This window comes from Charadrius vociferus, unplaced genomic scaffold (genome assembly GCF_000708025.1).
Source record: "Charadrius vociferus isolate BGI_N301 unplaced genomic scaffold, ASM70802v2 scaffold269, whole genome shotgun sequence".
NCBI classification, from domain to species: Eukaryota; Metazoa; Chordata; class Aves; order Charadriiformes; family Charadriidae; genus Charadrius; species Charadrius vociferus.
Window position 1 is genome coordinate 2106688 of NW_009660184.1, and position 55979 is coordinate 2162666.

The window sequence follows — 55979 nt, forward strand, 5'->3', positions numbered from 1 at the left end:
GCAGTGGGCTGGCAGAGTGGCACTGGGGAGGTACGGGCTTGCCGAGCAGTAGGTTGCCCAGCTGGGGTGGCCAAAGAGAAGCATGTGGCATTTTAAGAGCATTAGTGGACGATGGATATTGTATTTGTATGTAAAACGTACTTTAAAAAAATGCCTGGAGGCGTTGCAGATTACCTGTCTGGCTGGTGAAGCATCCAAAAAGCAGAGCTGCAAGGTGGGGAGCATCTTGGCCTATTGCAACTTTTCTGAGCAGGGATAAAGTCGATGGATGCAGTTTAGTTTCCAGATGACTGTAGGCAGTTTGGCACAAATAATCATGAAGGGAGTAATCAGGGGTGGAAAGGAAAACATGGCTGGTGTGGCGGAGCAAGGTTCTGATGAGAATCACAGTCTGGGTTTCTTTGCACTTTTTTTCCCCCCAAAGAAAGTCCAAACGCTGGTGGTTCTGTCTCTGCTTTGTGGAGCTGCTGCAGCTTCCTGGGGGGATGCTCTGGGCACCCCATCTGGGTGGCCGCTGGGTACCAAAGCACCCGGAGGGGAGATGTTCCTGCATTAACCCTAGTGGTGGCATGAGGGACGGGTGTTTAACGAGGGCTGCCATCGTCTCGTCTTTGCTGGTGTCACAGCCCAGGAGTTGCAAGATGCTTCTTATTAACTACAAGGTATTCATCTGCTTGGTTTTTCTCTGGGGGGGGAAGAACTGGTTATAGTGCAGGGATGCTCTTTGGTGTGTCCAGTGGTTTCAACTCGCTGTGAATTTTGTGACTAATTGATGCAGTGATCGAATTCGGTGTCTGAAGGCAGCACCGCAGTCACGCGAGGCGCTTGGGAGGGGACTAAAGCTTCTCTGAAGATTTCTTTTCATCTGGCCAGTTTGGCCAGTTTTGTTGTTGCTTGGTTAGGTTTTTGATATTTTGAGGTGTGTATGTGGTTTTTTGTTATTAAAGAAAAGACAAAATAATAGCTCCTTGCCTCTTCAATGTAATGCAATTAGATGGAGGAGGAAGTTACTGAATGGCTCTGGTTAAAGCTGTGAAAAAGAATAATTTTAACTGCTGTTAAATGAAAAATCTTCCTTTTTCTGCTTTTATGATGATGACCGCCCATTTGTATTTTAGCATCTCTTCCTGTAAGAATGTGGAAGGAAATGAACTGGCTCAGCAGAAACTGAAACCCAAACTAATCTCACGCTGGAGTAAATGCTCAATAGTCTCATTGTCCGTGGGCACTTCAGCAGCAAACCCGAAAAAAAAACCCACCAACCAACCAGCATTAAAAACCAGAATAGATGGCAGAGAAAGCATCAAAGCCCTTTTGTTGTTTTCCCCAGCAGCCTGCGGGCTCCACTCTATACGTGTGCCTGGCGAGCCCAAAGCTGGGCAGCGAGCCGCCGGCAGCTTTGCCCTGCTGCTCGGGGTGCCGGGTGCGGGGTTCCGCAGCCGACGGTGCCGCAACACGGCTTCACCATCACCGGCGAGGCGGCCGGTTCCTGCCAAAGCTCTTTATGAGCTTTCCGAGGCCGGCTGCTGTGCATCCCGCAGAGTCCTGCCGTCCTTTCACCCTGCGCCTCCCCACTTGCATAACTGACTTACGCATTACCCTCCCCGCTCTCCTTGCTCCGTCTTCCGCACTTGGGCATCCCTTGGCCTCTGTGTTTTCGATAAGTAACCTTTAGGGGAGGCTGGGAGTGTTTTGAAGCAGAGACGCTAAGTTTACATTCTTGCCTATTTAATTTTGCAGATCTGTTTCATACCTAAACTCGCTGGGGTTATTTACCAAAAGTATGTGGCGAATAATATTTCTCATTTGAAAAAAAAATTCGTGGTAGCTTGTGAACTCTTGATGCTTTCTCTGGTTAGAAACTGAAAGTGGAATCGATTTTTTTTTTTTTTGTAATTACTTTATCCGACTGAGAGAAATTTAGAGATTAGCAGAGCATAAACAGAAGGAAGCAAAGCAGCTCTCAAGTGTTTTAATGATCTGAGTAGCCAATTTGTTTAGTATGAGTTATCACTGAGCTTTCAGTTTGGTGCTTACGGTTTTAGTTTGTTAAATAAAAATAAATAAAGCATGGAAATGGAGTTTCAAGAAACTGTGGTCCGACTTAGCTTCCATACATTCTTCATTCCCACATGCGGGATTGCTCAGTCCATGCGGGCATTCCCTGTCTGGCTTTTCCTTGCGAGTTGTTGTCGTGTATTTTAAGTTATTAATGCAGTAGACAGTGGGATTAAGCACATCCTCAGCCAGTTTGCAGTGGATACATTTGAGGGAAGGGCTGTCATCCAGAGAGAGGGACCTTGATAGGCTGGAGGAGTGGGCCCATGTGAACCTCATGAAGTTCAACAAGGCCAAGTGCAAAGTCCTGCACCTGGGACAGGGCAACCCCCAGTAACAATACAGACTGGGGGATGAATGGATTGAGAAGGACTTGGGGATACTGGTGGATGAAATATTGGACACAAGCTGGCAACATGTGCTCTCAGCTCAGAAACTGGATTGTGTCATGGGTTGCACGAGAAGTGTGGCCAGCAGGTCGAGGGAGGTGATTGTCCCCCTCCACTCTGCTCTGGTGAGACCCCACCTGGAGTACCGCGTCCAGCTCTGGAGGCCCCAACATAAGAAGGACATGGACCTGTTGGAGCAGGTCCAGAGGAGGACCACAAAGATGATCAGAGGGCTGGAGCACCTCTCCTCTGAAGACAGACAAAGAAAATCAGTGTTGTTCAGCCTGGAGAAGAGAAGGTTCCGGGGAGACCTTATAGCAGCCTTTCAATGTATAAAGGGGGCTTATAAAACAGATGGAGAAAGACTTTTTGTCAGGGCCTGTAGTGACAGGACAAGGGGCAAGGGTTTTAGACTGAAAGAGGGTGGGTTTAGATTAGATAAAAGGAATAAATTCTTTACTCTGAGGGTGGTGAGACACTTGTATGGGTTGCCCAGAGAAGCTGTGGATGCCCCATTCCTCAGTGTTCAAGGTCAGGTTGAACGGGGCTTTGAGCAACCCGATCTAGTGGAAGATGTCCCTGCCCATGGCAGGGGGGTTAGACTAGATGATCTTTAAAGGTCCCTTTCAACCCAAGCTGTTCTGTGATCATTCCTGTGAGATCTGGTGCCAAAACCTTCATTTGTTTACTGGCAAAGGCTGACATTTATACTGTTGTTGAACAACTGCTGGCACTGCAGCTTGATGAAGGTAAGCAAAATCCCTGTGTCCAAGTGAATAAAATGTTCTTCAAGTTTAAGACATGAGGCATCTAATATTTTCAGTCAGGGTAAATTTAATGATGTTTTACGGGCTGGGAGGCAATGATAGGAAAGAGGTCTGTAACCTTTTGAAGGAGAGGAAGCAGATACTTTATTTTTTAGGCTTGCCAAGTGTTGCTCTTTATCCCTAGTCCTTGTGCTTGGACCTGCCCTGGACTGATTTGAGGCCGAGGGGAGACCTTATCACCCTTTACAACTACCTGAAATGAGGTTGTAGCAAGGTGGGTGTTGGTCTCTTCTCCCAAGTAACAAGTGACAGGACAAGAGGAAATAGGCTCAAGTTCTGTCAGGGGAGGTTTAGGATGGATATTATGAAAAATTTCTTCACAGAAAGGGTTATCAAACATTGGAACAGGCTGCCCAGGGAAGTGGTGGAATCACCACACCTGGAGGTACTTAGAAGACGTGTAGATGTGGTGCTGAGGGACATGGTTTAGTGGTGGACTTGGCAGTGCTAGGTTGGACTTGATGATCTTAAAGCTCGTTTCCAACCTAGACAATACTATGATGCTATGATTCTTTGATTCTATAAAAGGACCTTCCACTTCATCGATGCAGGGTGATGTTTGCTGTGGCAAGATGTTTCTCCAGCCGGCTGCTTGGCAGAGCAGGGAAGTCCCATCAGCTGCCATGCCACTTAAATTATCCACTTTTTGGCACAGCGACAGGCTCTTTTTAGCCCTGTGCATGATGCCTGGCACAGCGGAGGCCAGATCTCAGCTGCCACTTTTCTGCATCACAGCAGGAGCCCTCCAGCATCCCTCTCCTGGGCTGCGGCAGCCGCCAGCAGATGCGATTCCCCTTGCAGAGCTGGAGCAGCAGCCTTCGCCGCTGGTTAACTTTAACGTGCACCAGCCTAAGATGTGCTCTTAGCAAAGAAACGGTAGCTCCCACTGCATGTACGGATGCCTGAAACCAGGCTACTCATGTTAAATGGAGTGTGGGCTGCCGTGGTTTTCTCCGGGAAAGCTGCAGGCTTGGAAACACTGGCTGCAGTGGCGGCATCAAGAAATTGGATGTGCTTTAGTGGGGTTATTTGTGGGTAAAGAGTGGTGCTCTGGTGCTGAGGAGCTCTGTAAGCTCTGCCTGCAGCACTCCTGGCAGCCCCCGCGGCTTCGTGGTGAGGCCTGGAGAAACTTGCCGCCACAGCTCCCCTCCCTGCTGGAAAGAGCCTTTCTGGTTGAGAAACAGTCAGTTTTTATAGGAAAAGTCGATTCGGGGGCATGCTGAGCCATGTAGGGGTTTGAAGCTTTTTCATGACTGGTGTGTCGGCAGCGATGGGCCATTGGAGCGAGCGCCCGGCTGTGTGGGCTTGTGCCTGGCCAGAGCTACCTGTGTGCCCCAACGTACGTCCAAACACCATTATGGCGTAGACCAAAGTTTTGGCACGTGATCAAACTCGGGGTACGTTTGCATGGGTTTTCCCCATCCATGTGCTTGCATGGTGACCCAATCTAGGGTGTCCTTCTGGTTTGCAGAGGGTTCTGCCATGTTGCTCCGGTGCAGGTGCTGCTCAGAGCTAGAGGAGGAGTTGTGTCAGACTGCTGCAGTCCCGGCCAGGGGGTGAAGCAGCAGAGGGCACACTTCTCTTGATGTCAGCAAAAAAAAAAAGTGCTTTTCTCAGTGGCAAATCTCTGGTTTACTGCAAGCACTGTGTGCCTGTACATGTGCGTGAACACATCTTTGCTGAACTGGTTCCCCTGCCCTGAAGGCAGATCCCGAGGTCGCGCCACCCTCCAAGGGAGCTGCAACCCGCTTGTAGCATTCCGGGGCATTTTCAGTCACCTTTCTCACTGCTCTAGTAAAGGGGGATGTTTTGTTGGTTGTTTTTTTTTTATTTTTATTTTCAGAGCAAACTGCCTAATGGCCTTTCTGTTTGTTACAGCTGTTCCTCTGATATGCCAGATCTGAATCTCCCCCTTTAGGAGGAAAAAAAAACCTCAACAGCTGGATTATGGATAAAATACAGATATATGTGTGTGAGAAGATGCACTTGCTGAAAATGTTTTCTAGTACACAGATCCTATTGAATAGCAAATAGGGAGTGATTGCGGTCTCCCCTAGTTAAGGCTGTGGTTAGATTTGTTTGGTTGGTTGGTTTTGTACAAGCCTGCTGTTTTGTTTATAAAACAAATACACCGTTTTTCCCTGGTCTCCCACTGGATGGGCGGTAGAAATGGTTCTCCTCAGTTGCCTGAGACTTACAGCTGGAGAAGAAACTGGAAAATCCTTGTGTAATGTGCATCACTAGGTTTTACGCATGGAGATGTTCCAGAAACATGTTGGATCACTTATTCCTTAATGTTCTTCCACTGAGCTTCACATCTCTTCCATTAGACCTTATCAGGAGATGGGTTTTAAAGCTCCACGTTTGGGAGTGCACAGATCAGATATCTGATGCCATGACATTGCCATTTGTCCTTAACGTGAAAGAAGATCAGGACGTGGTTCTGAGACAGCTGGTTAACCCTGGGGATGGAAGTCACAGAAAAGGCAAGAAATGCAGGGGGAGTCCGTCTCTGAAGGGAGGAGAAGCTGCTCGTTTGGAATCGCAGAGAAGAGCCCAGGCAGAGCTGAACGCAGATTGACCCAAGGCACTAAGGTGAAAAGACAAATCCCCTTCTTGGGTGTGTTCCCAGTGCAGATAAGGAAACTTGGTGTCACTGTGCAGGCATGGGTGAGACCTCGTCCGAGACGGTGCAGTGTGGTCCTGGTGGCTGGAGTGAGAAGGCTGTCACTGCACCAAGGGCAGAGGGGGATTTCTACAACACAGGGAAAGGAAAATGTGGGTCTGAGAGAGGGCGAGAAGAGCCTGCTCGGTTAAGCCAGGAAAGCCATGGCTGATGTGAGAGTGATGGCTCTCTATACATATGTGTAGCAGAGAGGAAGTTCTAGAGAAGGTTATGTTGGGACCAGAGCAAATGCTGTAGCCAGCACTGAACACATTTGGGCTGGAAGTTAGAAGATGATTTTGAGCTGTTAGAGGAATCAGGCCCGTGACTGGGGTGATGGGAGCAAAGCCTGGCTGGCTTTTGGGATGAAGCTCAAGAAGAAAGTCAATGAGTTGTGCTACATCTGCCAAACCTGGTGAGCTGGGTAGTCCCTTCCCGTGTTGAATCCCCACCATTAGCTCAGCGGAGGGAGGGGAATTGCCAGCACCATTAGTTTGGTGGTGTTGGTTATATGAGGAGGGGTAAAGCTTGCCTGTGTTCATGCACAAGTGGCCATTGTGTCTCAGCAAGAGCCTGGAAAATGTCTAATGCAGGGGGACAGCCAGGGCTTTGCAGTGCCGCTTGTACCCCGGTGTGACAGATGAGTTCTTGTTGGGCATGAGCTCCCCTAACGCTTACCTAAACATCTGAACATGCGTCTGTGTGATCCTTTAAGGGCCTCAGCACGACCATATTTCCAAGAGGAGCAGCTCATCCTCAGGAATATTGAAAATAATGAGCATTGACTGCATTAAAGCATGAGTATATTGAGATACATCCACCTTGGCGGAAGCCATTAGGACAAAGCTGAGTAACAGAAGCTTATAGGACACTGAGACAGTTTGGAAGCAACAAGAAAAAGAGAAATAACCTGTAATAGCTGAACTGAATTGGCAGGAACAGTGGCACTCAGCGTCTTTGCTCCATTGCGTGCCTGTGGTGGATATGCTGCCTCTCCAGTGCTGGCACTTGGGCAGGTCTGCCCCCCTCACCCCTGGCTGGCTGTTTCTTACTGCGCTTTGTCTAATTTCAGCCCAACAAAGCCGCCTTCTCACAGCTGAGTGCTCACCATATTGCCATAATATGAATTAGCAGAGATAACCCAGGAGTTTTATAACAACAGTACATTTACTAAGCGCATTTTGTTGCCCAGTGAACCCAGAACCCAGCAGGTAATTGCTATGAGAAAAGGTTTTGACTCTTTCACTTCCTTGTAAAACCAGGGAGGAGTTGATAACTTTATCTCTCCCAGTTTTGGACCAAGCGTGGTTTCGATCTCTATCTCAGCAGGTCAAAACCACAGACGTCTGTTCCAAAGCGCTGGGTAATTGCTTTGTGCAAAGCCATTCATGAACTAATTTTTTCCTCCAGGAAGGTGAAGTTTGTTTATTCAATCCCATTTCAAAGCAATGCCATTTCTTACCAGAGACTGTAGCAGAAATGCGTGCACAACTCAATTCTTTCCAAGCTGCCCAAATCTTTGTTTTTGTTTTGAGAATATAATTTGAAGTATATTTTTTCTGCATTGCTTCTTAATCTATCTATTATCTATTTTCCAAACCTGTGCTTTCTTCCTTCTCTCCCTTATTTTCCGTTATTAAATCTTCCAGCCCATTGAAAATATGAGATGTAGATTTAAGCAACGTTGGCACAGCACAAGTTGTCTTCTCTTGTGTTAAAAGGCAACAGGTGCTCCAGCACACTAAGGTTGGGTTGAAAAACAACAAAGAGGCTTCCTCCCATGAGCTGATGCTCCGGGGGGGGGAACAGGGCAGGGGAGAGGTGTGACAACTGAGTATGTACATTAATATGGACAGGTAAGATAACTGATGCAGTACGGTACAGAGGAAAGATCTGGGTGGTCTGCAAATATGTATTACTGTATTTAGGGTCTGATTCTATACATCTAAGTGAAGTAAATATTCCATCGGTATTCATTAGGAGTCGGGTTTTTTTGGTCAATGCCAGTTCTTTGCTTATCAGTACTGTTGCCCAACATCCAGGCTGTCTTGGCTCTAATGTTCACGGTCTACCTGTGGGACCATGCGAGAGGCAGGAGCGAGGCAAGGGGGAAAAGTCCAGTGCAGCTGCAGAGGTGGAAAAGGAAGGAGGGAGCTGGGAGAGATGGATGGAGAAGGTTGAGTGTCTCTGTCCGTCAGAATAAAGGGGCTGCTGCAGCCCTATAGGCCATACGAGAAAGGGCTAAAAGGCAAATGAGGCTTAGAAGTAGTGTGACGTTGAGATGGTATCGCAAAGTGTAAATGTAGCTTCTTGATTTTGCTTTTTCAGCAAAAGATGTTTGCAGGGGAGCAAGTCTGGCTCTGTACCTTTGGTGGGGGAGCTGAGCGCCCTGTCCCAGGCTTTCCACGGGCTTTTTTATCTGTATGGTGCCAATCACCATGAGACTGTGGGCAGCCCAGCCTTCCCCTTCCCGCCAACATGGTGGGAACCACAGCGGGACAATCACATCCCGTAGGAGACCCCCGACAGCCTTCAGCCGGGTCCCAGTCAGATAGGACTTTCTTCAGCAGCAAGGCTTTTGGTCTTCAGCAGGGCTCGGGAGGAGGGTTATTTAAAGCACTCGCTCGTCCTTTCTGTGGACTATAGGAAGTAGGAAGTGCTTCCTCCCCGTAGATCTCTATCCAAAGCTTTTGTCCGCTTCCTTACAGTCCCACCCACCCTGCTTGGAGTCGCTCCAAATTCCAGCATGCTGGGGAGATGCGCCATCATTCAATGGGGTCATCCTCAGCTGCAGCTCCTCTCCTTTTCCAAAACAGAAGGTTTTGGCACCAAAATGCCTAAGAGCGCTGTCTTGGGCTGGGCTATGAGATGTATAAATGCCTGTCTGCCAGCCCTGCCCCACCACCCCTCCTACTGTTGGAATGTTGGTGCTGCAGAGAGGAAATACGGAGGTCGGCCTTCCTTTGATGCTTGCTGCTGCGTTTCAGTCGTGAAACTTAAGGGAAGTCTCAAGATAAGTCTGACAAGTCATGATCTCTGCAATAGAGGGTCAAGAAGCTAAAAAAAATGTTAGCCACAAGGGTGTGAGGGCCTGAAATGCTTTTAAGGTACTGCCTACTCTCTTCAGAGCATGGGAAGGAAACGTGGGACTATTTCTGTTGTGTTGAGTGTGTCTCAGAAAAGTCCAGCAGCAGGATCGTGCCTGTGTTTGCAGATAGGAGAGAGAAGAGACTGAACAGGAGGCTTAGCCAGGACAGAGCATCAGCAGGAGGAACTACCTGGTGCCTCTATGATCCAAACTGCCTTCAGATGAGGAGATAAGACTTCACCTTCCTCTGGCAGGAACCTCTTGCCCAATGCCAGTGTGACTCCAAACATCTACATCAGTTTTGGAGCTGACTCCCCTGGCTCTGAAGGTGGTACATGCACTGGCCTTCCCTTTTCAACACACGTACTGCCAACAAAAAGCTGTTAGCAGGCTTCAAGGCGAACGGAGGCGGCCTCGCTGTTGTGTGCTGAAAGATGATGTCTGCACACCTCAGGAGAAGGCATCACTTCAGAAACTTTCAATTAATGCACCATCCTCCACCAGCGTAGCCCTCTTTTAACCACTGCCGCTTCCTTTAAACACTTTTTTCCTGTTTCTCCAAAGAGGAAAAAATAAATGATAAATTATTGTGTTGACATTACGTAAATGTTGCACTTACGGGAAAGGTCTTGTTGACATGGTTTCTCACTCAGGATACCTTTTCCTTATGCAGAAAAGTTGCTGAAAATTTCCAAGAAAATAGCAATGTCAACCCTGGGGAAGGGAGATTTTTTAAAAAAAAAAAAAGATAGCCTGGTGGCTAGTGTGGATCTTGGTTTGTGAAGATGCAGAAGTTGGTGAAAGTGTTTGGTTTAGTAGGCTTTTCCATAGCCCTGTTAGAAGTGGAGCTGACTAGTAGTTGATACCAGGTATAGCTTAGGGTCTCTTCAAAGACCACAGTAATAAATGAAAAGACCAAAAGTGGCTGAGGTCAGTATCCTGGTGTGGCTGGACCCAGAAGAGCTTATCTGTCCATGGCCTGATATGTCAAAACATTACTGATAACATGCTTTTTCTTTTTTGCCTTTGCTAAAACAAAGTTCATGAAGATAGTGCCATCAGAAAGAGAGACCTTAAGGTGGTATCAGGAGTGGGTTTTCTCCCTCATCCCCTTCTCCTCCTGTGACTGTCTACATTCAGTGTTGCTGTTGAGAGAAGACACTCATTTCCTGTTTTTCCAGTGGAGACCTTCACCAGTGCGGCACCGAGGCAGTGGGACAGGATGTCCCCCGTGTGTGGTCTCAGGTGGAGGTCAGCTCCTCTCACTCCACTCCTGTTGGGATGCTTCCTGCTTCAAACCCATCACATCTCCTTCCTGTTACTGTACCCAGTTAGGGAGAAAAATACACCCATTTGGCCACTACTGGCATCACTTAGATATAAATATAAAATTCAGCGTGATTTGATTTTCCATTTGCAGTCTTACCCAGGCTGCTGACAGAGGCTGAGCTCCAGGCAGCCCTCACCCGCAGCGCTCGGAAAAGCACATTTGGTGTGGATGTTGCTGGGGATGGAGCCCCGTGGTGGAGGTTAATGAAAAAAGTGATGTCTTGAGTGCAGATTGCGTGGTTTGCTTCTGAGATGATTTGCATTCAAGTGTTGAATGTCGCACAGAAATACCAGAGGAGATAAAGGATTTTCATAGGGCTGTTCTTGGTGGCCTTAAAAATGTCATCGTGTGTCTGGGTCAGGGGGTCTTCAGCTGTCTCCTCTGATATGGAGCACTCCCTTGCTCTTAGACAGACAGTCATATTGCTCTTTTGCATAATTTATAGTGAACGCACTTAAAAGCAAATCAGACTGTTGAGTGTTCGGGATTAATGAAAGTTGCAGCTACTTAGCGCCTGGGCCGGGAATGGAGGTGTCCTGCTGTGCTGCTGCATCAGCCACTGCTTGCCTCGGACTCAGCTGCTGGGAGGGGGAGTCCAGCAAGTGCAGTCCCTGGCAGCTCAGCAAAGGGCTGTTGCCCATTTTTATGCTGATTTGATAGGAACTAGTCACAAAAGAGTAGGACGTCTCCCTGTTTTCTGGAGATCGTCTCCCATTTTTAGCGATGGGAACTGAAGTAAGAGGTGAGAAGGGGGTATTACTTGTATCACTGAGCATCATGCATGGCCAGAGAGATGGTCTGTCATATCACTGCTGATCAAGCAAGGATGTCTTTCTCGTCTCTGCAACGGATATAGAAAATGGCACTTTGTGTTCAGCTCATCCCTGCGACCATCGGGTCCGGAGTTCACACCACCGAGGCTCTGCCTTGGGCAAACACCCTCGTGTGCCCTCGCACACGTTGTCCATGGGGAGCCACCAGCCCGGCAGTGCCTTGGCGTGGGCAGGCCTTGCCATCCGGGGGGGACAGCAGGATGTTACCCCAGATGGGTGTCTGCATCCCGGCATGGATTTTGCTATAATTCAATAGGAGGTGTTTGGCATTGCTTTCTCAAGGCACGAAGGCTTGTGGTTGCCCTGATACTAACCTGAGCACAAACCTCGCATCACGCTCCTCCTATGATGCTCTTTGTCCAAGATGTGTGCTGGGGACATGGCTTTCCTGCACATGATAGTAGTGTCTGCACTTTTTGTTCCTTAATTTTAAAAATAATAAAAATAAAAAATCCCTTTGAGGCTGGTACAGTCACCTGCACCAAGACTTGAGTAATACCCTCAGTTAGCATAGAGCTTAGGCTGGTTCCTACCAGCGGAAAATTTGGTCTTCTGCTCCCTGAATTTCTGCATCCAGCAGAACCAGGTTCCTTCCGCACGGATGGGATGCTGTTCTCATGTAGTTATTTTACAGAGTTTTTATTTCACAGGGTTTTTACACGTCTGCACGGAAAAAAAAGTTAAACTCTAGGTTTGCTTTTAGATTTTTAACTTCAGCATTTTTTTTCATTGAACAAACAGGAAGATAAAGGTGTGAAACAATTATATTAATATAATTTGTGATTGCCACTGAAAGGGAAAGAAAGTGTTTCGAGAAGAATTTTGTTTTAGCAGGGTGTGCTTTGCAAGGAAGTTAACCAGTGGCTTTTGTGCTATTTTAAAGCGATGATCTGTGTAACAAAAAAATAAGAAAGCTCATTTAGAAAGCTAGATTAGTACAATAAATGGATGCATTTATATTAGATTTGAAATATTTGGAACAAATAATTGAGTGGTAGTAGAAATTATTAGCAGTAGCTATGTATTTGGTGGATGGAACTGTTGGTGACAGTCTTTCTCTTTTGCTTGATATTCCCCCCCATGTTTCAGTATTTTTAATTAAGCATCTAAGTAAATGTTGGTTGAAGTTTTGTTAAAGGTAGCTAGTTGGTGTATCTCCAAAACCACATTTTTGTGCATCCTTCTACTAAGCGTACTTCTGCTAAATAATGCTTTCTTTTTTTAAAAAAAAAAAGTTTCTTTCCACTCTGAAAACAAAGCCGACTCTCCTCTCCTCCCTGTTCACATTAGCCACCCTGAAACCCCCTCGGTTCCTCCAGGCACTGTATCTCAGCGCAGTGCCCGCAGCTGGGGAAGGGAAGGATGTCAGGTCTCCAGCCTCTGAGGGCTGATTGTCATCTGTCACTGTCTCTTCAGCAAGTGTCGTTGTCCCCAAACTCTCCATCTTCTCCACATGAATGGCTCTGACGTTACGGGCTTTGCTCAGGTGCTGTTGGCTGGCTCTCGGTACTGCCATATTTTGGCTTAATTCTTCCGAAATTTAAACCAGCTTCCTTTCTCCCAGGGCTGTGATTATTCTGTAGAGAATTATTCTGTGATTTACCTTCATCAATTAAATAAATGCATCGTATGAAACTTTTAAAATCCAATGACAAATTCTGTGGGTTTAATTCTATTAAAAATATGATGGCCTGTGCTGATTTTTGTCACTTTTCTTCCCCTTTTCTAAGAGGTTGCAATGTCCTCTCTGATTTCCCAGTTTGCATCAGGCACCTTCCCCTACCCTGCAGGCCTGCGCTCACAGAGCTTTATTTAAAATTACATATCACGATAGTATCTTCAGTGAACATGATGTGGGTTTTTCCTCATGCAACCCAACCTTCTCAGAAAAGGACCTTGTACGCTGAGACATTGTGCTGACATGTTTTCCTTGCTCTGTAATATTGTGTAAACAAACTGTAATTATTTTTTTTTCAAGCCTTGCCAACTTTGCACAGCGTCTGAAGACAAAATAGGGCTGGCTGCTTCTCCTGTGGTTTTGTTTAAAAAAAAAAAAAAAAAAGAAGGAAAGGGCAAAGGGAGGAGACGAGGAAAATCCACTGATGATTTTCTTTTCCTGTCTGCAATCACAGGCTGCCCAATCTGCTCCCACCCAAATTAACCCAATTTCCTAATTTACTTGAAATATTTCTGTGCTTTTCATATTGCAGTGGGAATATTTGCCCTTTCCAGTAATAAGATGTCCTCGAGAACATTACGGAGAGCTCCCCGAAGAACTGCCACTTTTCTGGTCCAGACGCAGGTCTCTTTTTTTCCTCGTTAGCGGCACTTCATGAATGTTTGGGGGTGTTTTGTGGTTCTTTTGTTGCTTTGCAGTGAATTTGTAACCGTGCCCTGGATGGCAAACTCTTATCTCCGGGCGGTGGGGGTCAGCGTCAGCAGGCGCAGCCCAGTGGGTACCAGCGTGCCTGGGCTCGTTGCAGTGGCTGGCGGGGCCGGGGAGAAGCTCCTATCATCTGCAAATGATGCGCCACATGCCAGTGATGCGAACATAAAATGGTTCTCAAGTTAATGCATCGGGTGCTCGATGTCAGAAACAAATTGATTTTCCCCTGTAAATCAGGTATATAATCCCGAGTAAAGTGACTGCGATAGACAGGAGCAATCCAGAGACCTCTAAGTGAATTTCTTAGGTTTCAGCCCTTGCAGCTGACTCCATGAAATTAATGTGCCAGCCTGGAAATACTCGGCTCGCATAGCTATTTGCAGGATTGGAGCCTTTGTAATTATATCTTTCTTTGGCAAGCTGGGGGTAGGTGGTTATCCATAATGGGTTTTCATCCCAGACACAGAATCGGGTTTTCAAGGCCACACAGTTCCTGGGGACGTGTTTATGGATAAACTTACAAAGTACGGTGGCTCAAGGTCTGTTACCAGTTCACTGTGCCTTTCGGAAGGGCATTCAATGTACATACCTGAATTGATCCTGAGTTATCTGAAACGGAAAATGTGGGTGATACAGAGGATGGTCCTTCCCCTTCACTCACTTTTTTTAATAAGCTTCTGAAAGGGATTTAATTTGAAAATAAGTTGCAAGTAAGCAATGGTACTTATTTAAATAAAAGCGTGATTAGTCATTGAAAGTGAAAAATTTTAAAAGCCCATTTATTTATTTAGTATGGTCTGTTCTTCGCTTGTCGGGTTTCGTTTCTCTTTGTGTTTCCCCGAAGGCGGCAGCGGAAGGAGCTCCAGCTCCTCTTGTCGCCAGCCTTCCGCATCTCAAACACCCCTGCGCTTCTGCAGGGCTTGAATTTTTCGCAGCATTATTGATTGAGGTTTCTCTTTCGTCTTGCTGGCTCTATTATTAACCTTTTAAGAGGTGAGGATATTCCTTGTTGCACTTAAAAACTTTATCGAGAGGTGTTACTTTTGGCCCCAAGTCTACAGCTGGGGAAGACACAGAGGGTGCTGCGGTATCTGGGATGTGAGCTCCAGCGCTGCTTTTGCCGCAGGGCAGGAAAGAAGTTCACATGAGTTTACCAGGCAGGACCAGATATCTATAGCAACGTATTTGTATATCCTGTGCCTTCTCTATTGCAATGCTTGTTGCTTAGGATACTGGCATTAAAACATGTAACAAAATCTGCTCTTTTACTCCTGAGTTCATTATCTGTCCCAGGGCTGTGTAATTGCACATTTCCCCTCCCAGTTCAGATCAGACCCGTTGGCCGGCCCTGGGCAAAGCGTGGTCCAGAGCATGTCGTTATAATCCTAATTTGAAGCCTGTTTGCTACATGATCTTTTCTTACCATTAGGCATTTTTGCTAGCCAGGGTGCCTGAGAACCCGTCTCTCTCTTGCAGTGTGGCCCATGGGACCTGGAGTCATCTTAAATACATTTATACCATGACTGAGTTGGTCAGTGCTGGTGCTACCAGAGCCCAAAACATTTTTCCCCGAGGGTGTGTTCCTCAAGTGTGGCAGCACAGATCTTTAGTGGCTGAAGCTTTTATTTGCGCTACCTGTGGGGTTTTTGTGGGTTTGTTTTTTTCTAATGCAAGGATCAATCTTTATAAAATACAGCCTCAGAACAAGGCACCGTGGTTGCTGAATTGCCCCAGGGCAGCAGGACCTCCTTATGGCTCTCGTCTTAACCCAGCCAGAGGAAAAAGGGTATTGAGGCTATTCACAGAATCATAGAATCATAGAATCATAGAATGGTTTAGGTTGGAAAGGACCTTGAAGATCATCGAGTTCCAACCTCCCTGCCATGGGCAGGGACAAGTGAAAAACTTCTTCCTAATGTTTAATCTAAACCTGCCCTCTTCCAGTTTATAGCCATTCCCCCTCGTCCTGTCACTACATGCCCTAGTAAAAAGTCCTTCCCCAGCTCTCCTGTAGGCCCCCTTTAGGTACTGGAAGGCCGCAATAAGATCTCCCTGGAGCCTTCTCTTCTCCAGGCTGAACAGCCCCAGCTCTTTCAGCCTCTCCTCATAGGAGAGGTGCTCCAGCCCTCGGATCATCCTCGTGGCTCTCCTCTGGACACGCTCCAGCAGGTCCATGTCTTTCTTATGTTGAGGACTCCAGAGCTGGATGCAGTACTCCAGGTGGGGTCTCACGAGAGTGGAGTAGAGGGGCAGGATCACCTCCCTTGACCTGCTGGCCACAGTTCTTCTGATGCAGCCCAGGATACGGTTGGCCTTCTGGGCTGCGATTGTACATTGCTCACTCATGCTGAGCTTCTGGTCAATCAGCACACCCAGGTCCTTCTCAGGGCTGTTCTCCAGCCATACCCCACCGAGCCTGTATTTGTGCTTGGGATTGCCCCGACCCAGATGTAGGACCTTGCACTATTTCACAGAATGGTTGAGGTTGGCAGAGACCTCTTGAAATCGTCCAGTCCACCCCTCTCTGCTCAAGCAGAGTCAGCTGGAGCAGGTTGCCCAGGACCATGTCTAGATGGGTTTTCAGCATCTCCAAGGATGGAGACTTCACAGTTTCTCTGGGCAACATATGCTTGTGTTTGAGCACCACCACCGTAAAATAAGAAAGCAGAGCCTTTCTTAACATGATACTCACAAGGTCCCTGTGGGCTAAATCCTTTTGTCTCTTCTTCTGCACCCGAAGGCAGAAGGCATCAGTGACGGATCTGATGCTTTAGGTGTTTTAATAAAAAAACCTTCCACCCCTGTGGGAATGGTTCTTGCATTTCTGACCAACTTAGAGGAGTATTTGTGGCCTGGCTTACGCTGTTCCTTTTCCTGTGGCTCCTGCAGTCCCAGAGGCACAGTGCTACAGCTTCAGGATCATAACAAACCTCAGACACGCTTACTCTGTTTTCTAAGAGCACCGCAAGAGAAATGGTGCTGGATTTCCCCCTGCAAAGCAGATAACTCAGATAATATAAAGAGTATTTATTCTACTTCTCTGCGCGCTGTCTTTCTCTGCTGGAGAGCAGCTCTGTCCTACAGACAGGCGTTTCATCAATTTTCCTCTTTTTATTACCACTAAATCAGTATCCAAGGGGGTTTGCACAAGGGAAGTGCATCTCTAAGGAGTCATTCCTCCTTTTGCAGCCGTAACTGATGCACTAAGAGGATCCCATCAGGAGTTCAGTTCAAGGGGGTTTTGCCTTCAGAAGGTTCGGAGTGAAAAAGAAGGGTTGATATCTGGCGTTCTGGGTTACGTGCGCAGAGAATGCTTCTACCCACAGTAACTGGTGGTTGGTGGAGAGTTCGTGTGAAAGTAGGATCCACTGAGCTTTGTTACAAGTATTTAAAATGCTTCAGTGCGTGGATGCTGACAACCAGTCCATCTATTGGTAAAAACACAGAATTGCTACTTTAGCTGTCTCGGAGTTAGCCACAGTTGCTCCCTGTAGTGCTGCATAACTGGTGTGCATTTTGGCCTCAGTAAAAGACCTTTTTTTTCTCATTGCTAAGGTTTTGCTATGAGATTATTGCTTATTTTTGGTAAGCCTAGAAGGACAGAGGATATGTTCCGGTAGCAGGGAATTCTCTGGCATCTCGGTTTCTAGCCTGGCTGGATGTAGCTTATTGCAGGCAGCAGCACCACATAATTTTAACAAAAATTTTGGTGTGAAACTGGAATGAAAATGTATCTGCATTTCCCCCTGTTTGAGCCTTAACGTGACTGAGCATCACTTTCACGAGCAATGACATACTTGTGAAGTCTACTGGTTTGCAGTTACACTTCTAAGCTTTTCCTTGTCTCATCACCTCAAGGGCGTTCCTGTGATGATTTTTGTTACTGCCCTGATAGTGCCGGATGCTCTGAGGGCTTTTGCTCATCAAGCTAAGCAGGGACGGACCTTGCTGCAATGTTTGTGGCATTGCTTCCCTGGATTTCCCCCTGGCATGGTGGGAAACGAGGGACAGGCAGGCTGTGTTGGAGTTAGGTCTCTGCTGACTGCCCGGCGCAACGCTGGGTGCAAGGATTTCCCTCCTCCCTTGTCTTCTACATCCACTGCAGTGAGTGATTTGGCTGGTACAGGCTCATTAAAAAAACACCCCACAGCCCTAATCACAGGACTGACCTGAGCATCCCAGACCCGGTCCCTGTGATTTCCATTAGCAGCCATCCTCCAAGTGGTCTTGTGGCTAAATCAGCCGCTGAGCCTCTGGAAAGTGATTTGATGAAAGCATTTTATAGCAATTGAATGAAATGTCAGTTGGATGCCAGCAGCAGGGGTTGCTGTCATGATTAATGAGGTATTTAGGCATTTCATTTTAGAGGAGCTACCTGAAAACACGATTCATATCGAAGCTGGTTTTTTGCGATGGGCTTTAATAAATTAATGTTAATGTTGGTTATTTAATTATTCGTAACAAATTGGTTACAACAACTGCAGGGTTATATTTGGGTTGAACACGTTATGAAGCCTTTCAGAAAGCTCATATGCAAAAAGGGGTTGTGTTCAGAGCATTGCATATTACTTTTCTGATACAGAATGATGTAAAAGAGGAGGAAGGGTTGAAATAACCTGTAATTTGTTGAATGCAAAGACTACTTGAATATAGAGCTTTTGCAGCTGATATTAAATGAGCATACCTGCAAATAACAGGATATATCTTACTGCTAGTAGAAGTAGTGAAATCTAATAAATGAAGTTAACATCTTACCTCTCCGTTGTCTAGGGGCCTCTATTTTTAAAGGAGCAGAAATAGTAAGGGTATACTAGGAAAAGAAAGAAATGGCATTAAACCCCTTCAAACCTCTTTTAACTACCAGCTGGAAGTTTTACAGTCCCCCAACCGTGCACGTGATCAAAGCTGAGTTTATTTCTGCTTAAAGTCCATCTCCTGCATTGAGCGGACCCCGCTACTCCTCCCGCCCTGCTCCTGGGGCTGCATCAAAGCCCTGGCAAGTCTGAGACAGCAGCCAGCGAGGCAGGGACTGCTTTTGGACCAGCACCGGAGCATCACAAAGCGAAGGGTTTTACTGAAGGATGGGACCTGAAGGCACCTGCCCGCCAAAGGACAGAAACGTAGCATTACAATTTCTGCTCTTAAAAAAGGACCTCGGTCAATCCGTTTTTTGCTCCGAGACACTGTTTCCTGCAAATTGACTGCAGCAGAGCAGAATATTGTGTTTTCTGCCCTCGGCACTGCGAGGATGAATATCTGGAGCAGGGGAGATTCAAAGATGGAAAAGCAGCGGGAGCAGCTGGGAGTTAGTGGTTTAACTGGAGGGCAGCCCAGTGCTCTCTGTGGATGATGCTGGCAGGGACTGGGAGCTGTTAGCATCCCTGCATGTTGGGAGCAAGCAGAGGTATGTCAGGGGCCTGGAGAAAACTCTGCAATATAACGGACAAAAATAAAGCTTCGAAGCTCAAACATTGGCAGCTTTTCTAGAAAACAGAAGTGCTAATGATAACGCAGTTTTCCGTTAAGCCCGATGCATTGAACTAATGAGCAGCTGGCTGGTTTTTGTCTGCGAGCATTAAGCCACAGAGCAGGATGTGGATTTTTGACATTGCTGAGGCAATGCCGAGACTAAGTGGAATACAAATAAAACAAGCTTAAATTCAGCTGTTGAAAAGCTCTCTGCTGTAGAGCAACTTATTTTTTGCTGACCTTTAACATTATTTTTTTTTTTTTTAGGTTCTTATGCATGCTTGGGATTTTTACTCTCTGGGAAGTGCTTAGCCCCTGTTATATTTTTCCTGGTCTCTGCACGCTTTGTTGCTCAGCTCTCGCAGTTTCCGAGTAGCCGTGCGGTGTTGGCCTGTTACTAACCCGCCTTCTCCACTGGCTGTGAGGGATCCTAACAGGGCCATAACAGCCCGCGCAGAGAAATGTCATTTATGCCGGACCAGTCACGGGGGTTTGGATGTGACTTTGGGAATAAACCTCTTGAGTCTGGGGAGGGAGACGCAGCTCAACCTCTCGCTCGGCGGCTCAGTTTGGTATTGTTGGGAAGCCATGAAAGGCTAAAAGGGATAAAAGCCAAAAATGTATCATGGATTTGGGGTTTTTTTTGTGTTGTTTCCTAAGCGCAGATTGACCATCCTTCATTTTGTCAAAGCAGCTTTGCTGTTGCTGGGCAGTCTCACCTGCGCAGTCCCACACACATCGTGGCCTCTGTCAAGGGAGGGGACAAACCCAGACCCCTCCTGATGTCCTGATAAAATCCTGTGGTTAAAATGCCCTTTTGCCCACATTGGGGAATATTGAACTTGCTGAATAAGCTTATATAAAAGTATAAACCCCAGTAAACCTGAAAGGAATTGCTTTGCCAAACGTTTTGCTTTAAAAAGCCCTTTTCTCTGCTTGTCGGGGAGAGCAGAGGATTGCGATCTGCTGGAAAGGATGAAGTCCCTTGTGCCGCTGCCACTGTCTCAGCAACCCGGCTGCTCGTGCTGCCTCCTCCATGGTTGAAAAGAAGAGAGAGAGGTCTTCCAGGGTGATGCTGTTGAGCATGAGCTGTGCTGCGCTCAGCCTCACTGCGACTCCCGGGGTGCCACAAGCAGCACTGACCCAGCCCCACCGCGCTGGGGGGCTGCCGTGGGGTGAGGGATGCAGGGAGGGAGGAGATGCTCCGTGAGCCACGGGGTTTCAAAGAACATCTGGACGATGCGAACACGGCTGGCGCGGGGCCGCCTGCCCTCCCTGCCCCTTGCTTCACCCCTGCTTACTTTCACTTTTGAATAGATGGATTTTACTTTTCACCGCCGCTGCTGTCCCTGCCCACTTGGTCATCGCAGCACATCGGCCTATTAGGGTGGGTCAAGAGTTGGGATCCAGATCTGGGCATCGTAAGCCATATGATAGAGGAGTGGGACTGTAGCAGAGAAATAAAATAATGAGGTTTATTATTTCCCAAATAATAAGGATTAATAACAAGCATTAATATTTCCCAAACAGTCCCTCCCAAACTGCCTTCCCTTGTCCTTCAGCGGCATACTAGTAACTGAGAGAGCCTAGAGGAGAGAAGCGGGCAGATGAAATGAGATATTTTCCTTGTGATTTATAGCATCCTTTTTCTCCTCTTGCCCCTTTGCCCTGGGCAGGGTCTGTGTTTCCTGCAGGCCTCTGCCTGCCCCTGGCCCCTCTCTGCCAAGTGGGGCCGGAGCTGAGATGGGTTCTCTGTCTCTTTGCAGCCACTGAACCCACATCCAGAAGAGGATGGGGAAGCAGAACAGCAAGCTGCGCCCTGAGGTGCTCCAGGACCTGCGGGAGAACACCGAGTTCACGGACCACGAGCTGCAGGAGTGGTACAAGGGCTTCCTAAAAGATTGCCCGACGGGCCATTTGACTGTGGAAGAGTTCAAAAAAATATACGCGAATTTTTTCCCCTATGGTGACGCGTCGAAGTTTGCGGAGCATGTCTTCCGCACCTTCGACACCAACGGTGACGGGACGATTGACTTTAGGGAATTCATCATCGCCCTGAGCGTCACCTCTCGGGGCAAGCTGGAACAGAAGCTGAAGTGGGCATTTAGTATGTACGACCTGGATGGCAACGGGTACATCAGTCGCGGGGAAATGCTAGAAATAGTGCAGGTGAGGCGTCTCTATTTTATATTTTATTCGTGTTGCTGTAACCTCTTCACCCTGAGACAGCTGGAGCTGGAGATGAGGGGTGGGCTGAGCTGGGTCCCTCCTGCCCCAGGGAGGCTCCTGAGCCCATGGTCCCCAAAGGGGACACTGAGGGCCATGGTGGGACCTATAAGGTGCAAACGAGGAAAGAGCCTGAGAGACGAACAGGGCGCTGTGCCGCTGGCCCCCAGCCAAAAGCGTGCAGCTCTCCCTGGGGGTTTCTTAGTGGGGTGTTGATGGGATCAAAAAAACCCTAAATGCAAATTTTAATCTCAAAATTAATACTTTGAAACTTCAAATCTGAGTCAACGTGAGCTCCGAATGAAAGGCTGTAGCATGTCTTCGTCTCCAGAAGGCTGGGGACACGTCACCCAGGGGCTGTACCGGGGGGTGTGCGGGGCAGAGCCCCCCGTGCCCCTGCCCCATGGGCCAGCCGGGGCTTGGCCTGGGCAGTGGGCTGCTTGCCCTCCGCTCTGCAGCTGAGATGTGTCTCCAGTGCACTGCAAGGAGCACTGGGAAGCATGTAATGCATCCAGACAGTACCCCGGTAGTTGGTCCCCATTTAGGAGGAGGGTTAGGACTGCACATGTCCTAAAGAGGTCTTGTCTTTATTCACATTCTTGTAAGTCTGAAAATGCGTTTCCTTACCCATCCACGAAGAAAACCAACCCCCATTCCTACATATTCATATTCTCCTGTAATTCGTACAACACCCCACAGGCATATGCGTAACTGAGGGTATGTTAAGAGCCAGCCGAAGGGGCGATGGCTTAGCCCAGTTGCAGAAAACAGAATTACACACCGTTGCCTCCTGTGTTTTAGCTCGGTCCTGCTCGTACATTAATCTAGACCCTGACTTTCAGTTAAACTGACCCAGCAGTGCAGGAGCTTCTTTTGAAGCACAAATGGATACAGGAAAGGAAAAAAAAAAAAAAAGCTGAAGTCAGAAATTCCTGTTTGTTTTGGTTTATAAAGTCCCACAGCTGCCTGCCAGGGTCAGCTGCCTCTTTTTATTGCTACAGGCTTAAAATCTTTTTCTGAGCCCTGATGCTTTATTATTTGGGTGGTGGTTTTCCTATATCTATTTTTTATCTTTTTTTTTTTTTTTTTTTTAATACTCAGGCAATCTACAAAATGGTTTCTTCAGTAATGAAAATGCCAGAAGATGAATCCACTCCTGAGAAGCGAACAGACAAGATCTTCAGACAGATGGACACAAACAACGACGGTAGGATCTCCACCGGCACCTCTTCATTGGCTCTAGAGATAGAGGTTTTCTAGCCTGGTGTTGGTAGAAGCAGATGATGCTGTTTGCGGGGGAGGGGAGTAGAGGGGCAGGGATGTCCCCACCGGTGCCTCTGGTCTCTGCCTGGCCTTGATGAGCATCTCTGCTCCGTAACTAATAGGGTGAAGAAGTGGGCAGTGAGTGAGAGACTTTTCCTGCTGGGGGGACAACGGGATGGGAGGGGAGCAATCCTTCCCTGGCATTTCATGGGTGAATCCCCTTCTGCAAAGGCTCCTCTGAAACTCCCCTGGATCCCAGTATCTTTGGGTTATTTTCTGCGGCCGTAGCACGAGCTGGGCAGGAGGTTTTGCTCCCTTTGCCCTTGTTAGGGTTGCACTCCTCGGCTTGTCATCAGTAGTGCGAGTTGGGGCTGTGCTCAGGTATCTGAAAGCAAAAATTCCCCGTGGTCCATAATACTTATTTTCCGTGCATGTTTATAGCGTGTGTACTTACACACATGGTCACACGCAAACCTGCAGTGTTTCCTCCGTTGCAGTGTGCGCATCGGGGGGAAGTAACAGCTCCTGAGCCACTTATGGAGCCACTTGATAAATTATCTGACAGCATACCCGTCCCAACCCCTCCACCTGAGCTAGCTCACTTCCTTAGGCTTGAAAAACACAGGCAATACTGAGGAATTTCCTCTGCCCATCAGCCTGCCGATGTGTTTCCTCTTGTCCCAGTGGAGGTGGAGCTTTCCCTGGGAATTACCCTGGCAGCAGCCGAGGTGGCAGCTGCCCACGTCAAAATCAGCAGCTGTATCCTACTGATGTGCTCAGTGAGAGCAAAGATTTGGTTCTAGTGCTGAGATATGGAGACCTGGAAAAATAGGATCTTATGTATAGAAAGGTTTTTGTTTAAGATAATTTTGTGGCTGCGTTTTGGCATGTGCTGCTGCAGCCCCCAGGGGCAAATTCCTGACCTTGCTGAAGTCCTCAAGTATTTTACCTTTGACTTCATCAAAACGAGCATTTCATCCCTTGGCCTCACATGTGGAGGGCTCTAAAATAACACGATTGAAGTATTTTTGTTGTGCAGAAAGGAGCGGCTCTTGCAGATGTGCGACAGAGTGGTGGCCACAAAACCCGCTATGTACATCCTCCATCTGTTGCACTTTGTTGCTGAAATAAAGTCATCCTATTCCCAGTAAAATACTGTCCCTGCATGCCACGCAGTGCCAAGCGATGAAGTCTGCTTATGGGGAAGCGCCTGTGCTCTTGGTGGCTGGAAAGGTTTCATCTTCCCCATCTGACTGTTGGACCTTGCAAATAGATTTTGAGTTGTGCTTTGCTTTTAAGTATTGCAAGGAGAGGGGAAAACTAATAATCGTCCTGGTAGTTACAAGTAATCTTTTTTCAGGCTGATAAAAACTTAAGAAAACACTTGGTTTGGGAACATTAGCTTAAAAGCCAGAAATTGGGACAGAAGTGTGCCAGGGGTTTTGAAGCTTCTGTAATTTCTGCAAGAGGAAGGTTTGCTCATTGCTCCCCGCTCGACCTGGTCCGGGTGCTGGCCACCAAGCTCAGTTGTGTCCCCGTCCCCGTGGCAGGCTGGCAGCATCCTGGGGCTGCTGAGAACCGGTGCGATGAGCTTGTGCTCCCTTTGGGGGAACGTGGCCAGAAGTGGCAGCAGGCAGCTGATGAGGGCACGATGCCCGTGCGTGGGTCCTGTCCGTCTCGAGCGGAGCAGTTTGGGTTGGTGAAGGATGGCCCTGGGCTGTTGTGTGAGGGTAGGGATAGGTCGTGCTGGGAGCATGAGGCAGGTGGGAGATTGCCGGATACGGTGTCGGGGACGCAGCAAATGCTTGTCTCCTCTGGTTCGTAGGGAAAACTTCTCATTTTTCATGTTTCATTTCTCATTAATATTGCTGTGGCTCATTTCTGCCATGGTTCAGAGAGCTGGAGCAGGAGAGTGTTGGTGATAGCGGGTGAAGCAGAGGATGCTCACAGGCTCCTGATGGCATTTGTGCAGGGAACTGGTTCTGACCTCAGGAAACACCTGCCAGGAGGCTGGCTTGCCCCAGCATGAGGTCTGGGAGACCAGCTGGGACCTTTCCTCCTTGCCGTACCGTGCCATGCTATGCCAGGGAACAGTTGGAGCCAGGGGATGCTGGGACAGTTGCTCCTCATGTTTGCTTCTCCAGAGATCACCTTTTCAGACCCACAGACTGTTACAGGGTCAGTCCAAGTCAGTGCCTCTGGTCTAAACCGAATATACAATATGTCTTCACCAGAGTCGCACGGGAGCGACATGTGGCAGTAGGTGGCTCACCCAAGACTGGCCTTTCTTGCTGCCCTGTGGAACCAGTCCTGTTCCTGGACCCCACAGGGCACAGCAAGCGGCCTGTAGAGTCACAGAATGGTTTGGGTGGGAAGGGACCTTTAAAGGTCATCTGGTCCAACCCCCCCTGCAACATGCAGGGAAATGTTCTGCTAGATCAGGTTGCTCAGAGCCCCATCCACCCTGACGTTGTAGGTGCAGGAGAAGCCACCACTGCTCAGCCATACATGTCACAACAAACCATGAGGGTGCAAAGTGGGGAGACTTGGGATATTTGTGTTTAAAATGTCAGAGTAATATGGGCATAATTTTCAAAGCGTACATGGGTGCAGGTACCATACCTTGTGTTCTTGTGTCATGTAAGTTGTATAGTCTGGTTCTGGGCAAAAAGCTGCCAAATTATATTATTGTTTTTATATTTGGTACTGTCTTTTTAAATAAAAAAATGACAATTATTGTGGTAGATTGTTTTGCAGAAGAAAAATGCATGTGGGCTTAAGGGCTTGAGTAGGATTTGGCTGCTGTGCTTTGCACTAAATTCCCCTCGATGCCTTTGCAATAGATTAAATATACGTATGTTGCTTCGGTGGGGAGCGGTTTTTTTTAAGCTAAAGTGACAGTGGCAGCAGCATCTGACATCATCATTATTATTATTATTATTATTATTATTATTATTATTATTATTATTATTTCCATTTTGCTTTTCTTCCCTTTCAGGTAAACTGTCGCTGGAAGAGTTCATCAAAGGTGCCAAGAGCGATCCCTCCATCGTGCGGTTGTTACAGTGCGACCCCAGTAGCGCGAGCCAATTCTAATTAAAGCGGACAGTGTGCACAGAGAATCTCGGCTTGTGTCCTTCAAGCTTTGCTCGCAAACGGATGCCTTCTCAACCATCCCTCCAACACTTCCCGGATAAGATCCCATTGCCAGATCGTGTGTGCGTGTGTGTGTGTGTGTTCCCGAGCGAACCAGCCCTCGCTCCCCTCACTAACACCGGTGCAGCTCTCCTTCGGCAGCTCCATTTCTGCTTCCCCGTAACGTTACAATTCACTCTACACATTTTAAACGTTAATTGAAAGGTATGTTTACATGCAGCTACAAAAGAGTTGAAATCGCTGGTGAGATACTTCACTTAGTCCGTAAGAAAGGTGATGTTCTAGTAGTTCCTGAGGAGATGCTAGGTAGGACCTTTACCCAACATAGCAGATGGTAGATAATTTATTTTGCTTCAGAAATTACTATGTTTAAAAAAAAAAAAAAAAAGAAAAGTGGACTGAATGGAGTAGAAAGTTAAAAGAAAAAAAAAAGGAAAAAAGAAAAAAAAAAAAAGCAGCTTTCCTGGGCATGGTTCCAATTTTCTTTTTGAGGAAAATTGCTTGCACTTATCTAATGGTCTTTACTTTCTTTTAATATATATATAAATTATATATATATGGTGAAGTAAAATTTTAAATATTTAGGTCATCTATTTAAGGCATAAAATAGAATTCAAGCTTTGTTTCTTCTAGTTGTCTGTGATTTATTCAAATCTTGGAGATTGTTTTTTTGTGATATTTATGCATTAGCAAATTGCTGTTCCAGAAGAAATGCATGACTAGCAGTTCGTGGGTATTTCACTTTGTTTAATTCTTGAATGCAAATATTTGTTCATTTTTACTGTCGATCGTTCCAACGTTACTGTATTAACAAAAGACCTGAAAGGAGTTCATCCTCATTTTGTATTTCTCAGTGGAGTCCTACTTTCTGGTGGTTGCTGCGTTAAATGGCTTTTGAGTGCCCCGAGGTGACGTGACTCGCACTGCTGTTCTCGACTTGGCTACACCTCCTCCCTTTTGCTGTCGATATGTTAATAGTCTTGTGCATTCCAGTGTTATTTAATATCTGCCTAATGCCAAGAAATATTAATTGAAATAAAAGACTTACTTTTCTTGTCACTGCCTGTCTCGGTCTAAGCCATGCAACAAGTTCTTAGCATCTCCAGTCTGGGGGAAGGACGAGGCTGGCTCCCTGTCCCCGTCTTGCCCGAGGCACATTGCCTTGTAGGTACGTTGGGTTTTTTGGGAGCCCGCTGTTATGGCTGGGTTAACACCGCAGTCTTAGTGCCTGTGGGATCCTGCTCCATCCCAGCTGGGTCCCGGGTGAAGGCAATTCCTTGGTGAAGGCCACACAGGAAGGTGACAGCTTGGTTTCTGCTGGATGTGGAGCAGCTCAAGGTGCTGAAGGGAAAGCTGCCAGCCCCGCTGGCCAGGTTGTTGTGACCACAAATTTAAAAAATACAAGTATCTTGTTTCTGTCAGGTACCAGGTACGTGCTGTTAGAGTAATGTTTGACATCGGTGGCATGGAAAGCAGTTTTCCCCGTGTTCGTCGAGTCTCTGGGTAGCTGCTTAATCCCGTCCTCCCTGCAAAATAATGTATCAACAAATGATTTGGCCTGAGGTTAATGTTAAGCATGTGATTAAGGGATTTTTGCTGGGTAGAATGATCTAGTAGTGGTTAAGTGTTAATACTTTAATATTAAAAAATTAAGGGATTTTTGCTGTGTAGAATGACCTAGCAGTGCTTCGGTATTAATACTTCAACATTTAAAAAAAAAGAGAGATGGTTGCGATATCCAAATGGAAATGCATTGTTAGGTCAAACTCAGTCTACAACAGGGGCTCGTGTCAGTGCTGCCAAGCAGAAAAGCGTGTTCGTTTTTTTTTCCTAGAAATTCAAATTTGAGCTATTAAACCAACAGTCCTTTCAACCGCAACACCCTGCTGACGAGCGCAACCCTGAAAGGAGAGTTAATCAGAAGGCTGCCTGCTTTCCCTGGGCGAGCCCGGCAAGAAAGGCAAAGTATCGGGGGGGGTGAAAAAAATAAAATATAATTCCATGGTTGCTGATAGTCTGCCTCCAGCCTATTTGTGTTCTTGCTGGCTGGCTGCCTGCCAGAAGATGCTGTGGTGTTAAAGAAGCTGCGGATGTTCTTACACTAATGGCTCTTCTCTCAGGGGCTGGGTAGCAGTTGTTTAGATGCACAAGGTTTGGATGCAGATCGGCCACCATGGGCTTTAGCATCTCCGCGCTCAGGAGAAAGTGCAAAAATATCTCTGACCTTGTCACGGGATGGGGAGTCTGAGAGGGACGGCAGCATTTGAGTCTTGTTTGTGTGATCTTAAAATGAATCAGGTATATTTTTAGTCAAGCATTGCACAATATCCTTTTCTTAGGTACTAAGGAGGTAACAACTTTTGCTGTAGCATTCATAAATGCAGCAGTTATTTTGTCATCGTTCATCTGCTCTTGTAAGTGGGACGTTTCTCACCTTTTCCACCTTTTCCCATCTGTAGTCAATAGCAAGTCTAAGTAGTTGTTTAACAAAGCCCAACCAAACTCTTCTCATTTGAAAGGAAAAAAAATCTCCTTACAAAAGCTCATTTTGACCTTGTTTTTGCAGAAACAAAATGAAAGAGTCTGAATTTTAGTGGTCAAAAAAATCCTGTATCTTTGAGTTTATAACTTTTTCTCTGAGATATGCCAAGGTATCCACGATGGAGTTTGCTATCTGCCGCGGGCTGACAAGCCCCTGAGCAGCCCCGTGCAGACGCTGGGATTGTGTCCTGCTTTATCTGGCCCCATTTCTTCTGCCTTTCTCTTTACCTCTTCAGAATTTCCAGTCTCAGGTTTGATTTTTTTTTTTTCCTCAGGCTGTCCCCCACTGCTTTTCCAGCTTCTGAGTAGTTTCTTCTTTTCAAGTGGGTCGGCTCCATTTTGGACTGGGGTTGGCACAGGGTGTGTGAACGAGGTCCTCCCAGCTTGTCTTTTGGAAAGCAAGCGAGGAAGATGCCCAGGAAAGGGGGTCGCACATGGCATCCCAGGGGGGACCGGGGAGATGCTGTGAAGCCCAGCTAGGCTGAGCTTTTCAAAGGTGGCTTCTGATACAGGGAACCTCTTGATTACAGGCCAGCTATGTACTGGAAAGGGCTTTATCTGCTGCTGCCAAACAGCTGTCTTAAGAAAATCAGACCTGCTTCAGAGGCTGAAGTTGTGCATCTGCAGTCACTGGGGTAACTTTGAACATCTTGACTGTGCTTTGAAGAGCTCCTCTGAGGACGCGTCTGCTTCCCTGGCTGGTAATGAGGATTAGGAGAGGAGAGCAATTTCCAGGTTCGTCATCCAGGATGTGTCGTTTGAGAGTCGATCCAGGCGGAGTTCAAAACTGAGGAGGAAGCCTGGAGAAATTGATGAAAAGCTTGCAGAGCTTTCATGCTTCGGGGATGTCTTTCGGGGAGGGACCGGTGCATAGCGGGGTTAATCACTTGCAGGATGATATTCAAGTGATTAATAGAAAAATTCAACTTGTTAAGTGACTTTGGTGTTTTGGCAAATTGTATGTTTAATCAGAAATAGTCTAACTTGGCGAAAGTGGAGTTTAGCCCAAAAAACCCCATCAGCGGGTCCATTTTTACCTCGCTTTAATAAGCTGTGTAATTATTTTTTTGCCACAGAGATATCTAGCACTCTGAAAGCTTTGGCTAATTACTACATAAATTCAGACTTTTCTGTATGAATTGCAGGTACTATTAAGCTAATTCAGAATTATGTCATTGCCTTTCAAATTAAGTTAGTGTCTGTCTGGTTGCCGCTTAACTCTAGCCCGGGTGGTGGAGTTGCTTGGATTTGGTCTTGTGTTTCTCTGTCGCCAGGTTTGCCTTAGCCCTTTGTTTTTAAAGAAGGCCCTTTGCAACGTATTTTTAGCATTAGGCTCTGAGTAATGAACTCCTGGGAAAAACAACGTGAGCATTTCTGCAGCCACTGGGCAGATGGTCTCCATGGATAGTCCCCGATCCATTATGCAGGGCAATCTCTATTCATCTTTAAAGGTTAGGAACAGCCATTGACTTTAATGGTCCAGTGGGCAGACTGGCATTTTGAGATCTCCAGGCTGCGTGATGGCAGCTATATTGCTGATGAACCCAATAATTGCCATTATCTCTTTTGAGAGGGGAGATGTTTTGTTGGAAAAGGAGGAAAAGGGGAAGCGGAAGAGAAGAACATAACATCTCCCTGTGCAGAAGCTGTGGAGATGCACCTGCATCGCCGGGAGCTGCGTGCCTGCACGCAGACCTTACCTGTCGCCCACCTGTATCAAGTGTGATGGTTCGGACCCGGACATGCTTCTGAACACTCTCGTGGTCGCTGTGGCTAAAGGGCGGGCAGTGCATCAACAGAGGGTTGGGTTAATCCCAGGCTGATGGCCATACGACACAAGCCAGAAACCACTGGCCAGAAGGAGGCGAGGAGCTGTGGCAGCAGCTGTCTGGTGTCTTCAGAGACGGAGGTAAGCCCACGTCCACCAGCTGTGCAGGTTATTCCAACAGGCTAGCAGCAGGCTGGCTCTTCCTGATGGAGGAACAATTTATCCCAAACAAAATCTTTACTGGTTGGGCTATCGCTAGAGGGAATCATCTCTCACCTGCAGGTGAGAAGGAAGGTCTCATTCTTACTCTTTACCATGCACATTCCCACACGTCAGTATTTGGTGCTACTGGAGCTTGGGTGGGTTGGGACTGGCACCTTGGGTTATCCTCAGCTTCCCCCAACCCCCCCCCGCCTGGAGGGCTACAGATCTGAGCGCATCTTCGGTGTCTTCTCTGCCTGGTCCTTGGCACTGGGAGCTGTATCACTAAACCTCTGGGCACTGCCAGCTCACAGTTGTGCTGCTGGGTGTCCGTTCCAGCATTTTTTCACCTTTCCTGGACTGTTTTGCCTGGGACCTTGGCAGCTTCCTTCACCTTACATGCATCTGATGTGCAGCAGTAAGGAACTCGGTGCAGAAGGCAGGTCACACTGTAAGTTCAAGTTGCTCACAGATATATTGTCGCAAATACGACAAATTACATCCCAGCTGGTTTGCCTCTATATTCCTGCTCCTGTCACCCAGGCTGTTCTGCAGGTAAGGAGGTGTAAGCGAGGGAGCCCCTTTCTCCCTGGGGGTGCTGGCTCTGCTGGCTCTTCCGCGGCAGTGGGGATGGGGTGGCATTGCAGAAGCGAGTAGGAGCAGGGACAGGTCCTGCCTAAAGGTCCCATCCTGTCAGAGTCACCCACAGCGAAAACTTTCATTGTCTTTCCCAGGTCAGGACACGGGCATCTTTCCAGTTGCTATTTGCATTTTGTTCTTTAGTTCCAAAGTGAAAAAAGCAATACGCCAAAAAAACAGTGTGGGTACAGATTCAGCCAGGTTTGAATTCAGGCTTTCTCCAGCAAAGTCTGGAGAAAAGGAGGCTGAGGGAAGACCTTATCACTCTCTACAACTACCTGAAAGGAGGTTGTAGAGAGGTGGGGGTCGGTCTCTTCTCCCAAGTAACAAGCGACAGGACAAGAGGAAACGCCCTCAAGTTGTGCCAGGGGAGGTTTAGATTGGATATTAGGAGAAATTTCTTCACCAAAAGTGTTGTCAAGCATTGGAACAGGCTGCCCAGGGAAGTGATGGAGTCACCATCCCTGGAGGTATTAAAAAGACATGTAGATGTGGTGCTGAGGGACATGGTTTAGTGGTGGATTTGGAAGTGTTCAGTTAACAGTTGGACTCGATGATCTTAAGGGTCTTTTCCAACCTACACGATTCTATGATTCTTAAGTCCTGGCCGTGTGGCTGTGTGCAGTTCTGCTCCAGCCTGTCCTGGCATGAACAGCCACATTACTTTTTCTATGTGTGAAAGCCCCTCTAATGCATTCCTTGGCTTGTTTGCACAGGAGAAAAATGCAAATGGCCATGTCTAGCTGGTATCTCCAGCATGGGTACATGCAAGAAGAAACACTTGTCTTCCTTCAACATGGGGTTTGAGTTGTAGCCGGTACTGCACTGAGGACACCTCAGTGGTCAAGAAGTCCGAAGGAAGACAGCCTCCCCAGGGTTTGGTGCTTTTCACCTCTGTGGGACCCTGCATTGCTTCTGAGAACTTTCCTCCTGCATCTTTGCTGTGACGGTGGCTGCATGGACAGCCCACGCTCACTGTGCTGTGGCTGTGGGAGGCGGTGATGAGGTCTGTGGAGCAGGGCTGGGGTGCTCCTCACCCAGGTCTTAAACTGAACAGGTGTATAAAACTGGTCAAGAGTCTGATCAGAGAAATCAGGGGGTTGTTTGGAGAAATGCTGAGGTGCCCAGACACAGAGAGTGCCAGCTAACTCAGATAACTAGGGCATTGTCCCATCCCCTCTTACGGAGAAAACTAGAACCAGCATAGATAATTCTGTGCCTGAAGCTGGGGTTTGTCTTCCATTTGGGCTGTTTCTCCAGGGGCAAGATATCTTTCTGAGTGTTTTTAAAAGTGTTTTGGGAGCAGCCAGGGGAAAGGCCACGTGCTGAGCATCACAGCATGGAGCTGGGGAGCACCATCCTCCTGGGGACACTGGGAGCCCCCGCTTGCTGCAGTGGGTAGGAGCAGTGAGCTGCCCGTCTCCAGCTCCCACAGAGATGCTGTTTGGGACCACCGCTGTCCCCCCCTTATTGCAAAGGTGCAATGGCAAAGCAGAGGTAAGAAGAGACCCTTCCTCCTCCCACCAGACCTAGCTGCTGTGAGCAAACACCTCACTGCTGGGCTGCAGTGATGACTAAACCTCTCATCCAAGAGCCAGGTTGCCGCTGAAGCCGTATGATTTTCCTCTTTATCCTTTTTTCAATACTTTCCTGGACCCTTTTCAGGGCAAATCATTGATCCCACAGCTGAGCGAGCGGATGCCGTGGGCAGCAGGCGCAATGCTGGCAGCTGGGTCCTCAGGGAAAGGTGAGCGCAACGACTGTGCCTTAATATGCCATTAATAACCAAGAACAAAACACAAACACTGCACACGCTTTCCTTGGAGAAAATAAAATAAACTCAGCTAATTTAGATGTCAGTGTTGCACAGCCGTGGTTGTTCCTGTGCTGTTTTCCTTATGAATTATTAATACGTGTGAAGCTCACAACAAGCAGGTTTGATGCCCGCAGAAGGACGCTGAGAAGCGGGGCTGCACGCACACTGGGGATGGTGCCGACGCTCTAGATGGGTTGCATGTGCCAGGGTTTGCCCCACACCGTGCCATCCTCCACCCTGTGGGCATCACGCGTGGCAATGCCCCATGGCACCCTGGCCACAGTGGGGAAACGTGGGCTTTGGGCAAACTGGCTTGGTAGCCCTCTGCATGCCCTTCCTGGGGAGCCCTATGGACTAAAGAAAACCACATATAAGGAAAGTACTTAATTTTTAAGCAGAGGTGGCTTAAGCCAGCTTAAAGCCAGCTGTTCAGCCCTTCTGAGTTACTTGGTAGGATGTTTCACAGCCACTTGTCACTGAGCTGTTGGTGCTATCAGCCGCCTGTCGGGCATGCTGCCACCAGCTTGCTGTCCCCCTGGGACCTGGCACCATCTGCACAGCCAGGCTCCCCAGGCAGGCCCCCGCGGGACTCCAGCTCTCCCACAAGGATCCCAAAGTCTTTTGGGACCAAGGCATCACAGGCCACACTGGTGAAACCTGCAGATCTGCTCGATCAATGCAGCTTGCCAACCACAAGTCTTCTCAGCCCTTTGACAACTGCCAGCGCTGCTGCTGGAAACTAGGGAAAAAAGGGGGGAAATGGTCTTTTCCTTTCTTTCCTCAAGTGTGATGCTTCCCCATGATGCCTGTGAAGGGAGATGCTGGCTGCCCACATGGCCCCTCCTGCGCCCACTGCATAGTGCCCAGGTGATGCTTTCCAGGCAGCAGAGGCCAGGTCCTCCTCAGTTGCTATGGCAACACCCAAAAAGGAGCCAGGAGTTTAATTTTTTTCCTCTCAAAGCAAAGCAACTTACTTGAAGAAAAACCTCACGTTCTGTTTTGGATGACTTTGCAGGCCCTCACATTCACCTTCTCTCCACAGTTCCCAACACCCATGCTGGGCAGGATGCTTGAACGGGCCAAAAAGTCCCCACCGAGCAGTGTGTGTATGACCATGCTCTGGTGAGGAGGCAATGGAGGGAGCCGAAGCCCCATATTTCTCCATTTCTCTGCTCCATTGTAGCAATCGTCTGGCAAAGTTATTCTTGGGGCAATTGTGCTTTGCATTCCCCTGCATTTTATGTTTTTTTACAACATCTAGAACACAGGGAAAGGGACAAAGGGGACTATAAAGGAAAATTATAATGAATTTCCATATTCTGGTAGCTGATTCTCAAAGCTGATGCTACACCATTCTTTCACCAGCCAGCAAGGTTTGTGTTGCTCTTTGCATTTCCACCACCATTTTTCTAGTTTTAGTTTGTTCTGTGCCGGACGCTTTTGTACGCTGCTCACACCCAGCTACAAGTTTTGGTGCTCTTATTTTGCTTGTGTTTTTAAACTTCCTTTTCACGCTTGAGCCAGCACCAATTGATGGTAATTCCCTTTCCCCAGCCTGTGCCTGCATGGTTTAGGTGTGCCACAAATCTCTGCAAGCCTCCTCGCTGCAGACAGGAGGCAATGGTGACAGCCACGCATCTTGCCAGGATGAAGATACTCTGCTCGCCTGTTCCCTGTTGACCATGTGGCAATTTCGGACATCCCCAGTCATCAACAATCATCATTTTGAGTGGCATGAACTGCCGTGTCTCCTGGAAACCATGTCTTGCTGGCTGTGGCCAGGCGGTGGTTAATGGGGAGCCTGGGGGGCTGCAGCTCTACACACCTGAATGTGCTGCTGAGGTCTTGTCACCCAGTCTGTGTGTGTGTACAAGTATTTGCAGCTATACCGAGCATTTATTTTCAAAGTGCCACCAGGCAGGTCCAGCACAGTGCGCGGGGGCAGGCTCTGGCAGGGAGGAGGCAGGAGGAACATGTCTGCCACACGAGCATCTGTGATGGGGAGGTGCGTGGGGACAGGGCAGAAGAACATCCCATCCTGGACAAAGCTGCCAAGGCATGGAAATACAGGGTGCCACACAGCAACTGGTAATGCCAGATGTCCTCTCTTTGCCTAGCGTCTTCTCACAAGCTTTCTTTGGCCAGGACCTTTTGCACAAGCGTAAAATTCAGCAGCAGCATTTAGAAACAAGGGAGGGACGAGTGGGCATGAGGACAGGCAGTGGGAAGCTGAGCTTGAAATGCAGCCGGTGGATGTGATGGCAGATCACCTGTGTAGGATTTAGACCCACCAAGCAAGGGGACTTTCTTGAAACTGTCCACCTTTCGACAACTGCCACCAGCAGAGCATGGAGCAGGTGGCACAGGCAGCACGGTTCCTTGCTGTGTTGCTTTATAATACTTAGAAACACTTCCCTAAGGATACAGCTAAATGTCCTGTCTCTGGGTTTGCCTTGTTCTCCCTTGCGATGAGCAATTCCCACCTCTGTCCTGGAGCACGAGTCACTTCTAAGTCTTTACCTCCATCATCTGCACAGCTCTGTCTTATGGGCTTTTTCCAAATCGAGACTGCTATTTGATTCCCTCCTCAGTAATGTGATTTAAATCACCCTTCAATCACCAGTCATTTCCTCACCTTATGGCAATAAGGACAAATTAGCACCTTAAATGAGAGAAAGGTGCTTCCAGGAAATGGGTTTCATTTCTAACAGGTTTTTGGGAAGGGGCTGCCAACTTCAGATCAGTCAGTTCCTCTGCTGTGGGTGTATGAAGGAAAAAGGCACAGATAGGAAAAAGTGGTACATCTCCATGTTGTGCACCGCACCAAAACAGAAAAACAGTTTCTGAGTGCCATATGGGGCACTTGGGAGGCTGCCGGGGCGTTGTGGTGGTCCCTGCCTACATCCTGCCTTCAGCTGCACCAGAAGCTGACAGCTATGGCAGTTGCGCTTTTCAGGATTGCCCAGTGCCCTCGAAAACTCAGGGGGTTCAGTGCTTAATTAAAGGGTAGTTGGCAACGAGCCCTGAAGGCCATAGGAGTTCTGCCAGTAGGTACACAGCCATCCTCCCCATTGAACAGCAGTGAGAACAGTTTGCCTCAAGGTCATGCCTTTTCCTTAAAAATAGGTGAAAACTAATTTTTAATGTAAATTTTAATGTAAACGAATGTAAATATTAATGTAAAAAATAGTGATGTTGGGAGGTGTTAAGTCCCAGCTGCAGGGACTGGTGTGGTGGGATTGCCTCTGGAAGCCGAGCTCAAAGACACATTCCCTAGCTCTGCCCAGGGGATCAAGAGGATTTTTGGTAATTTAGAGAATGGAGTGCAGCCTTAACAGATTGGTTGGATGTCTTGGATTGGCAATGAATTGGAGCCCATCCCCTGTTGTGTCCTGGGGCAGAGAATGGAGTTGCACAGTGAGGGCCTGGGTAAGGTGAGGCTGGACAAAACCGATGCCAAAGGACATCTACTGTGACTTTAGATTTCATGTAGATGAGGTGAACTGAAGTAAATGGATTTGACCCAGCTACGTTTTTACCTTCATCCATATAACTTACAGGAGCAAGCATTTTTTTCATCTGAAAAGAGTGATGTTTTACTATTTATGCCACCAGCATGGCAGTGAAAAGCCAAGCTTCAGCACTTCATTTCCTTAATCAAAAGCTGAAACCACAGTCGTCCCCCCCAGCCATGGGTGACAGCGACCCAGGCTGAGGAGCTGCCACTGCCTGAAACCCCACCGGAAAGGTTTTATGACAGCCTGCTAAAATGAAGAGCGACAAATTGCTCGGATCAGGTGGTACCCACCCGAGTGCACCGAAAGAGCAGAAAGATGAGAGCGTAACCTCTCATTTATATCAGCCTCTGGCAGACATGATACCAGATTATTAGCAGTATTTTTTTAATGACTCGAGGGCACAGTCTGAGGAACTCCAGACCAGTAAGTCTAATGTCTGAACCAGGAAAAAAATTGGTAGAAACTCTAGCAAAATAGAGACACTGCAGATCCTAGGATAAATGTGATAAATTAGGGAAGAGACAAAATGGGCTTTTATAAATGGAAGTCTTGCCTGACAAATCTATTCATGGTTTCTGCAGGAATGAAGCAGGAAAGCATTCCTAAATGGTCTGAAAAGGGATAGATGGGTGGATAGATGGACAGATACAGTGGGACAAGGATGTTTGCTAATGATGCAGGATTGTCTAGGATCATCAGAGATGGTGCAAAATATTGCCGAAGTGTTTCTCCATATTGGTGACTGGGCAGTAAAAATGTTCGTTAAACTGGCTATTATGAACTACTAAAAAAAAGGACTCAGGAAAAAATAGCTCTAATTATTCATACACTTCGAGGTCCAAATTAGAGTGATATTGGGATCGCTTTGTGTAGAGATCTGAAAATATAAGCTCAGTGTTCAACTTATACCATGAATAAGCTTTTGGCTAACCTTTGGGTTTAGGATGTTACTGAGCTGGGTAAAAGGGTTCCTTGGGCACCGCACACATCATGTGGGGTTAAATTGGCCTCCAAAACCTCCCTCTTCTGCTCAGGCATGGACAGTCCTCCCTGTGCAGCCTGTGTGCTCATGTTTCTGTGCCTTTAGCTCCTCGCTTGATAATTTAAACTTTCTGGCTAGTTACGTGGCAGCTGGTACCTGGCTAAATCACGTACAGTGTCAGCAGTACTCATGCACACCAATGGCAAACAGCTCCACAGCTGCTTAATGGCAGCGGGGAACATTTTGATCAGCCCATCTTGACCCTGTGGCTAACACAGGCCAGCGAATCTGCCTTGGTAATTTGTGTACCAGGCTCGTACCTTTGGCCCGAGGCTGGAGACGATGCTAAACATCTGTCGCCTGACTCCTGAGAGTGACGTCAATAATCTTTTGTCTTAAATCTGGTACTGGTGCAGCTGCATCCCTCTCTCCTAAAGATAAATTATACTTTATTACATGGTATTGCTCAGGACAGAAAAATATCTCATTAAGCACCAGCGGTTCAAAGCACTTAAAACTCAGAGTAATAAACAGCTTGACCAGGGGAGCTTTTTGTCCCTGTCCACTTTGTCTTTCCCACTTGCCCATGCACACGTGCTCTACTCTCGGGAGGCCCGGGGGAACTGGCGGGATGGTGGAGGGTGGTTGCACGGTGTCCCTGGGGGTTACTGGGGACAGCATTGGGAAGCCAGGCCAGGGGAAACATGCTCTGCCTCGCTGCAGCCCCACCAGCATCACCTGCCCGAGCAGAATGGTTTTCTTCTCCAGGAGGGGACAGCAGTGGGAGAAACTCAGGGCCTCTGCTGAGGCATGTCTTAGGGTGCATCCGCAGCTTGGGGTGCAGCCAAGCCTCGGCTTACACCCTGGCTAAGTTGTCCAGCCCTGGTTGTGGGGTCACCTCCACTTTCCACACGCAATAAGCACTGTAAGTCGCCTGGCTCCAGCCCCCGCGGGGCCATGGGACGGTTGGTTGGCCCTGGGAGGGGGACGTGGGCAGGAGTGCAGGGAGTTGGGCACGGCCAGGTTCATCTCACACAGAGGTTTTAGGGGAACCCTCCCTCCACCAGCCTGCCCTCATCTCTCAGCAGCTGCAAATACTCCAGGGGGTCTCTGCCATGTCCCACAAACCCCTGGACTCGGTGTCATCAGGCAGAAGGATGCCTGGGGCTGCTGGTAACCCATCTGGAGGGACACATCCTGGGAAAGGTACGCTGGCACTGCCTGCCTTGGCCTCCTCCCTTCCCACCATCCTCCCCCCAGCTCAAAAATCAAAGATTTAAGTTGTGTCGGCTCTCTGCAGTGCGCGTCAATCTGTTCTCTGCTAACAAAGAAATTTCCTCACTTTCCCCCAAAAGACAGGCGGGCGGGCGGCAAGCCCAGTCGTGGGAAGGTGCCAGAGCTGAGGGCCTCGGTCTGCTGAGGAGCAGGTGGCAGTCAACACCGACTCCCCGAGCCGGGATGAAGACTGGAGCGGTGGAAGCGTGGCCCTGACACGGGCTGTTGCTGCCACCTAGCCATGCCCACCGCTCTGCCCGCACCACCTCTTCTGTCCATTTTCTGCGCAAGTTACTACTTTTTCTGCCTCTTTCCTCTTCTGAGCCACCAAGGAGAAGATATCCTTAAGGTCTCTCTCCTTTTAGCCCACCCTCTCCAAGCCTGTTGCCTCAGCTGCCGCAGCTCTTAGGGCCAGGGCACATGGTGGCTCGGTGGCCAAACCAGAGTGGGACAGACCACCTGCTCTCCTGTGGCTGTGGGCTCAGCTCCAGTGAGCGCTATGGGGCCACGCTTGCTGGGTTGCATCCTTCCACCCAGCAAGGTTCACCTCTGCTTGGGGGAGACACTCTCCATGTCCTGATGGCGGCATGGACATCCGACCCCACAGATGTCCCACCCCCCTGCCCCATATCCTAAACCTGAGGCTGGGAGTGGGGCTCTACTTTTGAAGCCGTTTCCTCCCCAGTGAGCGCTGTGGGGCCACGCTTGCTGGGTTGCATCCTTCCACCCAGCAAGGTTCACCTCTGCTTGGGGGAGACACTCTCCATGTCCTGATGGCATGGACATCCGACCCCACAGATGTCCCACCACCCTGCCCCATATCCTAAACCTGAGGCTGGGAGTGGGGCTCTACTTTTGAAGCCGTTTCCTCCCTGCAATTCCAGTAGCTGTCGCAGGACGAGGAGCAAATGATGGTCCCAAGCCTGACAGGCAGCACACTGAGCTGGGAACACAGGGAAACTGCTTCAGTAAGATGAGATGCCACCTTATGAGGGTCAGGGGTCCTGGGTGAGGAACCAGCCACACTGTGGCAACCGTTGAGCAATCCATTCCCACTGCTTTGCCCCCCTCCCCTCACTTTTTGTGGGGCAGGAGGGGGTCACCTCTCCTCAGTAGCTCCTCAAAGGCAGCCGCCCACCTTTATGACCCCCATTCTTAGATCCATTTTAGCACTGGAGCACTGGCATCTCACCAAGCACAGCCCCACCAGTGGGTGGGCAGTTGAAGAACTGGTGTTGTCAATCAGAATTGCAAAACTTTGTGCTGGATCCCAGGGACTGGGCTGTGGGCTCAGCCCCATGGCACTGCCAAACCCACTGGGGAGCAGAGACATCAGGAAAAATTTCTTCACCAAAAGGGTTGTCAAGCATTGGAAAAGGCTGCTCAGGGAAGTGGTTGAGTTGCCATCCCTGGAGGTATTTAAAAGATGTGTAGATGCAGTGCTGAGGGACATGGTTTAGTGGTAACTTGGCTGTGTTAGCTTAACAGTAGGACTTGATCTTAAAGGTCTCTTCCAACCAAAATGACTCTGATTCTAGGGTGGGGACAAGCACACTAAGGGTGGAGGGACATCAGGAGGTCTCTAGCCCAAGCTCCTGCTCCAAGCAGGATCAGCTACCAGGTCAGCCCAGGCTGCTCAGGGCTTTGTGCTGTCAGGTCCTGAAAGCCTCCAGAGATGGAGCCTGGCCATGTCTACCAGAAGCCTGGGCCCTGCCTGGCTGTCCTCATGGAGCAAGTTTCTCCTTGCACCCAAGCCTGACCTCCTCTGGTTCCGCCTTGTGTCCATTGCTACTTGACTAACATCAGGAATTCTACAAAGCTGCTCTATGGAAGATGGCATAAATCGGTTCCATGGACTTACCCCGCTCCCAAGAAACGCTTGAAAACAGAGAACCTAAATTAACCCCAGAAGTGATAAAGAAGAATAAAAATGCCACGAAAAATAGCTACTGGAAGAGCTGAGCCTTGGACTGGGCCCCAAGCAGAAAGCTGATGGGACACTTAAAATAATAGCTTTAATTTAAAACAACAACAAGAAAAAAAAAAAACCCCAACCAAACAAAAAAACCCCAAATGCTCATTTTGAAGTGTTCTGTATCAAAAAACCCCAAACCCCCTGTTTCCCATTCCTGTGAACAGAGGGAAAGGCAGTTTTGTTTGGTTGTTTGTTTTTTTTTCCTGAGCTGTGCAATAGTTTAATTATTACTTTGTACATACTTTTTCCTTCTACTTTCTTATTTGCGTTTGTGCTCTCTAACAACGAGTTGCTTATGCTGGTGGTCTAACATCAGGAGTGTGGGATTCATTTAAAAGCTTTCCATTTCTCTCCTTTCTCCTGACTTCCCTGGCTCTGACAGACAGGGTTTGAGGGTTTTTTTGATGCTTTTTTTTTTTGAGCTGAGCTCCATCTTGCGGGCTTTTGCTTGGCTAATTAGTCAACCATATCATTATCTCTGAGAATATCTATCATCTCCCTTGGTCCAGGTCAGAGGAACACCCCTGCTTTGCTTGCAGTCAGGTATAACCACTCAGCTGGGGGATGAAACCTGCACCACACAAGCAGACAAGTCCTATAGCAGCAGATGAGTCCTATAGCACCCACCACCCTATAGCACCCACCACCCTATAGCACCCACCTCCCGGGGGGTCTGGCAAACCGTTCCAGCAGGGTGCAGGAAGAAATTCCCTCCCCCTAAACCAGCAGTCTCCGTGGCGAGTTGGATTTTCTTTTGCTTTTCACTTTGGTCAGATGCTTTAACGGTTTAATGAGCGTTTTGACTGCAGGAAAGCAGGACAGTCACTGCTGAGAAATATTTATTGAGCTACCACAGCGAAATGCTGTTGCTGCTGTTGAACTACAGTTAACAGCCAGTAAGTGGAGTTTTTAAGCAGCAATGTTTTTATCTGGCAACACAATAGGCGATTTTCTTATTGCCCTCACAGTAAGGGCAGCAGCACTTTCATTACCTTACTGAAAGCTATCCTGTTCAAGCATCGCAACCCTATTAGGGCTAATGTCTTGTTCGTCCCAGCTAGTGAGCTCAGCAGCCAAATATAAAAGGGCGATGCTTAAGCCCACTGAACGCCCAAATTGTGCTCTTCTCCCAGGGTAGGGAACTGCACTTTAAGGATGGATGAAATAATACCTGTGATTGCAAAGTAATTTGGGAATCCTTTGTAGTGAGCTGCTACAGTTACAGACTCACAGAATGGTCAGGGTTGAAAGGGACCTCTGGAGATCGTCTAGTCCACCCCCCCTGCCCGAGCAGGGTCACCTACAGCAGGTTGCGCCGGACGGCATCCAGGCGGGTTTTGAACGTCTCCTTTGGGGGAGAATCCACCGCCTCTCTGGGAAGCCTGTGCCAGTGCTCTGCCACCCCCAAAGTAATGAAGTTCCTCCTCAAGTTTAGATGGAACTTCTTATGATAAAGTTTGTGCTCTTACCCCTTGTCCTATCACTGGGCACCACTGGAAAAAAGACTGTTCCCATCCTCCTGGCACCCTCCCTTTAAATATTTAGAAGCATTGATAAGATCCCCCCTCAGTCTTCTCTTCTCCAGACTAAAAAGACCCAAGTCCCTCAGCCTTTCCTCATAAGAAAGATGCTCCAATCCCTTAATCATCCTAGTAGCCCTTTGCTGGACCCTCTCCAGGAGATCCCTGTCCTTCTTGAACTGGGGAGCCCAGAACTGGACACACTGCTCCAGATGCGGCCTCACCAGGGCAGAGTACAGTTGCCCCTTCTCAGCTCGTATGTGGCGCTTGCTGCCTTCCCAGGGTACGCAGACTGGCCCTGCCCTTCTCCAGCAGTGGTCAGGTGTTGGCAGCAACCCAGCAGGGAGCACCACTCTCTTTGCGTCCCGGGTCTGGAAGCGTCTCTGCCTTTGCTTCCTTCCCTGAATTGCTGTGCAGCCTCGCTGCATCTTGACCGCTTTTTGGGCTGGAACATGGCAGTTGGCTCCGTCCCACAAAGGTAGGGTGAGCCAATTAATCCTTTGCAAAGCACTCTGAGAGCATGAATTGAAGAGAGTATAACCAGGAGGCACTTTATTTTTGGTGTGGGAATACTGCAGGCAAGACAGGGACCAGCTCCCTAAAATGAGAGAGAAGAGGGAAGGTTGGTTTTGGTGTGCTGATGCTTTTCTCTTTAGGCAAAGGGTAACAGACTGAGGAAGATCACTGCTGTAGTATAAGCATTAAGAACCACACGCAAATAAGGGTCTAATATTAGCTGGACTGTAGCGATATTTGCAAGACAACATGGATGCACACAGGAGTGCAGGATGTTCCCCTGCGGGAGCGCCCTGCGTTTGCCAGTGCTCCGGCATCTGCCTGTAAGGCGGGTGGCCTCTCACCAAAATGGAGAGGACTGAAGGGGCCATCGGTGTTCATACCCAAAGCGCACACCTTTGCAACATCAGCCCTCAGGCTCACACCGCAAAGGGCATTGTTGTGGTGGCTGTAGCCCTCTGCACGCTCACAGCTGTCCAGATGTGGCACGGCTGTGATTTAGCTGCCCTAAACACCTCCTGTAAGCAGAGGACTACAAAACCAGCTGAAAAGCAGCAGCAAAGCTTCCCAAAATGTCAGTCCCAGCCCTGTATATGCTCCCTGTTCTTAATGTGTTTTCAGCAGCTTCAACCACAGTGTTTTAACTAGCTAAAGACAGATTTGAATTGGAGGCGTTTGTGACATGGGCATTGAAATCAGACCATACTCACCGAGATACCAGCCTCCTTCAAACTCCAAAGGAAACCAGGTGATGTATGTCAAAACCAGGGACATTTCTCTAAAGCAAATTACTTTCACTTCTCTTGGTACTGATCAGTGCTTATTTCAAGAGAAAACTAACAATTATTATGATTACAATGATTGATGACCTTTTACTTTTTGACAATCGAGTAACGTATTTATCTAAGCTCTTGTAATACTTTTGGATAATGATTTTAATTATTTTTTTTTTGTGGAAAAGGGCTGGTTTTGATATGGAAAGCAAGCTTTCAATTTCAGCCTTGCTGCAAATTAGCGCTGTGTGTGGCTACAAAAGATCCGTTTAAGTGATAGTACTTGCTGGGGCTAGAGTGTGTGAGAGGAGAGCTCTCCCTCCGGCTCCGGGTTTGTTCCCAGATGAAGCCTTGCTCCCGCAGGTGGAGCTGCAGCATCCCTGCTCAGCGCTGGCTTCGGCTGCCGGTGCAAACCGGGTGTCAGTCCCTCGCCTTTTCCAAAGGGATTCACACACTGACACCATCTGCAAGGCCTGTGTTGTAGTCTATGAGTTACCAGCTTAAAAATTAAATTGTGAGTTTAAATGCTCCTGCAGCAACCCAAGAGCTGTCTGCCCCACAGTGCACTCTGCCACGGCAGCTCCCCTCCATGTCCCTTACTCCCTCTATTTCAGCATTCTCCACACTCTAACACATTCCCACCTTTGATTTTCCATCTGATGTAATTTCAGAGGAGCGGCGTTTCCCAAATTTTTGGGGGTATATGAAACTACATTTGCACTAAAGGATGTCAGCTGAACTCCAGTACAGGACACATATAGCCATAGGTGGACTTAAGGATAAGTCTCAGCTAGACTTGTTTCAGACCTCAAGCGGCTTCACCACTCAAGAAAGGGGAATGGGGTGATTAGAAGCCATGCCCTCAGCTTGGGGAGATGTCTTGGTATTTGACTCTTGGCAATCTGACCATATTACTCTTTTTCTGAGAGTGATCCCAAGACAACCACCACCACCATTACTGGTGCCAGCCAGGGGAGTGACTGCCGGGAATATGAGGAGCAGGAACACCACAATCCCTGCAAATGGGTCAGCAAAGCCCACAGTGAGACAGACACAGCACCGCACGAAGCATGGTTAGCAGGAAGCAAGCTAAAAGGCACAGGCTATTCTTGGCTCCAACTTTGATTATTTGTGGAGTTAATTACAGAAGACAGTTGCAGCTGATCTCAGTTTTTCTGGCATGCAGCTCCTCCCTCCCATATCAGACAAGCTTGCTCCAGGGAGCAATAATTAAGATACGCACTTCGAACAACTAGATTTGATCAATGTATGTGGCAAAACAAAGCAGAGGCTGTGATGGCCCAAGACTTTGGGAAGGGAGGCCAAACTAAACCATGGCAGTTCGCTGCTTACTTTGTTACATCTTTGCTTTCCTAGTTGGTGCTCCAGCTTACACTAGGAAATCTAATGCCCTAGTTTGGATGGCTGGGAATCCCCACAGACACCATATGATTGAGTCCTGTCACTTAGGGTATTTTAAGATCAATTTTAAAAATGGAAGTGGACCACTAAGATTCTGTGGAAGCCAAGAACAGGGCAGCTGTGAGATGAAGGATACTCAGTATTCCAAAGCCCAGAACATTTGCTCAGCATGAACCAACCTGATTGTGTGTTGCTTGAAAGCTCACCACCATTACTGTAAAGATTTACTACTCCCACAAGTACTAAAAGTCAGCTAGCAAAACCCACTGTTTTTTTTGTTCTGGGTTTTTGTTTGTTTACACAGAAGATGCTCAGGAAAATTAACAGTTCTTTTTAAGCACTTGATACTCTCCTTAGACATGGCTTACAGAGCACCAGCTGAGGCTATGACGTACCTGCCCTGGAAGGTAAAGAACTGAGGTCAGCTACATGTCTTTTGGAGAGCATCCCAAGTTAATCAAAATTCTTATTAGCATGGTCCCATTGTTCTCACCTCCAGCAGAGAGAAACAGATGTGATTGCTTTGGGTTTTTTTTGAGACAAACCCCAATGAAATAGCTAAAGCAACCAATCAAGTTAAATGCAGATCAAGAAACTAATTGGCAGCCTGCCAAATTCCTCTCAGGGAAGCTTACTAATTAGCTTCTACAAGTGATTGCCTTCAAACTACCTGCTGGAGATGGCCTCCACTGGCTGTAAGTACAGGAAACCAGACTGTGGCACTTGCCCACCAGGGCACAAGAACAGGCCCCAGCACTAGCTGCTAGGTCTTAAGGTCTTGCTACAGCAAGTAGTTTGCACCAGTGTAGTTCAGTAGCAAAACAGCTGGCTACTGTATGCATAAGAAAAAGCAAGTGCTACTTCAATCACAAGCTTGAAGCTAGGAGTGAAGCAAATAAGTAAATAAACAAACAGATCACCTGGGATACTTCGAGAGAATTGGGAACAAGATGCCATCACTTCTGTTTACCCCAGTAGTTCAGCTAGCAAAGACTATAGTCTCAGCTGAAAGTACAGAATAGAGGTTGAACATTTTCTTTCAAGTAGCTGTGAAGGACAACAGCTTTATTTCTCATCTTGCTAGAGCCACTGTTTGTATCAGCAATGCTACCCTTTGGATGACCTTTTAAAATTTTAACACTTACTCTAAGTTAGCTTAAGCTTCACATACTTATTCAATGCATTAAGGTTTTCCTGTTTACTCATTAGGCATTTGCTAAGGGATGTCTGCAGTACAGGACTTTCTGGCAAATGGAACAGACCCAGATCTGGGATGGATTAGGGTGTCAAATATTTTGCAATTTTAGTGCAACCAGTGGCAGCAAACTAGATCAGGTTAAGTACAAGTCAGAATGCTCTGTACTCCAGTAAGCAGACTTGCTAATTTATCAACACACCCTGTATTAGCTTCTAGTATTTAGTACTTAGTGTCACCTATCACATTTAGTCCAAAGTCAGAAGTTTAAGAGTGTAGCATGTATTTTCATAAAATTAGAAGCTCCTATTTAATGTAATCACATGCACAGATGATTGAGTCCTATCTCTTATCATTCATTTTATACTAAAGCCCTAGGCACCAAGGGTCAGACAGTAGTCATCACTTACTAGTCAGCTGCATAGTTTCAGGTTCTGAAGTTTTCCCATGACATATTTCAATCCTCACACACATAACCAGCAGCTTGTCAGTGGCTGCCATGGAGCCTGTGCTGTATTCTCTCAGTAATGACTAGATGTGTTTAAATAGCCATCAGTCCTGGCCACAGCAATTATAGAGTAACATGATTAAAAAGGGCACTGCATTCATTGAACTTGAAACATGCAACTGTGCTCAGCCCATGTTCATTCAATAGGGAAAGACAAATCTGATTCCACAAGAATTTGTGCAGTATTCAACTTGTTGATGGTCAAGCTTTTTCTAATCATGTTAAAAAAGACACAATTTAGTTTCCCTACCCAGTAAGGGGCTCCTTCACTTCAGTAAGTTGGGAGGGCGAGGTTAGAGAAGGAGATGACAATTGTGTTTTTATTAATAAGCTCTGGGCTCACAGCATCTGGTCTGCCTTCATATATGCTATAAGATTAATTCTCCACATATTAACCAAACACAGGACCAGTTATTTCAATATACTTTATTTTAAAACAGGTAGGTCACAAAACACTAAGCTTAGCCCGTTCTGCCATACACAAGCTACAAATACTTGTTTGACAGTTGAGGGTCAGTCTTTAGTAGCATACATGAAAAGTGAATAAAAATCCATATAAAACAATATTCAAATAGTTTCCATAGGAACACAGATAATTGTGACCCATCTCCTAGTCATTTTTGTTGCATTTATGCCAAACCTAAACTTTAAAAAAAAAAAATCACTTAAAAATTCTAGCAAGAATTAAGTTAATGGTCCCCCAAATGCCCTAAATTCATTGACTAACCTTGCAGTTAATTACTAAATATTACCTATACATTAATACTAGCTGAAGCACAAGTTGCTGGATATTCAATTCCGCTTTCCCAGGCACAAGACAGTGGCAGACTAGCAACGTCCTGCTCCTCCACTTCAGCTAGGAACCCTTGCTCCTTGATCTGCTGCATTAGTTGCCTAGAAAGAAAAAAAAGCAAAGCAACAGTCAAAAAGTGTTTCACTACAATCTGCCAGAAAGAAGTTAAGCACAGTATTTTTTACTGCCAGGGAGCATGAAATGAACTCTTTACTCATCATCTGCAGTCTAGACAATATTACCAGGGCAGGGGTGGAAATCAGAGTCCATGCAGGTCACTTGTGGCTGGCTAGGCTTTAAGGCTTTAGGGCAAGCGCCAATACCAACCCAGTTTCACCATTTCTGGATAAGATCTAGATCTGCAAAGATGCACCTATATACCTATAGCTACATCTGTACACCACATGCTATACAGATTCAATGACTCAGTGCTCAATAGTTCAGAGTTTCTGACCTATGTCCTTGACTATCCCATATCCCACTCCCTCACATGCCTGGGTAACTTGGATCAAGTAAAAGCACGGATGACAGACTAGGAACATAAAGGAGCTGACCAGTGAGATCCACCCATGCAACTCCTTCCAGACTCAGAAGTTGTACTGAAAGACAAGCTCAGAAGAACTTCCATTACCTGAGTTTTTAGACTTATACTATATTGTCACGGTTTCAGCCAGAAGTTAATTTTCTTTCTAGCAATTGCTGTGAAAGGAATGTCAGTAATGCGTATTGTTTTAGTTGTTGCTAACCAATGTTCATGCTTTTCAAGGACTCTTTTCAGCTTCCCATAGAAGCTGAGAAGGAGTACAGACAGACCACCGGAATGGCCAATGGAATATTCTGTACCAGAGACATCACGTTCAGTATATAAATGAAGGTTGGCCAGAGGGAAGCTGCAGGGAAATCCATGATCGCTGCTCAGGGCAGTGCCAATTATTAAGCAGTTAGAGTGACTTGTGTCATTATCGTTTTGGTTTTTTTTTTCTGTTATTTTTTCTATTAAACTGTCTTTATCTCAGTCTTTATCTCAACCCATGAGTTTTCCCCCCTCTCCCCTTTCCCTTTCTTCTCCTTTTCTCCTTCTCCCTGCCGTTCTGGGAGAAGGGGGAGAACTGCATCAGTGGCTGTGTGGTCCCAGCTGCTGGCTGGGATTAAACCATGACATACATATACAAGGCACGAAGTCGCGCTACTACATGGCTCCCTATATACCGCTAGATTTTACTTCGACATGTACTCATCTTGCTCCTTATCCTTCACAGTTATCTAGCCACAAATTTAGTTGTACAACTTTATACATGTAGATTACATTCCAAAGAGATTTTGCCTGTGCTAGAGAGATGTGCACCATAACTTCACTGATACATCCCCCTCAGTTAAGGGCCAGTTTGTATCCCAGAATTTTTGTGCCAAAACAGAAGATGCAGGCAGTTACGTAGGGCTGAAAGAGGGCTGTACCTTGGACAATAGTTATTGTCTGCATAATTAAGTTCAGCATGCCTCAGACAAAGTATTACATTTTAACAGAAACCCAGTGCTATAGTGAAAAAGCTAATTATTCTCCTGCAGAGCCATTTTTGGTTCAATTAGACACAAGTCTGGTGTCTTATGGGAAGTTTAAAAGCTTCATTTGGTTTGAGGAACACTTCAGTTGACAGGTTTCACTAAAGGAAAGAAACAATACAAGCCTTACTTATAAAGGCAAGGCTAGTAAAAGAATGTAGGAAGCCTCCTCTTAGTTTTACGGCAGGAATTCCCCCAAGCTTAGGCATTTTCAGTAAATTTGAAAGCAACGCAGAGTTAATCATGCTTGGGGGTAATACTGCTGCCCAAATGATCTCTGCCAGCTAAGCAGGCAGACTTCAATACAGAGGTATTCCTCTGTATTCCTCTTACACAAAATCCCCCTTTTAGAGAAGGTGCAATCCGTTAACCTGTCTGGCACAGAAAAACATCCAGGTTACTTTAAACTACTATTTAGGGTGCAGTTTCACACTATCCTTGCACTCAAGAGGTAGTCCTGCTTTTTTTGCTTACCTGTTTAATAACTTCCCATGGAGATCTAGCACTCTGCACTGAGCAATGAGCCAGAGCTCCACCTAAACCAAGGAATAGCTCTCAAATAAAGACAGATCATATTGTGAAGCAGCACTCTTGAGTATTCCTATGTTCTGCAGTCAGGATTTAACAAGCTACCAATTTGCAAGACAGTTTACTATTAGCACCGTGATTGACTGGTCTCTAATTACTGGTCACAGAAGCCAACTGTAAAGAATTCGTAATGATTCTACGTGTTGTGCAAGAGTGAAAAACACCAGCTAGAAGCCCAGGTAACAAAAAGACTCCTAACATTACCCCTTTAAAAGCACCTCTCCCCATCAGAGAAAAAGAGTAAACTGGCAGCGTTAACACTGTTCTAAGCGCACAGCAAAAACCTTCAAAGGCATTGCCTTCTTCCACACCACAAGGAGGTTTTACAAGAGCTATGGCACTAAAACTACGGCCCTGTTTGTTAAGGGACAGCCAACTGACATGTGCTATTCATTAAAGTCATCTTTATCAAAAGCACTGATGGTTCAAAATACTTTATTACTAACCATGCTGGTCTTGATATCACATAGTGTATTGTTGGCCTCTGGAATCCATTGAAAGTAGAAGCTGCTGCAACAGTATAGGCACCCATGTTTTCAAACAGGATCCAGTCACCAACTTGCAACTCTGGCATGTTACAACGCTCAACAATACGATCCAGGCCATCACATGTTGGTCCCCATATGCTGCAGGAATAGCAGCTGTCGTCTGGTTTAGGCCGCTAAAGAAAAGAGTTGAGTATAATTAGTCTGACTATCAAAACAAAGCTTCTAGAAGTAATATCATCATTACTGTAACATTCCACCTTGCAGAGAAGGAGAGCTGCTTACAGGTCCTTCTCTACTCTTGGCTATGAATTAATTCTACTGCATGCTTCCCAAGTCAAATACCAAATTCTGGCGACATGAAGAGAGCAGTGAACTGAGAAGTGACTGCTGTGACAAGGATTCTTCTACATCCATGATACATGATTAGGATATAATACTTCTGAATGACCATACCTTTTGCAGAACTGGTTTAACATGTGCGTGATCATACAAGATGCAGTTGAATGATCCATAGACTCCATCATTCACATAATACATAAGAGTTTTGTCACTTGCATCATCTTCATCTGGAAGAAGTTGAGATACCAGTAAGAGAATGCTGGGAAAGAAACACAGTTGACTAGAAGTAAGATTAGGTCTAGATTTACATACCATCAGAACCTGTTTGCTCCTTTAATACAATTTTTTTTGCAATTATGTTCACTGCCAGCGTGAATGCTGATGCAACATAGTATCTTCCTGGCTCTGCAATAATATTTATTCCAGAATCCGGAGGAAAGTACTTATCCAGTGCTGGGTTGATTACACTTGTGATCTAGGGAAGAATCAGTTGCCTATATTAGAACTTCAGCAATTACTCAGGTGCTATTTTAGAAGTCTGAGGTGAAGTCAGACTTTCATGCTTACAGTGACATACTGGTCAAGTGTGTAATAACTATTTGCATACTGTAATCTCTATTGATTGCTTCTGCTTTATTTTCCCATTCAAAGTTTTGTTTGCAATTAAGTCTGTACAAAGCAACAAAAGCAGACATCACTGGCAGCTTAAAAATCAAAGTGACCAAACAGCTCATGTTTGAGTCTAAAGGGAATCATCCCTCCTAAACTCATTAAACTAGCATTAACGCCCTCCAAGTCCCCACAATTCAATTTTAATTTCTAGTCCACTTTTAGTTCTGCTAATCATGCAATATCCCCCAGCTTACTGCATCCTAAAGAAGTCATCTCACAGGATCTTAAGAATACAGAAGGCTTTGTCATCACCTTTGAAATTCAGCTGCCTTCACGAACAGTTATTTCAAGTTCTGAAGTTATCGGTGACTATGAAGTTACCGCCAACCACAACATGACTGTTATGCCATGGAGCCCAATGACAACATCATTTGCTCTTGATGCTTCATGTAAGCCAATACTGTACTATGAGAAGCCAGCCCTCATTAAGAGGTATTACTAGCAGGACAATGTTAGCCCATATTATTAACGGAAAACTCACTTTATGTAACTTATTTGCTGTCTCCTTATGTAAACATGTAACATCATTTAACCATGTTAAATGATGATGGTTAAATTTAACCACCTAACCACATTAGGTTGGACTGGGAGGTGCACTGACAACACTGCTCTAAGTGGAAGTCCTATTAATACCCAGCCACCTTGTCTCTTCTGAAAGCAGAGCTATTTGTGTGAAAGCAGACTGGAGAACTCTGATCAATTAAAAAAGTTATCCAAAAGGTAGTTCTAAACCAGACCACTGATCTAGTTTGCTGCCACCCAGAAGGACAGTGTGGGTTCAGGACTACCTTTTCACTCTTTTTGGGAGCACTGCCCATCTAGATAGTCTGAAGTACAGCATCAACTGGAAGAAGTCTATGCCAGCAAGAATCAAGCCTGCAATTAAAACCTGCTTAACAAGTTTGGTATCTCTGCATGTTTATACAGTCGTTTAGCTATGTATCTAATAGGTTCATCTAATTTTCAGTTTTCAGATTAATTTCCCTTTTCCTCTAAATTAAATTTCTGATCAAGCAGACAAGTTTTCTGGCAAATGTGTCTGCATACAAATAGAAAAAGCAAGATTTTTTTAATCCAGACCAACATTCAAGAAGACTCCACATCCTGAGAAGTTCTTAGCAAAGCTATACCTCTTCAAATTTAAGCTTGACATCTTCAGAACCAGGGAAGCCACCACCAATATCAAGCAGATACATATTGAAGCCAAGTTCAGCCTAAAATGAGATTAATGACAACACTGTCAAGACAGCAATTTTCAGTTTATCATTTTAGCTTAAAAAGTAAGGTAAAGTCATTTCATTGATACTTGGAACAGAGTCAACTCATTGTGTTCAAGTAACAGTCACTTCAGATTGAGCTGCTGATTTTAGTACACGTGTAGATTAATTTCACAGAACCAATCAAAATAAGCTATCATGACCTCAAGAAGTCCAACAATGCGAAATCGGCAACTTAGCTAGCTTTTAACCCCGTAACAGTTTTACACTTGATTCAGTTTTGCCACAACAGTTGAGTAGTAGTTTCAGAGAAAGCAGAACTAGACTTACTCCCATATCAAACACACAGCGGGCATCAGAAATGGCTTGAACAAAGGTCTCTGGGTCTGTACATCCACTTCCAACATGGAAACTATAAAGAGATACAAAATATCAGTTGCTATTTGGCAAATTAGTCAAAAAGTTTATACAAAACTCAAGCCACCGCATGCAAAGGCATCTCTATTATCAGGGAGACAATTTAAAAGACATTTTATTTAGTACAACTCTATTTTGATGTTATCAACTTACCTAACTCCAATGATGGCAAGGTCAAGTTCTTTTGCACGCTCCAGAAGAAGCCTGCTAGTCTTAAGTGTAGCTCCAAATTTAACACTCAGACGACAAACTGCTTTGGAGTCATCAGTTGTAATGCGCAAGACTAACCTAGAAGCAGGAAAAAACAAGGGTTTAAGTTCCAGTATAAAAGACATTACAAGGCATAAACATACAAGCTTTCCTGTCTGTCTTCCTAACGTATAGTACGCTATACAGGATTAGATTTCACTGGCAAAAAGTAGGTTTATTTTCCTCATAATTTTGCAGCTTATCTTAACTAATGAAGAACAAGTTTCACATAACAGCAGATGTTTCCGTAACTTGGAAACCCAAGCAAGAATTATATAACAATTAGCAATACTTACTTGGCTTTCGGATGAGCCCTTGCAACTTTCATGAGTTCTACTTCGCTATCAAATGTCATCATTTGTACACCACTGCTGGCAGCATGTTTGATTTGAGATACTTGTTTGCAGGGATTTGCATATATTATTTGCTCAGGAGGTACACCAATGCTCTGTACCAGTTGTATTTCCGTCTGGGGGAAAAAAAGAAAAGAACAGATTACACTTGTGAAAGATGTTTCTAGATGGACGATCAAACTAATCAGTACAACAAAAGCAACACTGCTTGGTTATGCTTTATATGAACACATCTTACAAAGCTGAACATATACTAACGTCACAGATCAGAACACAGTCAAGATCTTACCTTACTGGCGCAATCAAATCCTGCACCAAGAACGGCAAGCGTCTTCACTACAGCTTTGCTGTCGTTACATTTTACGGCATAGAAAGGGGTTACCCGAGGAAGGGCTTTATGCCATCGGATGTGCTTCTTTACAATATCCCCGAGGTCAGCAACGTAGAAGGCATCTTTATCATCCTAAGAGGAAATACACATCTTAAAGTTACAAACAATAGATAACAGAATAAGCCTCGAGGCCAGTATCTGAAAAGAAGGTTGCCTTGCAGAAGATCTGCAGAGACAACTTGTTCCATTAGTTTATAAATTGGTAGTGTCACAAAATGCAGTAATTTTCCTATCATACTTACAGAAGATGACACTTCATTAATTTTTTGGTCAAGTATATCCTTGGCAGTAAAGCCTTCATCAAGGAAGGTGAATTCAAATTCTTCATTGCTGAAGCTACTCATGATTTCCAAGATTTCAGGTTTACGTGAAAGGATTTAAGTACAAACTGTTGATACAAAAACCCAAGCCATTCATTACTTCATTTAAATTCATACAGTTTACATTCACTGCTTCACTTAAATTCATATAGTCATTATATGACCACTACATTGTGGTCATGTAATTCACAATTATACAATTCCTACAGTGATCAGTAATAGCAGCATAGATTAGGAACTTACATAGATGACAGATCAGATTTAATCAGAACCAAGGAGGTACTCCACAAAATAATCTTGCTAGCTTGAAGGCAAGTTCTCCTCTGTTCAGCAACTGTATGATGTACTCAACCTATTAAAGGGGAAAAAAATAGACTAATAATATCTGACAGTATTTATTTGATTTAAGTCCCTGGAAGTTCCTGCTGTCTTTTCTTTTAGGAAGTCCAATATGGAGGTAATATTATGGCTAGTGCCAGTGTCAACCTACTTACCACTTTTTTAAAAAACAACTTCTAAGCACTATTATAGTTTCTGGGAAAAGGGCTTACATGTTACTACAGTCAGACTCTGAGGATGTTACTGACTTCTGAGTAGTAACAACTCTCTCCACGTCAAAGCCACTTGACTATTTGGATTCTCCCTACAGTTCAGACTACGCTTTAAACCAGCCATGAGATCAGGGCTTTCCTTGAAGTTACTGTGTTGGTGGTATATAGCTTGCCTGTTGTACACATCACCTCCAGGTTACATGAAAAAAAGCCTCAGTTGTCAGGAGTGGCAGATACACACTAAAAGAGTGGTTTCTAACTGTGATCTGCAAAGTCTTATCATTGATCCCAATATTTTATAACAGGATTTTACAGTAGTCCATAAGGCCATAAAGAAATCTACCAGCCAAGTAGAAAGTCCCCTGAGGAACAGAACTAAAGAACAAAAGCACATTCCCCTGGCATCCAAGACCTATGAAGTCCATGGCAAAACACGTGGGTCATCCTTTTACTGGGTAGTCCAAATAGAGAATGACAGTCTACTCCATTAAGCTGTTAACTCAAGCAGAAGTGTGTGGTACCTTTTAAAGACCTCAGCATTGCAAGTGACTCATAGGGAAGTTATGGTTTCATGTAACCAGCTCCAGCCCTCGGCCTTCTCTCAGCACTTTTTACACTCAATCTAGTAACACAGATTCAGACTAAAGATTATGCAAGCTCTAAATTATTCACTAATCTTTAGTTACATCACTGTTCCTTCCATTTCAAAAAGGCTGTCTATAAACCATATGAAAAATAACTTACGTTTTATAGCTGTTACAATTAACCAGGTTCTAAGACCAACAGCATCATTCATTCCGCACACTGTGTATACATGAATCAATTAAACTTTATCTACTGAATGACTTTGAAAAGTCAGTAATTATACAACTCCAATTCAGCCTTCAGAAACATATGGCACCCGAACCACCAGTGTGAAGAACTACTGCACATTTTTTGATCAACTCCCACTTAGAGACAAACCAGATTGGAGATTCAAGCTAGATTAAGCTTTAACTCTAATGAAATAAAACCCAACAATCCACCAAGCCTCATTCTCCCCCTGCTCTCATTCACATGCAGTGATAATTCTCCCAGAAGCTGGATTAAAGTCTTCTCTTAAAAGCCTATTTGAAAGGACCTTAAGAAACAGCAAATTAAACACTTCTCAGGTAGCTGTCTGTTACCAAAGAGAACTTGCATCTTATCGTAGGATGATTTCAGTAAGACGTTGCAGCTTTGCAGAAAACAGTTTAGGGACTTCTAGCTGCGGTTAGGACAAGTGAGTAAGAGAGGAAGAATTTAGTTTATCCTCTCCTCTGCACAGAGTTGCAGGAAAAGCACTTTTCCTATTAACGTCTAAAAGGAGAATTACTTTTGCTGGTCACAGCAGACTTTGTTAAGAACTTCTCCCAAGCTTTTCATGCCCACCTTACTGCACGATTTTAACTACAGTGGTAATTACACAGAATATAGACGGCACATGACCACGCAGATGCAAATTGCAGCCTCCCAGCCTAGATTTCTGTTCGGATTGTGGGCAAAACCTCTGCAGCTCCACAGAAGAAAGGCCATTTGTGCACATTTAGAAGTTGCTCTCCAGAACATTCCCTTACCCGGCGGCTGTATTTAGACACAGCTGAGTCATGCCTGCAGGCTCTGGGCTCGAATACCAGACCTGCGGCTGGCGAGGCTGCCCCGGGCGCTCCGAGCCCTGGGCCGA

The 55979-nt window shown here is 46.4% G+C and overlaps 2 protein-coding genes across 2 annotated transcripts; one reads left to right on the forward strand and one right to left on the reverse strand.

Moving 5' to 3' along the window:
• Positions 1-20820: 20820 nt before the first annotated feature.
• Positions 20821-26749, forward strand: HPCAL1 (hippocalcin-like 1). Its single transcript, XM_009893259.1, has 3 exons — positions 20821-21214; positions 22373-22478; positions 25533-26749. The coding sequence occupies exons 1-3, from the start codon at positions 20837-20839 to the stop codon at positions 25628-25630; spliced, it is 582 nt and encodes a 193-aa protein (XP_009891561.1). The 5' UTR covers positions 20821-20836; the 3' UTR covers positions 25631-26749.
• Positions 26750-46750: 20001 nt separating this feature from the next.
• On the reverse strand, positions 46751-53799 carry ODC1 (ornithine decarboxylase 1). Its single transcript, XM_009893260.1, has 10 exons — positions 53649-53799; positions 53305-53478; positions 52959-53131; positions 52567-52701; positions 52327-52408; positions 51910-51993; positions 50420-50582; positions 50222-50334; positions 49727-49941; positions 46751-47233 (listed from the first exon to the last, which is right to left on the reverse strand). Exons 1-10 carry the CDS (start codon positions 53748-53750, stop codon positions 47092-47094), a joined length of 1383 nt encoding a protein of 460 aa, XP_009891562.1. The 5' UTR covers positions 53751-53799; the 3' UTR covers positions 46751-47091.
• Between the last annotated feature and the right edge of the window lie 2180 nt (positions 53800-55979).

Excerpts from the sequence above, each read along its gene's own strand:
- HPCAL1 (XM_009893259.1), top strand. The coding sequence starts at position 20,837 with ATGGGGAAGCAGAACAGCAAGCTGCGCCCTGAGGTGCTCCAGGACCTG. Across the intron at positions 21,215-22,372 it reads AAATGCTAGAAATAGTGCAG|GCAATCTACAAAATGGTTTC; the intron begins GTGAGGCGTCTC and ends TTTAATACTCAG. Across the intron at positions 22,479-25,532 it reads GATGGACACAAACAACGACG|GTAAACTGTCGCTGGAAGAG; the intron begins GTAGGATCTCCA and ends CTTCCCTTTCAG.
- ODC1 (XM_009893260.1), bottom strand. The coding sequence starts at position 53,750 with ATGAGTAGCTTCAGCAATGAAGAATTTGAATTCACCTTCCTTGATGAA. Across the intron at positions 53,132-53,304 it reads GATTTGATTGCGCCAGTAAG|ACGGAAATACAACTGGTACA; the intron begins GTAAGATCTTGA and ends TTTTTCCCCCAG. Across the intron at positions 49,942-50,221 it reads TTAAACCAGTTCTGCAAAAG|CGGCCTAAACCAGACGACAG; the intron begins GTATGGTCATTC and ends TCTTTTCTTTAG.